This window comes from Pygocentrus nattereri, chromosome 14 (assembly GCF_015220715.1).
Source record: "Pygocentrus nattereri isolate fPygNat1 chromosome 14, fPygNat1.pri, whole genome shotgun sequence".
NCBI classification, from domain to species: domain Eukaryota; kingdom Metazoa; phylum Chordata; class Actinopteri; order Characiformes; family Serrasalmidae; genus Pygocentrus; species Pygocentrus nattereri.
The window spans coordinates 29,053,342-29,113,687 of NC_051224.1; the positions used below are offsets into that span (position 1 = coordinate 29,053,342).

Here is a 60,346-nt window from a genome sequence, read left to right on the forward strand (position 1 = left end):
TGTGTGTTGAGCAGTACAATTTATCTGTGGCTTTCAATGTTTGTGCTAATTCTGCATGCTACACTTTCTACAGTTCATCAGCATTAAAATGCACAAATAGGAGAACAAAAGAAACAAAATTGTATTTTACAAAAGCAGCTAATAAAAAGGGTTATGAAACATTTTAATAAATGCCTTTGTTTTCTTTCTTTATCATGATTTGTCTGTACATTACCAGTATTTCCCCTGAGCTTTTTTGTCATTCACTGTGGTGATAAATGTTACTAATAGTTTCGCAGAGCCAGATTTATTTCATACTGAGAATACATGTCTGAGGACGGTCGTGAGAAATTTTGGGCTAAATATGGGAAGGAATGAAGTATTGTTAGGCTGGGAAGAAAAAAAAGGTCTTCTGAGATTTTTAAACCAAACCAACACTTCATGAAGGCAGAGCTCAAAGTGTGAGACAGACAAGCTGATTGACAAGCCTGCGAAAAAGGACAGCGAACAACAGCAACATTAAAATTACACACATTCATTAAATCACCACTGAGAAAACTTGGTAGACTGCCCCAGTGACCATTTACTACATTTATGTCTGAGAGTTTACAGTATAAAAATGTAAAGCACAACAATGCAGGTTTCAGTATTCTGAATTAAAACACCTGATTCAATTCATTAGCTTATTAGCAAGATCCTCACAAATTAAATTCAGAGTGTTACAAGAGCAAAGCTACAGTCAGATACCTGGGGGGTCCAAATCATTTGTGGCGTCATACCACTTATTGATGGCTTTCCAAGAAGAAAAATGCTAATCTCCCAGTTTGAAACTCCTGGTATAGAAATTAGGAATGGGAATCTCACTAGATACCTCACAAGTCAATTTGATTTGGACTAGATGCGATTATACAAAAATTCTCGATGCATATTGATTTTTTATTTCTATGGCCTAGCTTAGTTTAATTAGAATGTAGACTGCACAATAGACTGCACACTTGGTTTATTGATCTGTTTAGGTGTATAGAGATTTTTACACGTGTCACATAATGTATGTAGTGTAGCTCGTGGGTATTCTACATAAAAAAAATTAACTTATTTTGTTATGCTAGTGTCCCACTTTAGAGAACCAATCACAATCTTTTCTGGTTCTGTTGCTGGGTGGAAACATCCAAACTGACCAATCATCGATTTGTACGTGATGTTCTAAGCCAATCCTATTCCACGGGTGTTTGGTCTTTTTTCCAATCAGAAACCTCAACTGCAATTTTTTCGCGCTCAAATGTTAACAGCAAAAAGTGGACCGGGTGACTCAGCTAGCGAAGAGAGTGGGCAGAGTTGAGCACCTAAGCGGTTGCTGAAGTGTAGGTAGCTCATTTTCTGGTTATCTGTGAGGTAAATTACCCAGTATGATGTTAATACAATTGATAGCAACTAAGAAACTGTGGTAATAGTGTGAATTAGCTAACTTAACCAACCAATTGCTGCTAGCCGACTTTACTGATGTGTTCTGGTTTTCCAGTTTTACCGTTTCTTATAAACGGTTTTCTAACGTTACCTGGTACACGGTGTTAGGGAGTTTCTGGGGTCCATTAACTTTATTAGTTAATTGTCAGGTTAGGACGCTGAACTGCCGCCACCCTGTAGGTTAGTTGAGTGCGCTGAACGGCGTAACCCAATAGACAGGCAATTTGACTGTAAATGATATCAAGTAACGTTGTGTTTTATCTGAGCTTTTTCGACGATCGAAATATGTCCACTTGCTAACGTCAGTCTAGAGAGTTAAGCTAGGTCGCTAGCACGACTCAAGCTTTGTTTCCTGAGAGGTTTGGTAATTAAAAGGCCATATTTTAGCTGTTTTTGTGTGAACCCTGAGCAATTTTCAAGAAAGCTTTCGTAATATTTACAATATAATAGTAGATCAATATTACATTGAAATCAGCGAGGCCTCGGTAACAAACTGCTGGGTATGTTAGCGTTAGCTGCTGACGCTTGGCCTTCAACAATTTTTTTTTTATTTGTCGCTAGATGGCACTGTAGGTCTTGTTGGTCACTACTACGAAGCACGTAATGCGTTTAATGTAATTTAGCCTCCCTGTCACACATCACATGAGGAACGCCTAGACAAAGAAAACAGTTAAATTTAGCATTTAAATTTAACTGTGTTTATTTGACTTGTACATCAATCCCATAACACGGTTTGTTACCTTATTTTTTGTATTCAAATATGAAAGAATTCTATATGATGGGGCCCATGATCCAAAAAAGAAACTGCAAGCAACAAGAACTGGGCCGTCATACACATTTCATAAACTTTTGAATTAAAATTAAAATATGGAATATTTTTATAGGCTACACTAAACAGAACAAGGCATTGCAGTTTCCAGCTATTGTAGACAGTCAGTCTAAACAGATGGATGATGTGCAACAGATGAAATATGGCAGACATCCTTTAATGTTTACAATGTAGTCATAAAACATCTAGTGAAAAACAGTGCTGTTTGTTTTACAAATAAATATTGGCAGACTTGGAAGAGGCCTTTTGTTTTATTTCTTTATTACGTATCAGACTTGGGACAGCAGCTTTAGGGCAGTAAAATACCTCTTGCAATTAAGCAAAGCGTGGATAGTTTGAAAACTGGAAATGTAGGAGGCTTAAAGGAAACTTTTTTTTTAGCTAAGTCCATGGTAAATGAAACAAAGCATTGGTGTTTTCAGTGAAATTCAAGAATGAAACATTTGGTCGTTGTTGGATCTCTTATCTCTGAGAAAATGTAAGTTTCATCTTTTCTCTCTTATTTTGAGAAAATTTGAAGATTTTAAAATCTATTTTATGTCTAGTATAAACTGACATTCTACAAACTACCAGTAATGAATACCATGTAATGTTGGAAGTTTTGATTGTTTGTTATTGTGGGATGTTTTCTTTAGGGTATGATCCACTTATACTGTTGTTATAAATATTTTTTTAATATCTACAATCTTCAGTCTGTTATTCAACATTTAGGCTTTAGGTTTTGGATTAATCTTATTTACAGTCAGACAAGTGTTGATAAGAGGACTCAGGGCATTCATTACTTTACATTAAGCTGGGAAAGATGATAATTGACTGTGAAACGTTTCAGGTTTTTAATTTTATTTATTTATGTTTTCTCCTTTGTAGTTCTACAATTACAGACTGTAGTCCATCTGTTTCTGTGTATACTTTGTTAGCCCCCTTTTACCTTGTTCTTCAGTGGTCAGGACCCCCATGGACCCTCACAGAGCAAGTACTGTTTGGAGAGTGGATCATTCTCAGTACTGCAGGAACACTGATGTGGTGTGTTAGTGTGTTGCGCTGGTCTGAGTGGATCAGACACGGCAATGCTGCTGGAGTTTTTAAACAGTGTCACTGCTGGACTGAAAATAGTCCACCAACCAAAAATATGCAGCCAGCAGCATCCTGTGACCAATGATAAAGAATTAGAGGATGACCAACACAAACTGTACAACAGCAGATGAGCTATCGTCTCTGACTTTACATTTACAAGGTGGACTGACAAGGTAGGGGTGTCTAATAGAGTGGACATTGAGTGGACACAGTGTTTAAAAACTTCAGCAGCACTGCTGTGTCTGATCCACTTGTACCAGCACAACACACTTGTGCACCACCACCACCTCGTCAGTGTTGCTGCAGTGCTGAGAATGATCCACCATGTGAATAGTACATGTAATACAGAGAAACGGATGAACTGAAATTGTAGAACTACAAAGTGAATCTATATATTATGTGAGCTGATGAAATGAACAATGAGTGTAGAAACAAGGAGGTGGTCATAATGTTATGCCTGATCAGTGTAAGCCACATAATACATTGTTGATTATTCACATTGCTCCTTCACATTGCTGTTGTATGATCCTGGCCTGATTTGGCTAAAGCAGGTCTACCCATTGTGTCTTTATCAGTTTTTCATGGGCAAAGTGAAAAGCATGGAACGAGGAGAGTCTAACCCGGAAAGGTAAATCTGTCTTTAATATTTTCCTCATATATCTTTCACACCAAGAGCGCTGTATTATGATCAATACTATTTTTATTGACAGTAAAATTCTGTTTTTACTTATACTTGAGTTGTTTTTCAAAAAGTGTTTGTATTTAAAATTGTTATAAATGAATATACAGCATTTAGCATTCAACCACCTCAAGTATTGTTTCTGTTAAACTAGACACCAACATCTGATTAGTTTTGTAATTGAACATATTTCACTGCTAATTTTTTGCATCCATTTGCTTTAAGGAGGGTCTGAGATAAGCGTTTCTCACAAGTTATAAAAGGTGGGACTGGAAAGTACAAACAATCAGTGTCAGCTCCTGAGTGACACAACTGTCTAAGTGTTGGCCCTATCAGGTGATCGTGTGTTTGATCCCTGGAGATGCTACAGCCATCTGTAGCTGGCAGTCCAAGAGAGCACAATTGGCCTCGCTCTCTCTGAGTGGGTAGGATGGCCCCCCTTCTCCCCCCCATCACTCAACACGATATTGGTCAGGGCAGGCGTCTGTTAGCTGACATAACAGATCTGGCGGTTGGAGCTTCCCTCCGAGCGCATTCGGATGTCCTGTGACGTTGCGTGAGCGGCAGTTCGTAAAGAAGCAGTGTTTGGTTTTACAGGTCTCGGAGGAAGCCTGTGCTAGCCTTCACCCTCCTAGCATTGGTAGTATCATGTGATTGGGGGAGTCCTAAGTAGTGGGTGGAATTGGAAACGACTAAATTAGGGAGAAAATCGAGTTAAAAAAAAAAAGCCAAGAGTGTCACCACAATTTGATCATTTTAATTTGGCAGAAATACTGAAAAGCATAGCAGTTGCCATAGTCTTTTCTGTACAACCACAATAGCACAGGAAAATAGATTGCAATTGGTTTCACAAGTTGGTTGTGTTTCTCCGTTATGTGGCAGTAGTAGTCCTGAGGAACTGGATGATGTCTTGGACACTGACTTCAAGCTCTACCTGAGGGTCACAAAGAGAAAATTGGATACAGCATTGGAAACAACAGTGTGTGCTTGTTTACTCTCACACAGTACAGACAGACAGCATAGACTTACCATATACTTGTACTAAGAACATTTGCAACTTAGCATGTTTTCCCCTTTGAAATTTGATATCCTCTTCTCCACAGTCTCCCAAAAGTCTTCGTCAGAGAACAGTGATTAATTCCACCACCAGCTCCAGTACTACTGACCCTGACACATCTAGAGCCCCTCTCATGCCTGCAGCTGAAACAGGAAAGAAAGATAGAGGCAAGAGGAGTAAAAGCGAAAGGAACCAGTCTACTGTAGGGCACATGTATGAGGCCGTGAGGTCTGGCTCCAGTGCAGTAGTGGTAAGACAGAGAAAAGGAAAGTCATGATGTGTTATGAATGAAATTATTTTAGGGCCTCTACATTCTTTTGAAGTTAATTGAATTAAGGTGTTAAAGCAGCACTGTGTATTATTTTTTGTTGAAACCGAAAACATTTTAAATGATGTAACATGCATGGAATGTGAATGGAGGAGCAGTGTGCATAGTGTGTAGCATGCACATAAGGACACAAGATGCAAAACTAAAGTTATGGAATCTCTGAATAAAACAGGTAGGATAGTTCTAACATGTCATCCATGGACATCTGTTGCTACAGAATGTTATGTCACCGTAACTGCACATTTTAACACCAATGAGCAGCTAACGTCTCATGTGCTTCAAACAAGAGTAGCCAATGAAAGCCTTCCAGTTGACTTGCCACATTGTTTTGTTAATAAAAGATACTGGCAGTAATTAAATTATGGATCATCACAAATCTTTTGCTTAAGAGTCACAGAGTAAGAAAAAAGAAATCCTGTAATAACATTATGTATGCAAGATGCACCGATAATCGTTTTAGAATCACTTTGCATCCCTCTGAATCATGATTGAATCGTGAGGTGCCTAAAGATTCCCACCCCTAAAAGTGAATAAGAGAATGACAACAGTTTGTAATTCATTCTCATCTTCCGAAGATACATGCTTCATAAAGTTTTGACTGAGTTGTTTTCAAATACTCTTTCAACGCACTTGCAGAAGTCAGATTGATTCGCTTGTGGGGGTCTGAAGCACAACTGACAAAATGTCCTTCCACGCATTGTGTGCAGTTGTATATTTTCACCAGAGAGGTCTCCAAATCCTACATAGTGTTGCTGTAAGTTTGTGGCTCCCAAACTGAGGGAGGTATAGCATGTATGCATGAGTGTTGAGTGAGTGGAATATTTATATCATGCAGCATACAGTGAACATCTGCTTTATACAGCATTAATTGTGTTAAAAGCTGTGTTGGAGAAGGCATTTCACTCTGGTTGCCTCTACATGTCATGTGTTATGAAGAAACTATATTACAGTTTATATATTACATTTTTTACTTTGTAGAGGCTGTATTGGTTATTTAGGGTTATTGTCAGCCTAAACAGATGATGTTACCTTGCTTAGTGTAATCTGTCCTCACATAGACAACTGTGCACTTGCAAATAACATTTTTCAGCATTATTTAGTAAATCTGATGTGAAGTGTTATTGTCATAAATGTGTTTGATATTTTAAGGAGTACAGATTTTATAAGGCTAAATGTCTTACCTATGCATCATGGAAATATGTCCACTTGTTATGTATAAGCAGTCATGGAAATATGTCCACTTGTATGTATAAGTAGTGCCCCCTCACTACTTATACATACATGTGGACATATTTCCATGACCACTTATACATAACAAGTGGACAGCTGTGTGGTTTAATGTCTGAAGGGCTATTGGACTATAAGAAGCTTGGAAATCACTTCTTTTCATCATTAAATTTACACGCAATGTATAGACCGAATAAAGGCCCAAAGTGGCTTGGGTTAAAAAAAAAAAAGTCTTGTTACATTGACTTACATGAAAGTGTTTTTTCATTCTCCTGTAAAGTTATCACTTTGGAGATTTTGTATGTTAAGGTTTTGTTTCTACAGCAGCAGTATGCACTATGTATACAAAATAGTTGAGATGCCTGTTTGTGATTTCTCTGAATTACACTGACTAGATGAAATTGAACTTCTAAATGTCTGCTCCAAGTGTGATATCAATAGTTGCTGTAAAAGGGGCATTCATGGGCAGGTTGTTAGGGAACTAGCCTTGCGACTGGAAGGTCGTGGGTTCGATCCCCAGAGCCGACAGTACGACTGCGGTGTCCTTGAACAAGGCACCCAACCCCCAACTGCTCTCTGAGAGCTGCAGATAGGGCTGCTCACTGCCTGTGTGTGCCCGTGTGTGCGTGCGCATGAGTGCGTGCGTGTGTGCTCACTAGTGTGCATGTGGTGTTTCCTTTCACGGCTGGGTTAAACGTGGAGGTGAACAATTTCCCTGTTGTGGGACTAATAAGGGTTGCTTAATCTTAAAAACCTTATGCAGCGCCAAACTCTGTGGAATCTCTGTGATTCAGGCACTGAAAAGAAGTACTTGCTAAAAAACAAATGCAATCAGAAAGCAGTAGACAGTAATGCAACTAACTGAAAGCTTGGCCAAATACTGAGCCTACATAATTGTTGAAGAACTGTGTCTGCTTAAATCCCCACACACTCTTCTTAATGGGCTTGTAATTGCAAAGGCAATTTAGCCTGTTTTAGGCTTAAAAGCAGGTTCACACCTAAGCAAAGCAAGCAGAATGGGATATGATTTAAAAGTTCTCACATCACGATTTCTCGGGGGACCACCAGTGGACCGTGAAACACCCTCCAGTGGTCTGCAGCCCCATACATAGTGGAATGCATTAGTTTGTACTAGGTCAGTAAGTCATGAAAATACAAGTGAAAAAAGATAAAGTTAATAAACAAAAATCTAAGAAAAGAACATTTTATCAAATTATTACCAGTATAAATACTAATACAGATGTGTAAATAAAGCAGGCTACTCACACCTGTGAGGCAGTGCAGAGATAAAGTTAAAGAAGAGTTAAGAGTTAAAGAAGCTCCTCAGGGTGCTTTCCTCAACGGGTGAGGACAAGTCACCTTTTCTCAGTCCGCTTCCAAACAAACCTGGATTCAGATTACCGCTGATGGAAATGCATTATGTGATCAAATTAGGGAATTCATTAGTAGAGCTTGCTTTAGAAGATTAGAAATGAGCAAATCAGAGGGACAGTGAAGGTGGAGCAGTTTGGAGATAAAGCCAGAGAGGCCAGGTTGACATGATTTGGACATGTGTTGAGGAGGAATAGTGGATATATTGGTCAAAGAATGTTGGAGATGGAGCTGCTGGGTAGAAGGAGAAGAGGTAGACCTCAGAGAAGGTTTATGGATGTAGTGAAGGTGGACATGGAGATGGTTGGTGTAAAAGTAGAGGAGGCAGTGGATAGGGCGAGATGGAGGCAGATGATCCGCTGTGGCAACCCCTAAAGGGAGCAGCCGAAAGAAGAAGAACAACAACAAGAAGATTAGTAGAGCTTGCTTTCCTTATTAAGCAGAACTTCCAGTGCCATACAGTGAGCATAATATGCCTGTTTTAACATCTCTATACAGACTATCATTTGCCCTCATGCCGTACCTTAAATTAAGTTTATTTTGAGGCTTGTCTGTTGTTTTTAAGCCTTAACACAATAGTGAAGATCCATGTTTGATTTCAGCTCATTGATTACAAGCATCTTAACCTTAGTGGTTAAACTGAAATTAATAACCCAGTGACAAAGAAGCAGATATCTGTAACGGTGGGTGAGCAGGAGATGAAAACACAATCTGTTGTTTGAAAAGGCAGATATTCAAATGGAAAAAATGGTTAATGGTTTCTTACGGTCTGTTCCAGACAGTGGTTGATGATTGGCTTGATGACTATAAGCAGGATCGGGAGGACGGACTTCGTGAACTCTTTAATTTTGTAGTTCAGTGCTGTGGCTGCAAAGGTAGGTCTTAAACTTTTTACTGAGTTTCTGAATTGGGCCCCTATGTATTTTCTGCTAATTGTAAATTCAGTAATTAGAGATGAACTGATACCACTTTTTCCCTTCCAATACAGATATCTTGGCCGATACAGAGTACACATACAGACATTCTCTGTTTAAATCCGTTTAACCTGTATTTAACTTACCTTAATACTTATAATAATGCAGTTGGCAATAAAAGCCAAATTTGTTCAACCTACTGGTTCACATCAGAAATTGCTTTGTAGTATAGGTCATAGATATTGTTGTTCTGGGTTAGGGTGCCAGTATTGACACTGATACTGATATTAAAAATAATGTGTGGTAATAAAGATTCATTTTGTTTTATTTTTTTTGTATAATTGTCACATCTAATGTAGCTGAACAGCATTACTATTGTGCCAGAATGAGCAGATGTTTGCCAAAATAATGTAAAATGTTTGTCTCTGAAGAGAAAAAAAAATCTGATAAAGCTAGTAGCTAAAACAAATTTTCCTCCCATGTTACTTGACAGAATTTGGAAAAGATATATTTCATGCATAAGTGACCTTCAGGAAACACTTAGCAGACTTCCCAACACATCATTTTCTGTTGATTGTAACAGGCTTAAGGTTGTGTGCGTCATGTGAAGGGGGAAAAAATAACACCAAACTTTAAGTCACCACCATCCCCCAGATATCACACATTTTATTTTGTATTTTTTGTACAATTTTGTTTTTTAATTTGGTCATTAAAAATGAAAATGCTCTTCTATTTTAGGCCTGGTGACAAGGGAGATGTTTGCTGTGATGCAAAATGCTGATATCATTGGTCACCTGACAAAAGAGTTTAATGAGGTGAGTAGAGTTGAGGATCTCTACAGTGATTATGGGTATGAATGTTGTTGGTAACAAACATAAATCTTGATGCTGCAGGTAAGAATATCTCTCTCCTCCAGCAAGACAGTAAGTTAACAACTTAGCAAGCTTCACTGCCTAAATAAACAAAGTAGTATATACCATACTGTGTAAGTGTTAAGTTCCTAAGCACATTGTTTTAACCATTTTGCTCGGCAGTTTGATTCCAGATTTCTCCTGGACACACTTAGACTTTGTTCACACAGCAGGTAAAAGTGACCCTAATCCGATCTTTTTCTCCATGACACAGGTGTGTCAATTGTGTGTCAGTGTGAATAGCAAAAACATTTTGGGTTATTTCTGAATATCGACAAAAATAGAATAAAATCGTCCTTTTTTCTGCATCAAGGGATTCTGACTTTTTGCAGTTGAGGGCCTTCACAAAGTACAATAACAGCATCCAGAGGCCCCAAGACTTAACCAATCAGATTGACTTTTTCTGACTCGCACTAGTGATGGCTGATATTGTTTAGCAGCTACCAGTAAAGTATTGGGTTTTAAAACGTCATTTGAAAATAGCAAATGAACATACAGCGCTAGTTACTTGTTTTCGCTTCCCACACGCATGAAGCCCAGTGCTATGTATTCAACAATGTATTTTGTTTATTTCGGTAATGTTCACCGTGAAACATGACTTGCTCTCATTTTATTAGTGATTTCATTTAATAATAAAAACTGATGTTGTTTGATTTATAGATAGTTGCTGTAAGGTGGTGATTCTGAATAAGTACAAACACAATTAGTTAAATATGTTACACATAAGGCAGAAGTGCAAAGTTGGACTAAATCTATAATATAGTAATTAATAATAATTTGGGTTCTATATTATTTAATGTTATATTTTTAAAAATAGATTTATCAAATATAATGCATGTTGGTAAATTTAATGAATGGTAAATGATGATTTCAGGGTTTTTTTTTATTCAGTTTTCTTTTTTCTCTAATTTTAATGTTTAAAAAAATTTCTTAATATGTTCTCAGTCTTGTCTCTGTCTCAGACACTCCAGTTCTTGGACTTGACTTGGAGACAACTGCTAAAAGTCTTAGTCTTGACTTACATTCAGTGTGTCCAGGTCTTGGTCTTGAATCTGACTCAACTTTAGCAGTCTTGACTACTACACTATTTAAAAGACATTATTTAAGAGAGATTGCAAATCATGATGCTGATTACTGTTTGACAGCAGGTGTTTTAGGATTGTACTATTTTATTCTTGCTTTATATTACGTATTGTCTTCTTAATGAAAGAGATAGGATGTGCTGTGTTTTCTCACCTGCAGGACTCTGGAAGTTACCCTGTGGTGGCAGGTGGTTCTCTGGGTCGGCGGTTTCGTGAGGGCTTGTGTGAATTTATGTCTTTGTTGGTGCAGCGCTGCCAAAACAGCCTTTTGTACGATGAATTTCTGTTTTCTGCATTGGTTGCGTTCCTCACTGGTCTGGCAGATTCACAGGTCCGAGCTTTCAGACACACCAGTACACTCATTGGTAAGATTTTTATTTTAATAATTTTTAAATGTGATGATTTAAAATATCAAACATGGCAAACTAATGCTCCAATAGTTAAAATTTAGATCTTTATTATTGTTAATACAAAAGGCTCCATTGTATACTTATGAAATTAATTTTTTTATTCACTATTGTTTATTGTGAGTTAAAGTTTTCCACTTTTATAGACATGGATTAGTTTGCGGTTGCAGTAAGTTATAAAGGTAGTCTATTGTGTTTATTATTATTATTATTATGATGCCATTATGATTTCAGGTACATGTTTGTAGAGTTGCTTACTATTAAATGCTTAACTGACCTTTGTATAGCAAGATTTTTTTCAAAACAGTCAAAATCCTTAGAAAACTATCCACATTTGGACATGTATTTGCTTAGTTGTTGAACTAAATCTACAAAATAATGCCACAGTAGTTGTTCTGATTGTTCTAGGATAGTTTTTTTTTTTACAATGTACTTGATACTGCCTTTATTCTGTTTTATATGAAAACACAAACAGCTATCAGCTTTTCAATTTTGCTTGAGGTTGTTTCATGCGTTTGCTAACTAATAATGAAGGCAATAAATATGAGTACTTTATGTAAAAAGTCACTGAATGAACTTTCCTGGTAATACAAAAGATCAGTATCTTTTTCCTGTCAAAATCCTAAAAACGAGGCAAAGTAGCATCAAGAGAGTAACTTAATGAATATTTTCCTTATCACACCAACATGTTCTCTGTTTCACAACCACACAGTCATACACATAAACATCACACAAACAATAAACACAAGAACACAGAATTGCTGCATTCCTCTGCTTTCTGAGTGCAGTATTCTCAAAATAGTATAATTGTGGACAGTACTTTCCTTAAACTGCACGTCTGTAATGGTAATACATGCACTCCAGCAGCGATGTTGTCCACCCCCAAAATGGTGATGCCTTTGACATGCCTGTCTGTACCTTAGGCAGCATCTGTGAATGTATATCTGAGAGCAGCATCTCTATGGAGTCAAATTAGGGTCTTTAAAGGTGACGAGAAAAAAAAATATATCGCAAATATAAGATTAGCATTTTGCATTTTACGTTCCTATTTTGTTTCTGCAATACTTTCCCTCTTTTGCGTTTCTTTCTTTTGTTTGCGCGTCACAATGCTTTTATTTGCGTCTCGCATTTTACGTTCATAATTTGTTTCCGCGTTTCTCTCTTTTCTTTGCTCCGGTTTTACCCTCAGTGTGGGGGTGGGGAAAGAGGCGTGGCCAAGAGCGAAAGGCGTGCCGGAGCAAAGAAAAGAGAGAAGCGCGAAAAAAAATTATGAACGTAAAATGCGAGACGCAAAGAAAAGCAGTGTGACGTGCAAACAAAAGAAAGAAACGCAAAAGAGGGAAAGTATTGCAGAAACAAAATAGGAACGTAAAATGCTAATCTTATATTTGCGATATTTTTTTTTTCTCGTCACCATTAAAGACCCTAATTTGACTCCATACATCTCCAGCCATAAATAGGAGTTGTGTTCAAATTCTGCAAGCAGTGGTGAACATTTGCGCCAAACTTGTTCTCTATAAACAGTTCAATTAAATTATTTTGTGTAGACATTTTAACGGTAACCTTTCATTCAGCTCCCCTGTATAAACACAGAGAACTGCCTCTTGAAAGTGAAGGCAAACGTTAGCAGAGAACTTTTTTTTTTTTTTTTTTTTTGCATATTTATTTATTTAGTTCTGTTTGCAAATGTTCTCTTATGTTTGCCAAAGTTGAATGCCCCTGTGGCCTGACAATGATGCAATGTTTAAAACTGTAAATTAATTTGGAATGTGAACAGGGTCTTGAATAACTCCTTACTTACTTCTATGTTACAACTCCATTAACAATTCAAGAGAACATGCATTTCGAAATAGATGTTACAGCTCTTAACGTGAAGTAGGATGGCCTTTAACATTATCTAGCTAGCAAAACTATCTTACTGAAGCAAACCATCTTCATCCAGTGAGCCGAGGTGTTTCCTCTTCAGATGCTTCAGCATGGACGATGTGAGCCCATACGAGAAGAGCAGCTTTACAAATAGCGCAGCTGACAGCCTTTTTTTTTCCAGAGTTAAGCATGAAATGCTTCCCACACTTAGTTTTTGAGGCTGCTTTTGTGCTTTTGTTAATTCTCTTGTAAATGAGAAATGTGTGATGACTCCATCAACTAATTGACTAATAAATTAGTTGCAAACTAATTTTGTCATCGACTAAGTCAATTAATTGTTGCACTCGTAATATATATATTGTGTAAAGCACAATATTTTGACATGATTTTTAAGAATATATAGTTCATATTTTGTTTTATTTATTTTAAAAGTAAATTACCTTCCTTTGAAGAAGAACTGCTTATTTATATTTGATTAATGACTTCAAAAGCAAAAATACATTCAGAACATTATAAACTCTTATGAAAACAATGAGTTCATGTTGAACACTAATAAGGCACTGATTATGTATACATAAGTATACTTTACTTCGGTAGTGTGCAGGGCACCATCTTGACCATCACACCTGAAATAGTTTTTTGTTGTATGTTTTTGTGTGTCTGTGTAGCAATGCATCTGATGTCCGCCGTAGTAGAGGTGGCTGCGATGGTGTATGCACAGATAGAGGTGACACAGAGACGTTTTCAGCTGGAGAAAAGCAAGAGTGCTCAGCAAAGGGTCCCAGAGAGGCTGGAAGAGCTGCAGAATTCATGCAATGAGGTTGTGTACTAAAATAGTAAGGCTGTGTACAAAAGATTGGTCACTATTTTGATCAAATAAAATTAAATGAAACCTTTGTTAAATAAAAATGTAGCAGGAGCTTTGTAAATTGGATTAAGTTCTTATTCTGATGTATTATGAGGCACTAATGCTGTAAATATTTGGTGTGTGATTTTTCTTTGATCTGTTGTGCTCATCAGGCACATTTAGTAGGCATAATATCAGCTCTTTCGCATATTATACTGTAGGAAGCTATGATAAAATTGTAAAATAATATTTTTCGTATATTCTATGTGCAGCTTCTGGAGCATCAGGAAGAGTTGCATTCTCTGACCAATACAATCTTTAAGGGAGTGTTTGTGCATCGCTATAGAGACAAAGTTCCAGAGATTCGTGCCATCTGTATGGCAGAGATGAAAGTGTGGCTGAAAGAATATCCTGCTGCCTTCCTTAATGATGGATACCTCAAGTACCTGGGTTGGATGTTACATGACAAGGTTTCTTTACACACACACACACATACATATAAGATAAGGTAAGATAGTCTTTTATTATCCCACTGGGGGAAATTTGCATTGTTACAGCAGAGTACACAGTAAGCAGATAAGGAGCAGTAAGTAGACAAAGATGTGCATCATACAAAATACAAAATATAACATATACTATAAATAAATAAATAAATAAACAAGGTGGCTCTTAGCAGAACAATATAACAAATAAAAATAGAATTAAGAAACTATACAAATTTACAGTTTACACATGCAAATATAAATATAAATGCACACACTCCATTCTGGAGGTAGCTGCCTGACTAATCACTACGGCACCTCTCTTTTTGGGCAGTATTGTAACCGAAAAGGAATTTTAGCAGTTGTTGCATTTGGGACACTCTGCAGAACCATTGTATCTCACCTCTGTGCACTGTACATATTTTGTCTGTTTACTTGGAGTCACTCGCTTACACTTAGCTCCAACTGTGAAGGTGGATTGATTACCTAAGGTTATATGGATGGCTCCCAGATTTGCAGGAGCTTTTTTCCTTGCATTGACACTGTTGTGGTAAGTTATGGTGCATGAAGAACAAGCTGCTTGAAGGAGTTATATCTTCCATTAGATATTGAACTTGGCACCCCAGATAAATACAGATAATCATGACCACTACTTTGTGAATCATTTCAGTTCACTCATTGTCCTCATCCACCTTAAATAGGCTGTTTATTTCTAACACACAAATGATAAAAACTACACAGTCAGCTATCAGTGAAAATGTAACGTGTGAATTGGCCATGCATTCTTCCCACTTCTCACTTAATTGTAGTACTTCATATGAACATTCAAATTAAGTTTTCTACTGTTGTAATTGGCCATTTGGTATGCTAGTATTGACAGTTCATTTACATAGATTTAGACACCTAAGTAGCTTTATTTAAATTAAAATGTGTTTACAGTTCTGCATGTTTGTGCTTCATGTTATTATGCAAGAATGGTGTAAAATGACAATTAAAATATAATTGACCTTATGTGCATTTGTACTCTCAACTAAGGCATTTGTTGGGTGATATTTTTAGTTATTTTGTTTAGTGACTTTGGGATGTTAGAAGCTGGTAGAATTGTTTGGAGCATTTTACACTTTGGGCCTTCTGGGAGAACACTTCCAAGTCTCTTTGTTATGAGTAAGTAAACTAACATTTAATAATTATTTAAGAATTATATGAAGCAACCGTTAAAACCAAGTTTTTCAGCTGTTTACAAATTATGTCCGCAACTGCTTCACTCAGCAACATAATAACCGTCTTAATTAGCAGGTTTTTTTGTGGGAAGTTAGTTGAGACGTTTAAGCACGTTGCCGCAGCCACAGAAAAGTGTACGCCATCAGCAACGGTCATGTTACTTTAGCCATAAAGTGTGTAGATAAGCTTTCCAATGATTTTGGCAAGCCTGGCAGCCACAGACAAATATTACCAGACAAAATGTTGTGTGTTCCACCTGATCTGTTACAAAAAATGTAATTAGTTACTTGTAATTGTCCTGACTTAATGGCTACGTTGGGAGCAACCACTATACTGTGTTGGTAGTGTCATTTTTAAGCCTGAATTCTGAATTCACCTAGGGGCCCTCTAAATTTCTGCCCTCCTTTTTATAAATAATAATAAAAAAATGCTGGTGTTTGTGTGACATAGTGAGCTGGGTCGTGTTAACCAGCTAGTAGACACAGCAGATCCAGGCCTTGTTTGGGAATGTAGCATTAGCTAGCATTAACAATGGTTTTTGGTAGGTTAATTTTACACTCCTCCACAATTTCCATTTCCATTTTACTTATTAAACTTTCATTTGAATGAATTCATTTCCTACAGATATGCTTCCAGACAAGCACCTACTAATGAGTACACATCTTTAGGCAGCAAAGCATGCTCACTGCATTTCACTTAGAGTACAAGCTAAGATTAAGTGAAGTCAAATGACCAAATGGAGAAACAGGGTGTGTTCTTCAGTCGCACAAGTACGCCCATGAACGTTCTTTTCAAAAGTGTAATGTGATTAACGTTTTATTTTGTGTGCTTATGTTTTGGTTCTCACAGCAAGCCAGCGTTCGCATGCAGTCTGTGTTGTCCCTGCAGAAGCTGTATGTGGAGCAAGACTTTATCGGACGTCTGGAGCTCTTCACCAGTCGCTTTAAGGTGAATTGGAGTATGGGAGCCTGTTTTCTTTTTCTGTGTGTTTGTAATTGTTTTAACTGAAGATCTCTGTTTTAAAGGAGAGATTGTTGAACATGGTGCTGGACAAAGATTCTGATGTGGCTGAGGAAACTGTCAGACTGCTGCTGCTCATCAAACAGTAAGTGTTGTCATGAATTGTGTACGCATGCTAGTTAAGAAGGGTAGTCATAGCCTATAGCATATACTAGATTGGAACTTTGTGTGTTTGTGTAGGAAAATGGAGGATGTTCTGACTGATGTGGAGTGCAATCGTGTATATCCGCTGGTGTTTGCTGCACACAGAGGACTGGCCTCTGTAGCTGGAGAGTTCCTTTATCACATGTGAGTTTATCTTCAACACCACCATAGATACAATTCAAATCTACAGTCATAATCAACTGTATGTAAATGTATGTGTAGGCTGTGTACAGAGGTGGGTCCTTTACCAGAAGTGGAACGCAAAAAACGCAGTGTCACCTTCCTCAACTTGCTTACATCCTTTTTTATTCAAAGCAAGGTAACATTACTATACACCAAGGTAGCATTACTTTACACTGTTACACCTTTAACAATGTTGCCACCTATGAGGCATTTACTCATCATGCTTTGCAATCTGATAGTAATAAAATTTTAAACAATTGGTCACATATTTACTTGTCTCTTACTGAAACAGTGTGCACCAATAACATTGTTCTCGGTCTATTATTTGAATAAATAAATTACTGTATAAATGACTACTAGGTGTTACTGTAGTTACTAAGTGTTGTCTTGCGTTATTTTAAAATTGGAAACTATAAACAATGCATTCACGCATGATTTGCTGGCAATGCATGTCAATCACTCACTCTAAAAGCAATTGTTAAATGATAAAGGTTGCTGCTAACTAAGGAATAGGAGAGCTAGTTGCCATTAGTGTAGCTTGATTGCTAACAGATATACTCACCAGAGGACATGTTCACTTTTGCTTAACTGAAGTGATACTGACAGAGGGTTACATGGTAATGACTCAAAACTGAGGGAGCAAAGTTGTGCGACTGGTGTTAAAGGGACAGAAAGTATATATGTGGAATATAATTTGCCTGTACTAATCAACTTAAATTATATTTGAAACCCTTGAATATATATATATATTTAAACCATCCCTGCTGATCTAAATTCTGTAAATGTGATCTCATTGCATGTGTCAGTATCATGAGCATGCTGCATACCTGGTGGACAGCCTTTGGGCTGTGGCAGGCACAGAGCTGAGAGACTGGGAGACGATGACATCACTCTTGCTTCAAGAGAGAGGAGAGGGGCAAGGTGAGTCTTCTTTCAGACTGAAACAGATGTGCTCTCTCTCTCTCTCTTGTTTGCTCTCTTAGTGCCAAATGTTGATGTTTGTTAGGTCTTAACCATTACATGGGCTCCTGGTGTGTGTGTGTGTGTGTGTGTGTGTGTGTGTGTGTGTGTGTGTGTGTGTGTGTGTGTGTGTGTGTGTGTGTGTGTGTGTGTGGTTTGTTAGGTCTGGAGGATGATGAAGAGGCTGCTCTGATTGAGCTCATGATATGTGCAGTCAGACAGGCGGCAGAAGCCACACCACCTACGTCACGTGCACTTGGGAAGAAGGTAGAAAAGTGGATCTTAAGGCAGAGAATTAACGCAGTCGGTACTAATGCCATATACACCCTCATCAAGCTTATCAGAGTCTTAAGTAATGTTGATGCTTCTGAATAACGGTTCATAAATAAAACTTTTTGGAGTTTTACTCTAAACGTGTGCTAAGAGCTAAGTGCTTCTCACTTAAACAAGAAGAATCAAATTAAATATCTAAGTACCTTTAAATGTTGGCATGCAAGAGATTGTCATACTTATTGATCCAAAATACTGTGGGTTTTAGAATTTAGGAAAGAGAAGCAGGAAGCTCCAAGTTCAAGAGAGAAGACGCGTCACCCACCATTTTATACCCCTGCTGCCACAATTGCTTGCCAAGGTAAATTTTTTTTCTTAAAAAAAGTCCTAGTTTAAAACTGTACATTAAATCATGTTAAAATGCTGACTTTTACATTTGACATTATCTCTGTCTCCGTCTCAGTACTCTGCAGATGTTGAAAAAGTAACCTGTCTGCTGAAAGTGCCGCTTTATTTTGAGCTTGAAGCCTATGGCAGTACAGGTCGCCTAGAGAAGGTACTTGGTGAATTGGGTTTGAGCATTCTTTCAGATTTTTTTTTACTTTCTGGTTTGGTTAATAACCTTGGATAAATAAGTGTTTTAGAATTTTCACATTGGCCTATAATGAGGGTGTGGTCCCTGTCTGCCTCTTATTCTCCATCAGTATTTAGAGCTGCTGTTGTCTCAGGTGTGTGAGGTTGTCGAAAAACATCACGAGGAGCGTGTGCTGGAGGCATGTGTACAAGTTCTGTATGCATTGTGTTCTGATCAGTACCCCTTCTCTGCCCGTGCTGAGAGATCTGTAAGCCAGCTGCTGGACAGAACTCTTGAGAAATTTACTGCACACTTCTCAGACATATTACAGGTGACTTCCACACTTCACAACTTAATGCGCAAATCTGTATATATTATGTTAAAATATTTTATATCTACCTTTCAGAATACCAAAGGAGATCAGAAGAGTAGAAAAAGATTAAGTTATAAATTGTATTGGTTGAATATACAAGTGGGATGCTTGTTGGTCAGATATTATTTACTGAAATTGTTAGTATTGCAGAATAGCAAACTTTAGAATTGAAATTTATCATGGTCTGCAAAGTTAGCTTGCGAGTTTCTGAATTGTAACTCAAGTGATGTTGCATGAGAAACCTGTCAATGCAACCTTCTGATATTGGCATTATTTCATGAAAATAGTATTTTGTGAAAAGGCAGTAGTAGTCGGTGATACACCATTTTAGAATTCTTTCTGAGCTATTAGTTATCACCATTATGTTACAGATGCACCAGATAACATAAAACAGTGTAAAGCTTGCTAACCTTAACACTTTACATTAATGGCTGAGCCAGGCTTCTGTCAGTAATCCATCATCTATTTCTATGTAGTCACTTACACTCTGATTTAATGTTACTGCAATGTTAGTAATGTTGTTTTGAGGGGGAGTGAACATTATAATTATTTTGAGTCCTTAGGCTTGGTTTATCATGATGTGTGTGTGTGTGTGTGTGTGTGTATATATGTATGTGTGTGTATATATATATATATATATATATATATATATATATATATATATATATATATATATATATATATATATATATATATATATATACTGCTCAAAAAAATAAAGAGAACACTCAAATAGCACATCCAAGATCTGAATGAATGAAATACTCATTGAATACTTTGTTCTGTACAAAGTTAAATGTGCTGACAACAAAATCACACAAAAATCATCAATGGAAATCAAATTTATTAACCAATGGAGGCCTGGATTTGGAGTCACACACAAAATTAAAGTGGAAAAAAACACTACAGGCTGATCCAACTTTGATGTAATGTCCTTAAAGCAAGTCAAAATGAGGCTCAGTATTGTGTGTGGCCTCCACGTGCCTGTATGACCACCCTACAAGGCCTGGGCACGCTCCTGATGAGGTGGCGGATGGTCTCCTGAGGGATCTCCTGCCAGACCTGGACTAAAGCATCCGCCAACTCCTGGACAGTCTGTGGTGCAACATGGCGTTGGTGGATGGAGCGAGACATGATGTCCCAGATGTGCTCAATCAGATTCAGGTCTGGGAAACGGGCGGGCCAGTCCATAGTTTCAATGCCTTCATCTTGCAGGAACTGCTGACACACTCCAGCCACATGAGGTCTAGCGTTGTCCTGCATTAGGAGGAACCCAGGGCCAACCACACCAGCATATGGTCTCACAAGGGGTCTGAGGATCTCATCTTGGTACCTAATGGCAGTCAGGCTACCTCTGGCGAGCACATGGAGGGCTGTGCGGCCCTCCAAAGAAATGCCACCCCACACCATTACTGACCCACTGCCAAATCGGTCATGCTGAAGTGTGTTGCAAGCAGCAGATCGCTCTCCTCGGCATCTCCAGACTCTGTCACGTCTGTCACATGTGCTTCAGTGTGAACCTACTTTCATCTGGGAAGAGCACAGGGCGCCAGTGGCGAATTTGCCAATCCTGGTGTTCTCTGGCAAATGCCAAGCATCCTGTATGGTGTTGGGCTGTGAGCACAACCCCCATCTGTGGACGTCGGGCCCTCATACCATCCTCATGGAGTCAGTTTCTAACCGTTTGTGCAGACACTTGGAGTTATATTGCGTTGTTTAAGTGTTCCCTTTATTTTTTTGAGCAGTGCATGTATGTATGTATATATATATATACACACTGCTATATATATGTGTGTGTGTGTGGGTGGGTGTGGGTGGGTGTGGGTGGGTGTGTGTGGGTGTGTGTGGGTGTGTGTGTGTTTAGCATAGCAGCCCACTAGGCGGGCCTGTATGTCCACTAGCCCCACCTGTCATGCACGTCTTGTCTGTCACTTGCGTCGCAAAGCAGTAGGCTTTTGCGCCCTTTCATTTCAACGAAGCTGAGAAGTCTGAAACTATACTGACAGAATGAATGCTTAATATTTACCAAACTCTGGCCAAGTCTAATGCTTGGACATTTTTATTGCAATGTATGGGGCACACATAGGAGAAATATGACTTGAGAAATTTGGCACAACATTTAGCACTGTTTTTGCCAAGCCAGATAAAATCCAAATCCTGCTTGCTTACAGGTTAAGACTTACAGGTATATCTGTGTAATGTTTGGGTCGGTTTACATTTATTTTGCATCTATTGACAAACATGGTTCTTATTACTTATTGTAAATAATAATTATATATAGTAAGAAAGGTTACCAGAAATCAGATATTGAAGAATGAAATCAGATATTGGAGAAATAAGAGGTTCTTCTGGCTGTAGATTAGGGTTAGCAGCAGCCCCTCAGTACAAATTTGGAGCACCTTTGTCCAGTGCACAGTGAAAACATGGTCAGATGGTGGTGTAGTTGACAGTATCCTTGCAATATTGGTAATTGTAGGAAAAGTGCTCTTTTGTAATTGCCCCACCATACATGTTGTGTCCAGCACAGTCTCAAAAACATTTGTGATGCAGAATACTCAGGTTAATTGACAGTAACCTAACTGAAATTATTGATGACTCTAAATATTGGTCCGCGACCCTGACGGAGAAGCGGCTTGGAAAATGGATGGATGGATGGATGGATGAATGGATAAACATTGGTATGATTGGCTTTAAATCTTGAATGAAGGGGTTTGTAAAAGTAACATCTGACCCAGATCAAACAAACAAGCATTTAAGAAAGATCATTTGTTCTGTACTGTAGCTGTGACATTTCTGTTTTATTTTTATTTGTTTATTTTTTTGTTGCTTTTTCTTCTTAGGGTGCAGCTGATGAGGATGATGTGTATAGTGCTGCAACTTCCCTGAAGAGGCTGGCGGTCTTCTGCAGGTTTTTATGTTTAAGCAGCTTCTTATGTTGATTTACTCGTTTTAATGTGTGCCCTTGTGCCTAGTATCATTATCAGACTTTAAAATATGTCTTACATTTCTTCAAGTTTTAAAGCAATATATGATTAACCATTGGGAAATGATTGAACCAGGAATTTTGCACATTTACACTGCAGATCTGAAAGAAAATGAAAGACTTTGAGAAGGAGACATGGTTACAAGGACAATATTTCAGTATCACATTCTATACATATGTAGTTCAGTAGAGTCTTTAGGTTTCATCTTAAAGTTGAGATTTTGAGTTATTATTTTTTGACATACAGATCAACAATCTTAAGTACAGTGTGTTCCAAACAAAAGTACAATGTGTGCCAGAGCACCTAAACAGACACTCCCAAGTTATTTTATTTTACATAGTTTTATTTAACATACATATTTTATAGCTGTGGAAGCATGTGAACCTGGTATATTTCTGCACATTTGTGTGTATCTCTGTGTGTGTGTGTGTGTGTGTGTGTCAGTTCCAGAGATATAACCGCACTGAATTTGTTTGAGCCGTGTTTGTCACTGCTGAAGGCTGGAGTGGAATTTGATGGGGAAATTGATGAAGAGGTAATAAACACACACAATAATGTGGCCTTCATTTATTTATTTTGGGTGTCCAGGTGCTGCTTTTATTACAGCTTTCATCCTTGATTTCAGTTTTTCAAAGAAATCTGCAAGCCACTTTTTCCACACTTTCAAGTTTCAGTCTTAGAAATTGGTTGCATTTTTTTCTCACAATCCCAGTAATCTCAAACTCTTTCAGTGATGCTGATGTCTGGAATCTGGAGTGGCCACTTCATTACTCTGAGAACACCAGCATCTTTTTTGGCATTTCATTCATTTTATGGCTTTTATGTAATGTTTATGTATAGAGTATGTATTGTGTGTGTTTTTTTTTTTTTGGGGGGGGGGGGGGGGGGGATAAAAAGCTACTCTCACGAGTGCATTTACAGGTTAAAACAGCTCAGACTCCAAGATTACGCCCAGGTTTTGTACTCCAGGGTTGGTTTGTGAAGGTAATAACAGAGCTGCTCATAAAGCAATTTTTCAAGTTGTAAGAAATTTTGCCAACCACTGAGAAATATCTGGCACACAGCTGGTAAGTCTGTATACAGACTCTTGATAATTAGAAGGAATCAAAATGTATAAAATTCATGTAGAGGAAACATACAAAGACCAGTGAAACCAAGCATTGTTTGTGGATTAAATATGATATGATCAAACATTCTGAAACTGTACCATTCTGAGCCCTACCAAGGCAGTGCGTTAGAATCTTGTGATCAGTGGTGTCAAAAGCTGCACTAAGATCCAATAATAGATTGTTGTCTTGTTTTTTTTTTTTTTTGTTTTTTTTTTTTGTTTTTTTTTTGCGTCAGTTCTAAGTATGAGGTCATTGACAACACGAATCAGTGCTGTCTTAGTGCTATGGTTAGAATGAAAACCTGATTGAAACCTCTCTTGTTTGATATTAGATATGCATTTTATTATTACAAGGTAACTTTTTCTAAAACTTAAAAAAAGGAAGATTCAACATTGGTCAAAAATGATTTAGTATGGAAAGATCCACACTATTCTTTTGCTAACGCTAGGGTCTTCACCAGGGCAGTTTTAAAAACATCTGAAAAAAGCACCTGTTGACAGAGAACAGTGAACAATAGTTAATACATCGTTTTCAACACAATCAAAAATCTTTAGGAATGAAGTAGGAACAGGGTCAAAATCACAGCAGGATTTCACAGATGTTCAAATTTGTTAACTCCAATATACATATGTTCCTTTCATTTTTCTCTTGCTTATGCAAATGGATAATCTTATCTAATCCTGTCTGCAATACGTACTGAAAAATAAAAAATGTGTGTTTTGACTAGGAATCAAATAAAGAAAAATGGTGGTCTTCTGACTTGCAGAGTACTATATATCTAATATTTATTGATCTACGAAATATGTATTCATTATTGTCATGAGTATATTTGTTTACAAATTATATGTGATGCTAAGTTCTCTGTGTGAACATTTCATAGTTAATGGTCCCAGCACTGAAGTGCGCTGCTTTCCATCTGCTCTGGGGAAAAGTGAAGATTTCACATGTAGCTGCTCAAACAGACAAGGTAGGTATACTCTGGTGTACTGTCTTTACTGTTGTGTAATAGAAGTACATAGATCTCAAAAGAAATTGTAAGAACACCTATTAAGAGCCGTTTTTTTGTTTGTTTGTTTTTGTTTGTAGTAGCTAGCTATGCTATGTTAGTTAAACTTGGGAATAGTGAATTTCTTAACAGTACATGAGTATAGTATTTCTAATTTCACCCACAAACTAATGGCTATGGACCCCATGCAAATTTCTTTTTTCTCCCTTAGATTAGTTGCCAGTGTTAAACATTTCTCAATGTTTTACCATGATAGCAATTGTGCACCTACAGAAAAAAAAATATAGAAGCTGGTGTTTGCCATTAATACTTCAGTATTCCCATTTGAGTAACATTTCCAAGCAACACTTCTGATTTTGCAAATTGTGAGTAATCAAGTGAGTAATTTTCTGAAGGAAATGGTAGGATAATTTATGGGTACTTGTACTGTAAAAGACAGTTTCTCAGGTTCTGCCCACCTGAAGAAAATGCTTGTTCTGTCAAGTAATTATGTTTGTTTCTCTCTCTAAGGCTGAGGTAAAGAAGCTGCAGAAAATGGTTTGCTCCTTCTGTCTTGTTTGTCAGGGTTGCCTTCCTCTGGATCAGAGTCACATCAGAGACCAAGTGAATAATTTTCTCTCCCATTTCCTTTGTTTTCATATTACCATTGTTTACAGTACTATATGAAGTGGAGATCTGTACACAATGGCTTAAGCACAGAGGATCAGGATTGTCTGCCCTTACATATATCAGACCACTGATGCTGTAAAATTTGGTAAATTTTGTGCAACATTAAGACCCCTCAGTTTACATCGAGTTGAAAAATCTGACAAACTACATGTAGATAATGAAATGTTATTTGTAGAGCTTCCTTTGTACTTAATTTTAAAACCATTATGGACTGAGGTTCCCTAGGGTTTTAGTCTTTGATTCATTGCCTTTCATCGACATTGCAACATTCAAAAATGACACATTAATTATTTTCTTCATATTGTGCAGCTCCATTGTTCACACACCTGGGTATAATGATGTGTCTACAGTTCCATGCACATTTATTGGCTTGAGAGTGTAGCTTTTCTGATGAGTGCCTGAATGATTGCTATAGTTTGACTTGCTAAGCTAAGCTTTAAATAATAGCCTACAGCTTCTAACTACCATGCACTTCAGGATTGGCTGGATGACATTAGCTACAGAAAGTGTCTCAACACAAAGTGTCTGTGTTACTGCAGTTTCTATATGATGGCGGTAAATGTGAGGGATTAATGGATAGTGAAGTGTGTCACTCTGCCTACTTTTTCACAAAGACCCAAAAAACGTTTCAGTACCTAATGCATACTTGAGAAATTTAGAATCTTATTTTAATTACTTTAATTTTGTCTTTTCATTCCATGCCCTTTCTTGATCTCACAGGCATTTGAGTGTTTGTGTGATGTGTTGGTGGTGTTCGGGCAGCAAACTGAGAGAGCAGAGCTTCAGAATGTGAGTTTTTCTCCAGATGAGACATTGAAGGCTGAGATGGCATCCTTCCTGCTGGACTACATATTTACAGACCCTGAAGATAACACAGAAGGTATGTGTTTAGAAATGAAAACACATGTGTATATATACACATAGTGGTTTTTGTGAGGGTGGGAAAAAAATGTATTCACCAATTCACAAAATGTCATCTAATTTTTATAAGACTTTTTGATTCTCGTCCTGTAAGAAAAATTAATTCACGCAGACCTAGAGACATATTAAATTACGAGGCTTTAGTGTTGTCCAGCTTGGAGGGGGTGAAAAAAAGGTAGAATCTCACTAATGATTGCAAGTGTGTAGATGAGTTGTAAAATTATGAAACTATAAATATTTCATGCTTTCCCACATTATTTTCATTATTTCAGCTGAAGGTGATCATGTGATCATCTGTAGCTGAATTCCAGAGCAACTGCACTATAATGATGGAAAATACCTGTTTTTTTGTTTTTGTTTTTTGTTGATTTTCAAAAATATTACTCTAGTATTATGGACTTTTCATGTTAGATTTTAAGGAAATGAATTCATGTTATAAAAGTGTGTAAGCAGAAGAATAGAATTGAAAGTAGGTGAAGGTGTAATTAACCTTGTTAATGACTAATGCAGGAATAAATCATAGTGTAGGCTATATATAAATTGGAAGTGGAGAGGCATCAAGAATCATTTTATGAACAAATTTTGGTACACTGAATTAAAATCATTATGGGGTACCTAGATATTCCTTGATATTCCTACCTCTAATGTTATTTGTAATGCTTTTAGTTATCGCAAACTGCTGTATCTGCTTCTGATTGTGGTTACACATTTCTAATGCTCTGGTGCCTTCTTTCTTACTTGCTTATGATGTGCTGCAGAAGAGGATGAGGAGGAGATAATGAAGTTAGGTACTCTTAGGCGTAGAAGGAACCAACTGGCAGGATACTGCAAACTCATTATATTTGGTGTATTCAACTTCAGGGCGGCTACTGACATCTTCAAATACTACAACAAGGTGTGTTAGCACACACAAAGTTACAATTAAGAAAGGAAATAAAGTATGATTTTTTTTCTTTTCTATGTACAGAGCTGTGAAAAACTATTTCTTCTATTTTCACTAATTTGTCCAATTTAAATATTTCAGATCATTCAACTAATTTTAATATGATGAAGACAGCATGAGTAAGCACAAGATAATAAACCTCTGTCTAATAACTGGTTGTGCCACCCTTGGCAGTAGCAACTGCAATCAAGCATCAAATCGCTGTAGAGGAATTTTGGCTCAGTCTTCTTTGCAGATTTGTTTTAATTCAGTTACATTGGAGGGATTTCCAACTGCCCGTATAAGGTTTTGTCGCAGCATCTCAATAGGATTCAAGTCAGGCCAAGTTTTGGCCACTCCACTCTAATTTTTGTATATTGAGCCATTCAGAAGTGGTCTTGGTTTTGTGCTTCAGAGGATTGTGCTACTGCATTACCGAACTGCATTTGAGTCTTAAGTCATGAAAAGACATTATCCTTCAGGATTTTTTTGATAGAGAGCAGAATTCATGGTTCCATTAATTATGACAGGTTTTACGAGGTCCTGCCAAAGCAAAGTAGCCCCAGTCCATTCCACTACCATCAGGTTTGCTGGTGCAATGTTCTTATTATGGAATGCAGAGTTAGCTTCACGCCAGATGTAACAGGACCCATGTCTTCCTCTTTTTACACTTTTTCACTCATCACTCCACAGAATATAACCCTAACACAGAACTCTGTGCCGTACAATTCAATACAATACAATACAATAAACTACAATACACAGTGCAATACAATAAAATATTATATATAAGTGCAGCACAATATATTGTATGTACAGTACAGAGAACATTCTCGACGCATGTCTTCCGTGCGCCTTGAATGATGGCGGGTCAAGCCAAGCTGTACTTGAAGCTCGACGGGCTCGTGGTACAGTTCGAGATTTCACCATTGTCATCAAGTAGGTATGGGCTGGTCCATTTTTGGCTTTGTAGGCAAGCATTAGGGTTTTAAATCTGATGCGTGCAGCTACAGGAAGCCAGTGAAGAGAGTGCAGCAGTGGGGTTGAAGCGGGTCGTGAAGTAAGGAGGCTCAAGTTATTGGAGAATCCCGCGGAGGTAAAACTTTAATTTAACGAGACAAAAACTAAACTCACAACTCTCTTCCAAAACGATAACTGAACTAAAACCAACTAGTGCCTCCCCCCTCGAGTGTCTTAAAGGGCTAGATCCTGTTGAGTGACTTAAAGCCTGTCCGTTGCGGATTCGCTCCAGTCGCGAGTAGTAGCCCCTACAGGGTGATGTGGCTGAACTTGGGCAGATTGAAGATAAGCCGTGCTGCCGCATTCTGGATGAGTTTCAGAGGCTTGATGGCCTGCATGGGAAGACCAGCCAAGAGCGAGTTGCAGTAGTCAAGCCTTGTAGATGACAAGATCCTGCACTAGTGCCTGAGTGGCCTCTCGAGTGAGGAAGGGTCAGATCCTACGGATGTTGTACAGGAGATATCTGCATGACCGAGTTAGGTTCGCAATGTGAGTCGAGAACGATAACTGGCTATCCAGAGTCACACCAAGACTTCTTGCCTCTACAGACAGAACAGTCAGAGAGTTCTCGAATGAGATGGCAAGATCATGATGAGGACCTGTAGTTGCAGGGATGAATATCAGCTCAGTCTTGCTAGGATTGAGCTTCAGGTGGTGAGCTGACATCCATGAAGAGATGTCGGACAGACATGCCGAGATGTGACTGGAAACCTGTGTCAGATGGTGAGAAAGAAAACATTAGTTGAGTGTCATCAGCATAACAGTGATAAGAGAAGCCGTAAGAAGGTATTAAATCACCAAGAGAGCTAGTGTAAAGAGAAGAGGACCCAGCACTGAGCCTTGTGGGACACCAGTTGAGAGCCTGCATGTAGAGGATGTGAACCCTCTCCATGTTACCTGATAAGAGCGATCCTCCAGGTAGGACTTGAACCACTTCCACGCATAGCCAGTGATTCCAAGGTTAGTGAGGATGCCCAGAAGGATCGTATGGTTGACTGTGTCAGAAGCTGCCGAGAGATCAAGAAGGATCAGGACAGATGACAGTTCGGCTGATCTTGCTGATCGGAGCTTCTTGGTCACTGCTATGATGGCAGTTTCTGTAGAGTGCGATGGTTTGAAGCCAGGCTGGATGAGGTCCTGGAGCTGGGTCTGTGTGAGAAAGAGAGAAAGTTGATTATAGACTGCACGTTCAAGAATTTTTGAAAGGAAAGAAATAAGTGATACCGGTCTGTAGTTGTTGACATCAGAGCTGTCAAGCATGGGTTTCTTAAAGATGGGAAGTACTCTTGTAGTCTTGAAAGTTGATGGAGCTTTGCCTGATACCAAAGACTTGTTGATGAGAAAAGTGATGAAGGGCAGTAGGTCCTTGGAGATTGACTGAAACAACGCCGATGGGATGGGATCCAATGGGCAGGTGGTTGGGTTACTGGATTTGATCAGTTGAAGGACAGCATCTGTGAAAAGAGAAGAAAAACAGTTTAAGGGATTGAGAATGAGAGGAGGCAGTCTAGTGGAAGGAGTGGGGACAGAGGGAAAAGACTGGCGGATTCTATCAAACTTCTCAAAGAAGGTGACAAAATCCTCAGGGGTGAGAAAATAGGGTGGAGGGGGAGGAGGAGGGTTGAGAAGAGAGGAGAAAATGTTAGAGTTTGTGTGGATCAGATGCTGATGCTTCCAGTTTTCCTCTGTAGAAAGATGACTTTGCAGCAGTAACTTCGAGTGAGAACTTTGAGAGATTGGTAGGAGTGAAGATCCAAGTCTAGCTGGGATTTCCTCCATCTTCTCTCAGCTTTCATTAGTTCTTGTCAGTTGCTGCGCAGGACACCCATCAGCCAAGGGGCAGGTGAGGAAGATCTTGCTGCCCTGGAGGAGAGAGATCACAGAAAGTTAATTCTAATATCTAATTAGTTATCATCTCAAAGGTATTGGCCATCATCTGTTTGGTTTTTGGCAAATGCAGGATGGGATTTTGTGTTCTTTATGTTCTGCAATAATTTGCACCTTGCACCTTTCCCATGAATGCCATTTTTGCCCATTATCTTTCTTTTTATGGAACCTTTTACATTGAACTTAACTGAGGCAAGTAAGGCCTACAGTGCGTTCAATGTTAATCTAGGTTTTTTGTGACCTTGTGAATGAGTCATTGATGTGTGACCATTTCGGTTGGTTGGCCGCTCTTGGTAGGTTCACCACTGTTGCAAGTTTTCTCCATTCAAGAATAGTGGGTCTCATTGTGGTTTGCTGGAGTCCCAGAGCCTTAGCAATGGCTTTGTAACCTTTTCCAGACTGGTAGATTTCAGTGTTTTGCATCTGTATTTGAATCTCTTCAGAACATGATATCATGTGCTGCTTCATGTTGCAAGATAAGGTTTTATTTAAGTGAAGTTTAGATTCATCAGGTCTGGCAGTAATTGTGTCTGTGTGGTCAGTGAAATTGAACCCAGTAGTCAGTTAAATTTGGTTAATCAGAATTAGTAGCAAAGGGGTAATTATTTTTCCATATAGGGCCAGGTAGGGCTGAACAGCATTCTTCCTTCAATAAATAGAATTTTAAAATGGTATTTTGTGTTTACTTTTGGTTAGCTTTTTCTAATATTAAAAGGAGTCTGATTGATCTCTAACATTCAAATGTGACACATATCCAAAAAACAGAAGAACGTTTTCACAGCACTGTATCTTTTTTGGGAACAACTGCACTGTTATTTCTGTCTTCTAGAAAAGGATGTCCTAATAGCAGACTGTAAACTGCTTGCAAGCCTGGGCATTCCAAGTGATGAGAAAGAAAAAGGCCCTAGTGTCATTTAGTCTCAGCAAGACTGACACCATAGGCCATGTGAAGGTTATAAAAGTGTTGTATTTTTGTGTTGTATAGTTCTACAGAGATTATGGTGACATAATAAAGGAAACACTGAGCAAATCCAAGATTATGAGTGCAGTAGAGAGTGCCAGGACCGTCTGCCTCAGCCTTCAACAGGTGTGTGTTCATCTTCACAATGAGCTACAGGTAAGGTCCTGCAAAGTGATGTAGAGCAGCACAGGGGCATCTGTAGATTTTTTTTTTTTTTTTTTTTTTTTTTTTTTGTGGCTGCAGAGTGAGAGAGAGGCATAGAGACTTCAGCATGGTACTGCACCGATCCCGCTGTGCACATTTAAACGATGTACACAGTATGTGTTTTTAGGGGAATTATCCTTTGTTTTTTTTTTTGGTTTTTTTCTTGACCACTAATTTAGTGGAGTGTGTGTGTGTGTGTGTGTGTGTGTGTGTGTGTGTGTGTGTGTGTGTGTGCGTGCGTGCGTGCAGATGTTTTCTTCATTAAGAGATGAAGAGCAGAATGAAGAGATGAAAGAGATTAAAGATCTGGCCAAGAGATTTGCCATGAGCTTTGGTATCAACCAACAGCACATCCGCAAACCTCTCTTGGCTTTGCACCAGTAAGTCTCACCAATGGGCTGTACAGGTCTTAGGCTACCCATGAAAATTGTATGTCAAGGTTTTTATTTTAAGTGTTCCAGATAAATAGACTGAATGGTAGAAATCTGATTGATTCTCAAGGAGATTTCTGGATTCCAATTTTTTTTTTATTTGCGGTCAGAATGGCAACTTGGTCAACGTTATTAATTTTTCAGCATCAGAAGAATACAGAAGTCTTAACAGCTGATATAGAATTTTTCATTGTTCAATTTGTCAACTTTTTTGTTTATTATGGTAAGAAATTTGGGGGGATATTTTCCCACACATCCAAGGATCAGCTTCACATTTGCTTTTGTAGTGTCTCTTCCGTGAGCACTGTCCAGTCTGCCAAAGTACTGATAATCACTGTCACTGAGCCTGTGTGTATTACAGGCTCATTGTCAGTGTTGCAGTAGCTGAAAATAGTTTTAGTTTTCATATTGCTGAAACAAGCCATTCAAAAGATGCATTTGCCACAGAATAAGTCACAGCAACATAGTCACCATCTAGGCTTCAGTTGGTGTGTTTTGGATAATTTAAAAGATCAAACTAGGAAGATATGTTCACAGTGTTAAAACAATTGTGGCATTAATCATTTATTATGAGTTACCTTTGACAGTACTGCTTGATATTTAAAACCTCCATTACATTTGTGTGTATTTTTAAAGAATCTGTCTTAATGTCTTTAAAATATTTTATGTTTGCATGTGCAGGGATGGAATTCAGTTTGCTGCGCGGGGTGCCGATGAAGGTGACCATTCTAATCTGAGATTTCTGGAGATCCTCTGTGAATTTAGCTTCAAACTTGTACAGCAGGACCGCATTCAGCTGTATGTTTGAGACCTGAACACACATACTTAGTTTCTTATGTCATTCCTGCCTGTTCCCTTACATAGACTTGAACACTATTCAGTTTTACATGGATAAACACAGTAAAAACATTTGAGATATGTAAAGTTATTTTGTTTTACTTTGACTCCTTAGTAACATCTGTCACCCCCACCCCTTTTCTCTAGGCTGAGTTACCTACGGCGTATGTGTGGCAACATAAGCAGCAGTTGTGTGTATATGTACAAGCGTTCCCTGCATTTGGGATCCAGAGAGATGGCAACTCGCTCCCCTTTTGACACGCCTGCTCAGAAACGGCGCCGTATAGAGGGTTAATACACAGACACACTCATAAGTACATGCACACATAGTCTGGTCTTTGTACGGACTGGGATTTTTAGAATGATTTAAGTTTCATGTTGAAGTAGTAGTGAATGAGTGCACATTATGGCTGTGTTCACTTTACCAGGCTGAAGGTGACACATCTGGAATATCAGATCAGTCAAATTTTTGAGAGCTGTTTGGACAATACCTATCTGATCTTTACAAATCAGATCTGAGCCACTTTCATATGTGGCCCTAGACCAGATACATATCTAATTTGTGGCCATGCAATCTTAATGAGAACCATCATTCAGGGTTAATGTGGCAGCTGTATAGCACTTAATTGGGGTTTGTGCCAGTAAACACTGAAAAAGTAAAGCATCTGACCTTTTTTTCACCTTTATCTTACTTCAATAATGAACATCTGAGTGCTGTTGAGGGCTTGTCGTGTGAACATAACCTAAATGTCCAGAAGTCTAGATTGCAAACTTCACTCCAACTCATCCGAAAGGTATTGGATGGCGCTCCATCACACAAGAGAACACTTTCACTAAACAGCCTCTCCTTTTTTGTATGCCTACTGCAATTCCAACCAAAAAAATGTGTGCTGGTGACAGTAAAAAGGGGAAAAAAACAAATAGACTTTTCAGCAGTCAGTTACGTTGATGAAGCACAGCAGCTATATTAAAACAGCATGTTGTCATCTCAACATTTGACATCTTTGTGTGGTTAGGGTCAGCCAGCAGTTTGGGTACTCCTGCCCTCACTTCCACTGTTCAGTCCAGTAGGACTGCAGACATGCAGCGGGCCCTTCACTCTCCAGGCTCTTTCAATAAGATCAACTCAGGGCAGCTATCAGGGGACGATTTCACGGAAAGGTATGCAAACACACGCATCCTCAGGGGCTCTTGGTCCAATTACCAGCCTGTTAAACCTTATTGTTTAATAAAAAGTTATACAGTCTTCTATTATTCCAGTACTATCCCAGTACTACATAATGAATGTTTACCCAGAAAGCTTTACCCATGTATAAAATATTTTGCTGTTTGAGTACTTTTAGGAGTGGTTTTAAATGTGTTTGTAGGCCTGTGCAGAGGAAGACATTGACCCACAGGAGAGAGCAGTACAGCCCTTCTGAACACAGTGACATACAGTCACAACTCAACATGTGAGTGTTTCTGTAGCTAATAGATAATTGTGTAGTTAATGGTTTACACTCGTCTTTTTTTCTTCCTTCCAAGTTGTTCATGTTTTGTATATTGTGGGTGTGTTCAGGCTTTCCCTGATTGAAGAGGACTTTGAGGAGGAAGAGGAGCCAGTGATCGAGGGTTATGATGATGAAGACTCAGACTATGAAGTGGCTGTATCTCTGGTGAGGCAGAAAATGAGTTTAATGTTCAATCTAGGTATATGTGTATGTACATGATATTGATTCCCCCCAAAACCAGAATAGCCTTGAAAACAATTAAAGGGTGTTTGGATATTGCTGGGAATCAAAGTAAATTATTCTGACATATCCATCTAACCTAAGCAGAATCTAGCTCAGCCAGTCAGAGTGTAGATCCTTTCAGACCTGAATGTCAGTTGAAACTTGTGTCAACCAAGACATGTACTCTGTACTTACAGCCAGTTTTTAATACCGATTTGATCACTGGCAACTAAACCTTACAATCAGTGTGAATTTATTGTCCATCGTTTGACCTCCATTGTGAGAAAGAAAGCTAGCAGTTACCTAGCAGTTACCCAAATGAGCTCTTAAAGTCGCAGACCACACAAAAAATACTCCCAACCACTGAATGGGTGCAAAAAAGTCAACATATTCAATACCAAAGTCTGTATGTCAACTTTTTCCTGTATGAATGAATGAAAAATTGCATTTAAAAACATTCATACAGTTTTTTTTTTTTTTTGGCTTTGTAAAATAGGCTGTATTGTGTTACCCATTAGGGGTCGACCAATGTGTTCAGGGCCGATTATCAATTATTGCTTTAACAAGGACACTGCCAACTGATATTGAGATAGGATGACTGTTTCAGCTCACACCCACTTTTCATAAACACTCAGACAGAGACTGCCTCTACCAGTGCAGTTTCTAAAGCTTTACCATGCAGACTTCAAACAGAGATCTTCTTAGCATTTATTTGCTATTTAGCTTATTAAATTGTAAGTACTGTTTGACCAGAGGAGGATGGGTCTCCCCTTGTGAGTCTTGGTTCCTCTCAAGGTTTCTTCCTTCAGTCTGAGGGAGATTTTCCTTGCCACCGTCACCTCTGGCTTGCTCACTGGGGGATACCGGTTGTAACTGTATGTTTTGAAACTTCTGTAAAGCTGCTTTGTGACAACATTGTTGTAAAAAGCGCTATACAAATAAACTTCAGTTGAATTGATATTTGGGGCCAATATTCATGTATTAAATGAACGTTAGAACATTACAAGAAATAAAGTGATTTGAGCTTTAGACAGTATAGGCTGTAAAATAGTAGCTTACACATTAATCTTTAAGATAATAAACAGATGAAATAAGTAAAATTGCTATCAGTGATGTTTATTAGTCAGATACGCTTGTCAGAGAAATGGAGCTCAGTGCACTTAACCTGGAGCGGGACACAGAGACAGACTACAGAAGTGCTGGTTGGTTGTACTCAATGATTCATCCACATTAAGCAATCCAGTAACGCTGTAGGCAGGACATTGGTCCAGACTTCAGAAGCAGGTTTTGTTGAATGTGATTGCCGCTTTTATCGACAAGGAAGCAGTGTCAAACGCCAATTTCAATAATTGGAAATACTGAATATTGGAATTGGAATACTGAATATCGGTTCAAATTATGGGTCGACCCCTATTGTCCATGTGCCTCAGCGCCAATGAGCACAATGAGTGCATTTACATGCACTTAATAAATCAGTAACTGCAGACAGTCAGAATTTGTCTGTAATTATTAGTGGTACTACAGCTATAAGAGTGAGAAATACAGCTGGCAATTTATGTCAGATAAGAATTCAGTGTGGTTGATAAACTTCATTGTGTTTCATCTGTCCATGTCCTGCAGCCATCCACACGCCACTCCACCAGCTTTCTTGAAGATCTTTTCGAATGAACCCTGAGGATTCTGCAGAAATAATCTCAGCATACTGAAAATTACTTGAAAGCTGTAATTTTGTTTTTCCTGTTAAAATATATGGTAGTTCATGAATGTTAAGTTTCAGCAAATAAATAGTCCCTGTTGTTCCTCCAAGCTGTCAATCCAGATCTATATTAGAGTTATTAAGAGTTAAACTATTTTTAAAACTATTTGAAACTTTTCTTCCCATTTCTGAAAATACAAATTTAACAAAAGCTGCCTAAAGCATAAGCAGAATATTTATGTAACTGTGTTCTTCAGTCCCAACAGCATGATTACAGTTTGGTTTGTTTTCTGCTTTAACGCAACTGAATTGAAATGAATTGGCCTATAAATCAAGTTAAATAAGTTGGGTTGATGAGAATAATTTACTGTTTCATATTATGAACAAAACAAGATTACGTTCAGTGCTCCCTCAGGTAATAAAACACGTCAAGCATGACAAGAGACATTTTCATTTTGTCTGTTCTTTTTTGTGTCATGTGTCTATGCTTTGTACACACTCAAAACTTCATTACATGCACTGGAGTCAAAAATAATTGCTTAGATGTACATACATTTCTTTAGATAATACTGAGGTCCACCTACCTTAACAAGTCTACTTAGGTGCATGATTACAGAATGTAGCCTGTTCATTATTTACTCCATTCCATCTTTGGTCAGTTTTTTTTAAATGCTGTTGACCTTCATTTGGGTGGCGAAGCATTATTGGCACAGCAGAGACACTGAACATATTTGTGATGGCAGACACAGGATGTAGCCCCACATTGCTGATGTGCAGTTAGAGATTGTGTTAATGCACATTTTTTAGCCCTTCACAAGTGGTCAGTCTTGGCTGGATTTTTTTTTTAACCAGCACCATAACATGCTACGCTGTCAATATTGCTGCTTTGCTGGAAATGCTCCACTCAAAAAAATCTGTTCAGTGGTGGTCTTGTAGTGGTGTCTTTACAGTGATTGATCCAACCACCTTACACTGTTTCTTTTAAATTAGGGCTGTAGAAAATGTGTCCCATGCACCCAATCACATGTCCTCATGGATATATTTTAGTCAGCCAAACCCTAATATTACCCTAACCCACACAAAATAGAAGAATGGACATTTTTATTGTGCGTTTGTGTGTATATAATTCTTTTTAATGGTGTTACATTTTAAATGTTTAAATTCTTACTATCTTCTTTGTGTACTGCCTTTCATACTGTTTCATTTCTGATGACTGAACACAAGGCTTGAAAGCTCAGAATAGTGCATCCACTGCAGATGTAAGCATTAGATGAATGAGTACCTCTCGAATATGTAAAATATGTGAATATGCCTTTGAATGGCTAAGTTTTGTGTTTTCAACTATTATTGACTCATGAAATATTGCCATTCCAATGAGAGGTGACATTCCATGTATGTAAGACTACTTTTTGTCACTTTTTATGGCTTGAAAGTAAAAGGGATCACAAAATTCTTCAAAACTGGAAACCTATTACACTATTACAATTCAGTACTGCACATTCATAAGTATATTGTTGCTCAAAATAAGAAAACCTTAATAATAATGATTATGATATTTATATTATATTTTGCTTATTTAACGAGGTTTAAAAGTTCATTATATTTTTGTCAGCGTAGCTTAAAGTTTGGGGTCGCCGTTTCACTTCTACACTTTTGGCGCCGTTGCAGTTGGCAATGCTATTGATAGGCGCTGTCACGTGGTGTGTGACGTTTCTGTTGCTTTTCGCGCCACACTAAAAACCCGCCCTTCCAAGTTACAGACTCTCGTATTCGTTGGTGGAGAGTAAATGTAGACTCGAGTTTTCATTGGAGGAGTGCGCAGGCAGGCCCGCGTTTTGATTGGTCGAGGGCGAGGCTAGACTCCCGCCAGTTTTCGCAGACTTTGCTGTTCGGAGTGGCTCGCTGAGAAGACACGACGACATATAAAGCATTTAAGATATTTTTAAGGTTATCAGCTTCGGTATCAATAATCAGGAGCTCCTATCGTCGGAAGGGAACGATTTAGGGGCCTAAACCTCAAAACACTGTTTGAAAATGGCACCGAAAGACTATATGGCGGAGAAAGGTAAGAGATCTCCATTAACCTCTATATATGGGACACAACCCGAGTTTATGATAACTCGGTACTCTGAAGTGAGCTTATTGTACAAAATACTTCAATGTATAAAACTACCTACTGCCCTGTTATTATAACCAAAAAATAACTACTGCAAAAAAAATAACTTACGTTTGACTTTTAATGCGAAACGGGTTTTCAGCAAGTAATACTTAGTCGTGTGAGTAACAAAGTTAGAGATGGGAAATGTCACCATCGACCAGGCTTAATATAGGGCAGAGCAGTAAGTTATCAGCTTTTTGGCACGTTATCAGTAATTTAAGTAAGTTTAAATTAAGTTAATTAACGTGTTTGTTATTGAGTAACACTAATCAATAGTAACCTAACGTTATGCTTTAGATGGCTCAGTAGCTAACATATTAGCACGGCTCATTGTTAGCAGGCCAACTTTGCTCCTTAACGTCTAACTCTCGCTGAGTTAGATTTGCTAGCGAGCATTCGCATTTGTTGTTGTTCATCTAGTAGATCAGCATCTTCAAGCAATATGCAATTATTTGTTCTAAACTGTATTTTGCTAAGAACGAGTGTGAAAAGTTTCTCCTGACGAGTTCGTTAAAGCTGTAGTGAGGTCGCAATACCCGGATGTTCGGTAGCGATGTCCGAATCGTCAATGAATCACTTTCTTGAAATGAATCCGTCAAACCAATTCACTGAGTTGAGCCTATTCGTAACAACTGCGCAATGTTTACGTCCCAGTTACTCACTGATGACTATATTGGAATTCGAATGTAAATGAACAGATTAATGGTGCACAGTACCATACAGTGACATATCCAGAACAACCTATTTGAATTCGCTTGTAATTTCTTTGAATAGCTTCCAGCTGCTTCCTCTTTCTGTGAGGAGTTTGTGACTCGTTAGATTCACTGAATCGGATTGTTTGAAAGCATCGATTCTGTAAACCGAATCTGTCTGCACTTGTAGTACCCGGATGGAGCTGTAAAACAAAGAGCGTGTGGCGCGCGGAGGAGCACGTGGAGAGCGAACGGACGGAACACACATTTACACAAACTCTTAATCAGGCTCGCTCACACTATTTTTTTTTTTCTTTGGATCAACATAGCAATTAAGAGCAAAAACAAAGGATTTCTGGTTGGATCAAGACTCGGGGAGCAGGGGCTTTACTATAGGTACTCAAAGCAGACTCATTAGAAACGACCTATTAAACATGGAACTGTAAACCTTGTTAAACTCTGAAAGGAAACTCCGTGTCTTATGACATAAAAAGTCAGAAGACGCTTGTAGATTCGCATGTCACAGCTTGCATTTTTTGACATCGAGAACACTGCTTCCTATCACCACTACTTTTAAATCCTAAATGGTGAGTTTCTGTAGTGAACCATTTCACATGAAGCAACTCTAAATGACTTTGTTTAAATCTCAACGACTGATCTGTACAGAATTGTAAAAAAAAAAAATAGTGGAAGTTTCCTTAAAACTTAACGTCTGTTTGTCTATTACAAAGCATCTAGGCTAAATCTCATTTTTGCTGGGTCTGAGTATCTGATCGCGGATAGTAGGCGCATGTGCACGCCGCTATTACATAAACTCCCCGAGAGTTTTTGGCCCCTTGCTTTCATTTTTAAACCGCTCGTCTGATCAAAGAAAATGTGCAAAGACGAACAACTTTTTACGTCAAAGCGATTCCGATTTGATCTGTAATATATTCATTACAGAAACACTGAGTTTTTTTCACGCGCACGGACTTCATTTTTACGCGGGGGGAGGGGGTCTTTCGCGCTTCACTACGAAGGCACTATTTTGAGCAGCGCGGAGGTGGACTGTGTGTGAGAAGGCTGGGAGCCATGTGCTTCTTTGTTTACAAAAACAGCACCGAGCACGGAGCTCCGTCTCTCTTGCCCGGTTACATCACGGTTTATAGCGGGACGCTGCAAGAGTTGAGTGCGCGGGAAGAAGCATAGCACCCAGACACCGGGATCTGGACACAACGCGGTTCGTACACGACGCGCAAACGGGGTTGTTTTCCTTTAGCCATAAAAAAGGTTTGGTTGGGGGCGGGGGTGGTGTGGGGAGTCCAGAACATAAAGATCTGCTCTGCGGAGGGCTTATTTTGTAAATAACATGTCTTTTGTGCGTGAGGTGCGTATGTGTGTAGACGTAGGTCAGTAAAGTTAAAATCGCAGTAAAAAGATGAAGCTCCGAGCTTCAACAAAGAGCTCCGTCACGGCCGGGCTTTCCAGCTTCAAATCCGAAAACACGCACTAACGCACCTCTGTTTAAATACACCCAGGCTAGCTGTGTGTCGTGCCTGGTTCGTTAAGTGTGTTGTGTCTGCGCTCATGTTTCAGTTAATGCGTGTTTGGTTACATTTTATTGAGCACTAAGAGGCGTTTGAGCGCTTTGATGTACCTGCAGGCTGGTTTCGGGAAGAGCTGGAGGCTTTAATAAGCAGTTTTGTGTGTTTCTTCTCTGTGTGGGGGAGGGGTCTGGTCACGTGACCGCTGTTTATCAATGGGTGCCTCTCCTTTGTGGCTGTAGCGGCACCTGCTCGGCTTCAGTTTGAATTGGTGAGGTTTTATTGTTTGCAGTTCGGTCATGTGCAGAAAATTTTCATTAATTTAACCCTTTCAACTATGCAAAACCTAACCCCTGAAATAGTAATAAAGCTCTGTATAGTTAGATCACATTGCCATTGGATAAAATGTCTGTCACGTGATGAAGGCTTTTGTTTACTTACTGAGTCTTTATCATTCTTGAATAACAGTATTATTTAAACCTTGAAAGGGTAAAATGTTTACATCGTTTGGTAGGTAAGGGGTACTTGAAGAAATAGTTTTGCTTAGTAACATTAGATGATTGGGTATCATACAGAAGTGCACAATAGCACTTTTTTTTTGCTGGTACCAACATTTTTATAAGTAACAGTTATAAGGCACACTTTGCTGTATTTTGATTTAGAGTGCTGAACAGCACTGATAACATGTAAAAATAAAAGGTTTTTGATACATGCCAAACAACCATACATCATTTGACTGATCATGTAAGCAGTTTTTAAATGCTTAGGCATAGTATTCATCGATACCAATACCATTCCTTTAAACACTACTACCTCAAAGGAGGAAATGCGCTACTAAAAACCATCACATATTGTGTAAGTGTGTTTCAGGCTAGGTTTGTTACAGGATTGTATATCTCATGTTACAGGATTATATATCTTATGCAGAGATCTGCTAAATGTCAGTAAACTTCCATACTAACAATCTTTTAGGCCAATGTAGAAAGTCTCTGTCTTGCTTTTCCCTCCTTAATTAATCAATAAGCCAGTGATGCCGCACCGTCTCAAAGAACATGATCTAACAATGTGCAAAACTTGTAGATTTGTCACAAAGTAACTTTCGTGTACGAAAACAAATGAATAGTGTTCTGCTTCAGTGGCCTGTTTTGTAGCCCAGCGCAACCAATTGATCCGAATTCCATTCTGAAGTGTTAACTGTACAGTCAGTGTTTCTGTTTCTGTTTGTCTGGCTCTGAGCCACTGAGTTGGTTTCTAATTTTGTCTTTCTTTATGCTTTGTAGAGAAGTGTAAGCGCTTCCTGCAGGAATTCTATTCTGAAGATGACTCTGGAAAGAAAGTGTTCAAATATGGAGCCCAGCTGGTTAGTGAGAATCCATCTGTCTGTCGTTCACCTGGCTTTTTCTTTCTACCAATTTTCAAACAAAGGTAGTTTTCCTCAGAGGTTGTCTAACTAATCTGGTTAAAATTTTTGCATGTATGTAGGTGTCTCTGGCACACAGAGAGCAGGTGGCATTGGTGGTGGACCTGGATGACGTAGCAGAGGAGGATCCTGAGCTCGTGGAGAGCGTGTGCGAGAACACCAAACGCTACACAGGACTGTTTGCGGATGCTGTGCATGAGTTACTGCCAGAGTACCGAGAACGAGAGGTATGCACACCTAGGGATGTTATTGCTTACTTTTTAGAGGCAGCAGATGGGCTGTGTTAATGTACATGCTTATTATAATGTTTAATAAAGGGCATGCACACTTGGTTAAAATAGAGTAATTGGGTTATTTTCAGATGGAAAAGACCTTTACAGGCTTCAATATTCAACATGAACATGAGCACCGTGTATGTAGTGTAGCTTGGTCTTTTTTCTTTTGCCTTCCGCTGAATATTGGTATTTTGTTCTAGGTGGTGGCAAAAGATGCATTGGATGTTTATATTGAGCACCGTCTGATGATGGAGGCGAGAGGCCGTGATCCTGCAGATACACGTGATTTCAGGAACCAATACCCTTCTGAGCTTATGAGGAGATTGTAAGTGTCATTTTCTACAAGGGTCTGTCCCCAAAGTGAAGACCACCAAGAGACTGGGCCCCTTTACACAGGGCAGTAACAAAGCAATAATGGAATATTTCCCTTTCCCCTTTTCTCTTCAAGCGAGGTCTATTTCCGTCCTCCATCCACCTTAAAGCCGAAGGTTGTGCGGGACGTGAAGGCTGACAGCATTGGCAAGCTGGTTACTGTCCGGGGCATTGTTACTAGGGCAACCGAGGTCAAGCCAATGATGGCAGTTGCCACATACACGTGTGACCAGTGTGGAGCGGAGACCTACCAGCCGGTACTGTTGGTTTAAAATCTCTTAATTGTAGGAGCTGCTTTGAGCTGATGTGTCTAACCAGTGCCTATTGATGTTTGCCCTCTGTTAGATTGCGTCTCCAAGTTTCATGCCGCTCATTATGTGTCCCAGTCAGGAGTGTGTGACCAACAAGTCTGGGGGACGCCTTTACTTGCAGACGAGGGGGTCAAAGTTTGTAAAATTCCAGGAGCTACGCATCCAGGAGCATGTGTGTAGCGATTCCTTACAATAACACCATATGCAATAATTGTGGGTAGTGAATGTAATGTTTTTATATGTTTTATTTACAATGAACAAATATGCTTCAATGCCAAAAAAGTCAGGTTTTTAGAGAAGTAAATATTTATTAAACTTTACATTTAATAAGAATATTGGAGTAGGTGACTATTGTTGAACTGCTATTGAAAATATTCTAGTGGTTTCTTTAGTCAGTTTTCTGTCTTGAGTTTTTAGGAAAACTTATGAATTGTTCCCAGTCTTCTTTTAATTTTTAAAAATTTATTTATTTATTTATTTTTATTTATTTTTTTTTGGTAACACTTAAGATTTCTTGACTCGTTGAATTTTACCAGTGGCCAAGAGATTCAACTGGCTATGCTGTTGAGAGAATGCATGTGTGACTCTCAAACTCTGTTTTGTCTAATACAGAGTGACCAGGTTCCTGTGGGAAATATCCCTCGCAGTATGACTGTGTATGCGCGAGGAGAGAACACACGTGTGGCACAGCCTGGAGATCATGTGGCAGTTTCTGGAGTCTTTCTTCCTCTTCTTCGTTCTGGTTTCCGACAGGCTGTGCAGGTGAGATGCCACGTGATACGGTGATTTTGGCTGTGGATAACCAAGCTAATAACAATGATTTTCATGTAAGACAGTGAGACAGATGGTAAGGGTAAATGAAACTCCCATCCCTGTAATTTATACCAAGATTTCTTATCCCAGGTGAATTGGTCATAAACATTAGATGTCCTGTGGTTAACGGTCATTACCCCACCTCCCATGGAAAATTGTTCCCATCCGAACAGTACTTTCATTACTAAAACTTGATGCACTCACATGAATTTCATTGCAAACCATACAGCTATGTAGCTTTACTAAATCCTGCTAAAATGGTAATGGGTGGATGGAAATGCAACAAAAAGTTAAGATAATTATTCAAGTAATGTACACAGAGGGTCCACTCCATAATATTGCTGAATGTTTTCTTTGTTTTAGGGTTTGCTGTCTGAGACATACCTGGAAGCTCACAGTATTACTCTCATGAATAAAACAGAGGATGATGAACTGGGCACAGAGGACCTTAGTGAGGAGGAGTTGCGTCAGATCACAGGTTTGTAGTTTGTGGTTCAGTCACAAATAAGCTTTGTCATTTTTTACATTCTTACCAAGTTGCTAAAATTCAATAGTTTCACTAATAAGGGGATTGTAGGGCTATGTTTAGGGTTGATTTAAATCCAACCAGTTGTAATGTCAGGATTCCTGCTCTCAGACTTCTGTATCAGATGCTGCAGCATGTCACTACTGTATAATGATGTGGAGTTATATGGAAGTTAAAGGAGTGAGCACTGGGTGTGTTGTGTGTAGAGGAGGATTTCTATGAGAAGCTGGCAGGGTCAATAGCTCCGGAGATCTATGGCCATGAGGACGTAAAGAAAGCGTTGCTGCTCTTACTGGTGGGTGGAGTCGAACAAGCACCACGTGGGATGAAGATCAGAGGTCAGATAATCATACTTATCTGCTGTTGTCTAAACAGCTCCCTGTACAGACACTATACACAAACATTTCAAAAAGATATTAGAAAGTAAGCACTGGAATTGTCTTGATCCCAAAAGATAAACCACAGTTTGAATTTGCATGGGCCATGATTTCAGAATTTCATGTGTTTACATGTGTTTGTGTAAAGGTAACATCAACATCTGTCTGATGGGAGATCCTGGTGTGGCCAAATCACAGCTGCTGTCCTACATCGACCGCCTGGCGCCTCGCAGTTAGTTTCCCCATATTTTCTCATTCCGATACTGCAGTCTTTGAATACAGTATACACACTCATGCTCGTTCTCTTGTTCTTTCCCTCAGGTCAGTATACAACAGGACGTGGGTCCTCAGGTGTTGGCTTGACAGCAGCAGTGATGCGTGACCCGGTTACTGGGGAGATGACCCTGGAGGGTGGGGCTTTGGTGCTGGCAGATCTGGGGGTGTGCTGCATTGATGAGTTTGACAAGATGGCTGATGCTGACCGCACAGCCATCCATGAAGTGATGGAGCAGCAGACCATCTCCATTGCCAAGGTAACCAGGAGTGGCCCACATTTGGGCAGAAGTGTTGGAATGTTCAAAATAACAAACCAGTATGCGTGCCTTCCTGAATTCGATTCACTTTATTGGCCAGGTACTTGTGCATGTATAAGGAATTTGTCTTGGTGGAATTGGTGTATTTCTAATTTGACAAGACAATACAATTAAATAACAAAATGCATATCCATATATCTGTATGTCCACAGTATTTGAATAAAATGATCTTTTGTTTGGTTTTCCCCTTCTCTCAGGCTGGGATTATGACATCTTTGAATGCACGTTGTTCGATCCTGGCAGCAGCAAACCCAGCATATGGCCGCTATAACCCACGCAAGAGTATTGAACAAAACATTCAGCTGCCAGCAGCATTGCTGTCCCGCTTTGACTTGCTGTGGCTCATCCAAGATAAACCAGATACAGACAATGACCTGCGTCTAGCCCAGCACATCACCTATGTCCACCAGCATTCAAAGCAGCCCCCCACACACTTCACCCCCATTGACATGAAGCTGATGAGGTACGTAAATGCACATGTGTCTTTCGTTTCTTTGCTGTTCACATGGGTTTAGAATTTGTGGATTCTTCATTTAGAATTAAGCCAACTTCAGTACAAATGAGATTGGCATGATGGGGGTGTTAGAACATTGAAAGATTTATAATAGGACTTAAAATTGAAAGTGTTATCATCAATGTCATTTACTCCATATGCTCAGAGCATTCTCAATGGTTTAACAATGGGCTTTCTTTTCCTTTCTCTCCGTAGGCGCTATTTGACCAAGTGTAAAAGGAGGCAGCCAGTTGTTCCTGAGCCTCTTGCTGATTACATCACTGCTGCTTATGTGGAGATGAGGAAAGAGGCACGAGTGAGCAAAGACACCACTTTCACCTCTGCCAGAACTCTGCTGTCTATCCTGCGTCTGTCCACAGCACTGGTGAGACACAAACACCATAACCATTTTTTTTGTGTGTGTGTGTGTGTGTGTGTGTGTGTGTGTGTGTGTGTGTGTGTGTGTGTGTACAACCACACCCCCACCCCCCTCCCTCCTCTATTCCCGGTCTTTCTACTTACTCCTCTGATAGCTGGTTTGTGATAAAGTGCTTACAGTGCAGGTAGTGTGTTAGTTCTACCGCAGTGTGGGCACTTCTGTCACACGCTGGTTGCAGTCACCGCTGGAGCAGCTGGTTAACCATTATGGATGTAGCTTTAATCTTTTTTTTGTCAACACAACCATTTGAGCAGTCCCCAGTGAAACCCAATGATGTGGAACCGATCTATAATACGGTTTGGTGTAAAGAATGAGCGTTCGTGTGGCCATTTAACAGGCAGAATGTTTTTGCTCAATCTGTTGTCTGAAGTGGCTTTATGGCCGTTTTGTTTATTTTAATAGTTGTCAGTGTACATTGACAAGCATGCATGACCTTGAAGATTTGGATGTGGGTTGAGAAGATTTGGGCGCCTTGCCTACTGTTGTTAGCAGCTTTAGCATTCACTGGTGTGGAGACACAGCTTTTGCACAAGTCATGGTATATTATCAGCCATCAACTCCTGACTGACTGTTCTTATACTGTGGATGTGTCCCCCAGGTGGAAAACTAGCCAATGCCTTCACAGTAAGAGTCCTTATTATAGTAATTGCCTAAGAACGAATAACCTAAATTAACCTTTCACATTTCTTGACCACACTTCATAACGTTTGCCTTATAGCTTTAGTTTTAAACACAAAAGGTAGAATAAAAGTTTGGCCATCATCTGGGTGAGTTTTCTTGGTCACGATCAGAGTTTCAGCTGCTGAGTGTTAAAAGTGCTGTTTGTGCAGGTAGCTGAACATGCCTACTGCAGAACCAGCACTTCCAAACACATGGCTGCGCTGCACAGTTGCATGAAATGAAATGTTTTGCACTTGTTCCTGCACCCATTCATGGATGTAGTGCTGTCACATGAATGCACAACAGCCCAGAAATGAAAGCTGAAAAAATTTCATTTACTAACTTACCAGTAGGGGGTGCAGCAAGTCTTCATCTTCAGCCCTGCTCTTTCTGCACCTTGATGCAAGTCTTTTATCGTGGTACCGGTTAGCTTTGCGGGGTGGGCAGTCAGCCTTCATCAGAACCGCTGTGCAAACCCATGCAAAACTGACTGTACCTTGAACTAACACCAGGTGCCCGGTATTCTTTCTGCATTTGTGTGCACATGCCGAACAGGAGGAGTTTCACCTAACATAGCCAGTAGAGACTAGCTGGTGTTGAGAGGCGGAGACTTGGGCAATTGCTGGCTTTCCCATAAGGCATTGCACTTGTCTCGGTCTGACAGTGCCGGCACAACTCGCTGTGGGCACAAATGTGACCTCTGGACTGCGAAACATGGAAACATAAGCATGCTTTGGAAAATGTTAATTAAGGTACTGTGGTTGGTTCTGATGTGCATCATACTGTAGATGTGTTGGTGAAATGTGCATGTGTTGTAGGCGAGGCTCCGCATGGTGGATGTGGTGGAGAAGGAGGATGTGAATGAAGCCATGAGACTTATGGAGATGAGCAAAGATTCTCTACAGGCTGACAAATCCAACACCACCAGGTTTGTGGACACACCCACACGCACAAACCCAATAGAAGAGCTGTCTCCAGATTCACTCTTCATAACCAGAAACCTCAGAGAGAGAGATGGAGGGGAAGGGAAATTGGGTGCTATTTAGACCTGGGAAATATGGGTACTAAATCATTAGCTGAACTTTTGTTTGCGTGACTAGGAAAGGTTTGTAGGATTCAAACTAGAAAATTCATTAAACATAAGTTTCAAATAATTGTGGTAACACACTGTTGGTTTATCTTTAACAGCTCTGTTTACAACGGATATCTGTTGTAACTATACCTACAGTAAAGAAAATGTACTTACTGTCCCATTTTACCCATACCTATCTTTGTCCTTATTTGTTGGCTTATCCAGAAAGAAAATGTAAGGCTCTGTAATTATGTAACAGACTGCATGGTGTTATTCCTGTAGGGTATCAAAAGCAGGTGACCCTTTGGGGCTGTAATAACAGTGCATGATCTGTCCCTCAAGTAGTTGCTGTGGGTGTTGTCATCCTTAGCTTTCTGGCTGCCACATAAAAAAAAAAAAAAAGATTCGCAGTAGCCAGTAAACAAGCTGGCACAAGGTTTTGGCTATAAGCTTGGCAAGCTTTATTAAAGCTGCTACAATGCAGAACATCTGAATGCCATCGGTATCATACATTTTTGCCAACTCTCCCTGTGTGTGTGATTTTTAGGACCCAACGACCAGCAGATGTGATCTTCTCTCTGGTGCGAGAGCTGGCTGGAGAGAGTGGAAAGGTTAAAGCGGTACGCATGGCGGAGGCAGAACAAAAGTGTGTGTCACGTGGTTTCACTCCTGCCCAGTTCCAAGCTGCACTGGACGAATATGAGGAGCTCAACGTTTGGCAGATCAATCAGGGACGCACACGCATCACCTTCATCTAAGATCCTTTAACCTACAGCACCATGTGGATCACATACATCAAACCTACGCTTTCGAACACTGCTATATCCTCTGCGCATACGTTATGTTCCCTACATTACTGGCCTTGTGGCTTAATCGGCAGTCTGTCTTAATGGACTTGGAGTTTATGGAATTATTCATTGTTATTAAATAATGCTCTGGTTTTCACATTTGTTGCTCTTGCCGTTTTAATATGTAGATATTGCTCAAGAATAAACTTGTAAATATATATTTGTGGTCTCTTGCTTTTACTGTTGTTTGGATGATATGTCATGTTACACACCAGCCACTAATCACTGTCTATGCTGTATGTAAAAAGATCTTCGATATTAGTGTCGTTTAAGGACGACTTTTTGAGCCGGCTCATGTTGAAGAGCCATGTTTTCTCATGTCAAATTGGTAGATCTTATGATATCCATTGCTTGAAACACTAACAATTATCTACATCTTTTGTTTAGAGTCAAATCTATCAGGAAAGATGAGATTTGACTATTTTGTGTGTAGTGTAAAGGGCAAGATGTAGTGTCTATGCAATAAATAATTATAGCTGTCAATATGTAGGCCATTTCAATAGTGAAATGACACCTGCCTTCCTTTGCAAATTATGTGACCATATCTCTGATGTACGTGGAGTCCAGATAAGGTGAGAGGGAATGCAATTATTCCGACAGTATAAACAAATCATTTTACTAGCTTTTTAGAGTAATGTTTTATTTCATCAGGAGGTAAAGTCCTTAGCAATTTAGTTTGCAAGTAGACACGTGCTATAATGCTTTGGACTTTTGGGGGGGGGGGGGGGGTGGAGGCAGTGCTTTATAAGGGCTGGTGTTTCAGCAATGTGGCCTATTGTGCATGAACATGTAAAGTTACTTTTTTTTTTTTATTGTGTTTTAAGGTTACCTTTGTCTTGCTTAAATATACTTTTATATGTACTTTGTTTTATAATACTTAGGCTAAATTGCTTTAAGGATATCAAAACATCCTACCTGTAGTTTTAATGTACCTGGGCACAGTGTTTCTCACACACACACACACACACACGTTGGATGTTGGTATGCTGCAAAATGTAACGTATGCCACCAGCGTATGTTCCATTTTGGATGCTGGTATGCTGATCAATCATGACTATATCGGGTGACCGGGTGGCTTTTTTTTCAATGTGTGCAACTCGACCACAACAACCATTCATTCTCTTATAAGAAACAGTAGCACGAAACCATGTCAAGACAAGAAGTTTGTCATTTATAACTAGAGGAGATGCTCTCCAACGCTCTTTCTGCCACTTCTGGACCCCAGACATGCAGTGGGTCACAAAAATTTGAGAAAAAATTAATTCAGACCATTTTCCTCTAACACCACATGTAGTTAATTTGTGTGAAGTTTTTGTCACGCATATTTTCCATTTAAGTTACAAGGCTAGTGAAAGCACAATTATGGCTGGTGCTATTATTTTTACACTAAAAAGCAAACTGTAAATCAGATACTAAATATAGTTGTGGTAAGAGGGAAACAATTGAGTACATTTTATTTTATTTTGTGCTGTTCATTGTGGTATATTCAGTGTCTCTTAATATACTAATATATTTCTTGGTTTGCTCGTGTTGCTGAAGAACCTATACACTATGAGGACCATCACAGGGCAGGTATTGCTGGTGGATCATTCTCGGCACTACAGTGACACTGACGGTGGAAGATCAGACACAACAGTGCTGCTGGAGTTTTTAGACAATGTGTCCATTTGCTGTCCACCCTATTACATACTCCTATCTTGTTGGCTCACCTGTTGATGTAAAGTCAGAGACAGTAGCTCATCTGCTGCTGCTGTTTGTGTTAGTTATCCTCTAGTCCTTCATCAATAGTTACATGACACTGTTGGCTGGATATCTTTGGTTGGTGGACTATTCTCAGTCCAGCAGTGACACTATGGTGTTTAAAAACTCCAGCAGCACTGCTGTGTCTAATCCACTTATACCAGCGCAACACATACTAACATGCCACCACCATGTTAGGGTCATTGCAGTACTGAGAATGGTCCACAACCCAAGTAATACCTGCTTTGTGGTGGTCCTGGTATGCAGAGAAACAGATGGACTACAGTATGTAATTGTACAACAACAAAATGTTCCTGTACAGTAAGTGGTAAGTGGACCTGGTTCATTGTATTTTTGTCATTTTATGTCTATACTGATGTATATGCATGCACATTAATACATGAATGGATATGAGTTTAGAATGTTTAATATATAACAAATAACAAACATACATACATCCATTTTACATATTTAAACACACATGACCATATATCATTTGCTTCCAGAATATGATCGAATAGAACAGCTCTGCACACATAATACTCATCTACATAAATCCATTCACCATAATCAAAGATACACCCAGGGTTATATAAGCAAGATATGGTTCCTAACTGTCTGTAAATCTCAAAATTGCTGCTAATATTAAACTTTCGCATGTTTCTAAATTACAGAACTCATCTTCTACATGATACATTTTTGCTCCTGGTTTCTGATACAGAGGACTTTTGAAGCAGCCTGTAATCTGCACTTTAACACCAGGGCCTCTTAAAATGATGTCTGGAATGTGAAACGTCCACAGTCTCATTTTTATAACCTCTCCTTAAAAACAGAAGACATCTGGTATTGACAAACGTTAAAATTTTCTGAGTTTTAGCAGGTTTCTGTTGGATGTATTTTGTCAGTTTTACTAGACAGCAGGAAGCCAGGAGGCCCTATGAAATTTAGCCACCAGGCTAACAGGTTAATTAGCATTGGAGTCACCACACTAAACACTTTCTGAAGTCAAATATTTCAAAAAGTGATGGATACACGATGCATTTCAAAAAGTGGTGGGGACCAAAAGAGATTTCAAAAAGAGTTGAGGATGTATGGGCCATTTCATAAAATGGTGGGGAAAAATTTGCCATTTCAAAAAGAGGTGAGAACAAAATGGGGATTTCAAAAAGGGCACAAGAGGCAACATTTTAAAACATGCAGGGGGAAAATAGGCATTTAAAGTGGTGGGGCAAAATGGGGCATCTCAGAAAGTGAGGACAAGATACGACTTCAAAAAGTGGTTAGACAAAATTAGTCATTGGAAAAAAATTTAAGGGATAAAATGAGATTTCAAAAGGTACTGCGAACAAAACAGCATTTCAAGTAGTGAATACATTTCAGAAAGTGGGGATAAAATGAGCACCTCGAAAATAGTGCATACAAATGAGGCATTTAAAAAGAGGACTTCAGTGTGAATGCTTACACGTGTATTGTAGTGCATGTGTGTGAATGATGTCTAGGTGTGTTATGTAGTGCTTAGATGGTGTTTGGATGTGGCCATATGTTTATTTCCTGGGATAAAATCAGGCATTTCAAGAAGTGGAGACAAAATGGAGCATTTTAAAAAGGTATTTCGAAAAAGGGAGAAAAAACAGGACAATTTTAGTAGGAAAAAATCAGTGCATTTCATAGAGAAGTAGGGACCCCCACAAAGTAGGGACAAAACAGGGCATTTTAAAAAGTAGGGGGAAAATGGGGCATTTCAAAAAGTTGACTCCAGCATAAATGCCTACGTGGGTGTGTGTGTCAGTGCGTCTCTGTGTGCGTGCGTTTGTGTGTGTGTCTGTGTCTGCATGCTGGGGTGTGTTTGTGTGGAATTGTGGGTGGGATCTCAGAGACAGATCAGCCAATCACCTGCCTTCTCCTGTCTGATTGACATTACGCTGCATGTATAAATAAGTTTGCAGAGTTCAGCAAGCAGAGTGGCTTTCTAAGTGAACAGGTAAGTTACAGCTGCACAGATATTTAATCTATTATTGATTTATAGCTTATACTTCTTAATCTTACATTGTCACACTGTCCATGTTGCTTTTATTTTAGAATAATGATCATGTATTTCTGAATATAATATTTCTCATTCTGCGACTGTTGTAAATGTTTGATGCCTTATTTCTTTACTTTTTACTTGTTTTAAGTCATTTTAAAAGTGTAAATGTATTGGCAGATCAGTGTGGTTGCCTCAAGCATTATTTATTTAAACAGGCAAAACTTTCTGCCAATAAAAAAAAATACTTAAAAGTCTCTGGAAATAAGTTGAATAATTGTGTAACATTCTTACAAGAATCTCATATTAATATTAGATAAACTGACCAGTTTTAAGATGTTTTCACTGACATAGATGTAGTATTTTGGATTGCAAAGCCAGAAAGTATTCAGTGAAGATCCTTTTAGGCTCCTGTTGCTTTAATAGCATAACATCATGAGAATGTGTTAGATGCAGCATAGTTTAATAGGTTTTGCGTGTGTCTACATAGCCATAATGGTGATAAAACTGCTCTGCGTGCTGTACTGCTTTGCACTGCTGCCTCGTAAGTCTATTTCCATTTGTTTGCAAAATAGAAATATTAATTGAAATATCAATATTACTAAGAGAAGTGTGCAAATGTAACCGGACACCATTAATGTCTTTTATTTCTTTTTTCCCTTTTTTCAGGATGGCTGGATGCAAAGTCACTACTGAATATGATAAAACAGGAAGGTAAGCTCTTGTTTAAATGTTTAAATAACAGATCCACCTGATCTGCACAAACCAAGAAATCTTTCATTATAACATTAAAGAAATAGCTTTGAGAAACATCTAATTGATACTGTTTTCACTCTCACATTAAAAGTATATGGTCAGCCAAAACATGTTTGATGTCCAGTGTTTGTTTTTTTAAATGTACCTACAAAATAATGAAAGCTTATAACTCACTAACTAGCATGATGCAAACTGCAAAGCCATTTGCCTCAAACACAGTTAAATTAAGCAATCTCAAATAATCGTGGTTATGTGATCTCTGTCATGGTATGACTTGTTTTGGCTAGTTTATCACATGTGGGGTAAGGGGAGTATTGCATAAATTTGATTTTACAACAAACTACTTCTTTAGGAGTCTCTAGATTTATTATACCAGTAACTAGCAGGTGATTGTACATATAAGAGCTGTCTATTGATGTTTCTTTTCTGCCTGTATGTGACTCAGACGTGGCACCGGTGAGCATAGATGCAGAGAAGGCGAATGGTTTCCTCTCAAGTTCGCGGGGCCGCCGCAGTGTGGACCCCCGCTGGTACCGACAGACTCCTGACTTCCAGGCTTATTATCGCTACTACAGCAGTATCGGCCACACAGAGGGGGTGAGAGACAATAAAGAAAAACAAAACAGCATGCAGAGATGGAGAAAGAAACATTAGAGTTGTTCCATTTTCCTTGTTCTGAAAGGTTTGCTTCATTATGTTTTTGCACTAGAGCTAGGAGGCTAATATAGCAAATGATGGAAGTGTATTTTCCATTTTGCATGTCTAAATCATCAAATGGCGTAAATGACTAGCTTATGCCATTTCTGAACTGTTCTTCATAAAAATGTATGGAAGGTAACAGCTAAAACAGAAGTAGCAGTCATTCTGAAGTCTGGATTTTGTCTATTTTTAAAGATAACAGTGATAACATACACAGTCAGAAATCAAGTCTGTTTCAGCTTACTTAACAACTTTCTTTAGTTTGTGGCAAATACTTACGCATGCAATTTGCACAATTCCTCGATCGTTAGCTACATAATCCTTTTTGTTCCAGTGCAAAACTAAAGAAGCCAGCTTAGAACACCAAACATGTGGGGCTGTTCCTTGCCACAAGTAGTTGCTTAGGGCTCCCACTCGGGAGCCTCACAAATATTTTTATTTATTTGTATATTAATTTTCAGTATTTTACTTTCCTTTGTAAAAAGGTGTGGCGAATCCAAAGATTTTCTTATATTGTTTCCTTATCCAGAAAGTCTTGTTGTATTCTTGCATTCAAAAAGAATAAGATAAGATGATGAAGAGGTGGCTGAGATCCCCCATTCCACCCCCCACATGTAGGATGTTGCTTAGGGTCCCCAGGTCCTGCAAATATTTCTTGGTTAATTTGTCTGGGGTAAGGGAAAAATTGTGTAAAATTTTGTTTGACACCAAATTATTGGTTGGTGTAGCATAGTGGGTAATACTGCTGCTCTCTACACAGCAGACTAGGGTTCATTTCCCTGCTCAGGCAAGTACACCATAACTGTATATATAACTGTAAGTCACCCTGGATAATAACATATGCATAAATGTAAAAATATTACTTTATTAATGCTCAAATAAAATATTCTATTTTCATTTTCTAATACAGAATTTTTTTTTTCAAGCGCTTTCTATAAATGTTTCCTCTTTCTTTCCCTTTTCCAGTTGTATGAGATTGATAAGATAAGGATGCTGTATCAGCAGATGCGCCACCTGGAACACGTTTACGGCCCAAATGCCTCATACTACCAGAGCAAACTAGGCATTCCCGTCCTGCCACCACTGCCTAAATGTGATCCGGCCAAAGACAAGAACTGCAAACCACCCCCTCCTTCCCCTGCCCCAGAGAAAAAGCCTGCCCCTCCTGTGCCAGCTCTGGTTAAAGGCCTTACCCCCCCAGCTCCAATATCCCAGGCTGATGTTGTTTACCTCTGCAATGCTAAAGATCCACTCTGCAAGCCACATATTGTCTACATGCCCACAGGGGCGGTGCCGGTACTGTGTGATCCCCGTTACCACCCCACCTGTAAGCTGGAGGGTCCCCCAGCTCCTGCCCCTGTCCCCATCGTGATCAAGAAAGTTGCCCCACCCCCGAAGGTTGCCCCGCCCCCACCACCTATCATGTATAAGGGAATGGAGTACGATTGCGACCCCTACTGGGATCCCGACTGCCTCATAGATAATCCACCTCGTTTCATCAAGGGAAAGGTGGCCATGCCCCCTCCAGTACCCCAGCCTGAGGAAGATGAGGAGGAAGAGGAGGAGGAGGAGGCATCAACTCCGGCCCCGCCTGCCCCAGTTGTTAAGAAACATCCTGTTCCTTACTATGGTTACCCCTATTACCCATATTACCCCTATGACTTCCAGTCTGAGCTGTATGATTCCCGACGTTACTCTTACCCCTCAGCTGATACTAACACTGACAAATAGAGCAATGTTTGCATCAGCAATAAACAAACAAATAAACAGGTAAACAATGTTGTGTCATGAAGCAGGAGTGTCTGTTAGCTTCTCAGAAAACCAATGCTTTCACAACACGAACACACACACACACACACACACACACACACACACACACACACACATATATATATATATATATATATATGCACACAGAATACTCTGCAAAATTACTAAAAAAATCTGTTGCAAATGTTTAATGTTTCATTTCCATTTCCATTACAAAACATTACATAGTAGTATATTCAGAACACCCTTAGTCAAATCACACATTTGGTTGATTATCTAAATGAAAACAATTAACTAATCCTTTACAGGGAACAGGCTTTTCAATTTATAATAATAATATATTATTATACATATATATATTCTCTCTCTCTCTCTCTCTCTCTCTCTCTCTCTCTCTCTCTCTATATATATATATATATATATATATATATATATATATATATATATATATATATATATATATATATATATATATATGTATGTTTGTATGTATATATATTCACACACAAGGCTTTCTACGAAGTGCCATGTAGGCGGGAAAGAAAAAATTGTGTATCACAAATACATGACATGCACTGCATGACATTTTTGCAATATTCACAAAAGTAAGCAAATAATACAGATAAAATAAAAAATAATTTTTTACTGAGGTGAAAAAAAATCTTTTTTTATAGGAAGACATGTAAAGAAAGCCAAGGAGAACTAAAATTTATAATTTGCATGTACATTTGGCACCGACTTATATCCACAGGGTTTTTTTTACTGCAGTAGAAGGTTCTTTCTACTAACACAGCTCTCAGTGTAACTGTAACTATTTGTTGGTGTTTGTGTTTATATTTAGGTTGTGGTTACATTATAGCAGTCAAAATAAATAAATGGCACAATAAACAGAACGAAAAATAACCTTAAACAACCCTGTTGTCCTGTTTTGATTTACTTCTTTATTGTATATGTGCTTTATTTTATTTTCCCATTTTACAGTCCAGTTTTTTGTTGCATGCATGGAAGAGACTGTAGCATGTCTGTTTGTAATTTTTCATAACAACAGTGCATGTCAAGGTTTGAGATATCTAAGTGATTGAACAGTTGGTTCTTGTAATTTTGACATGTTGGATGTGGGAAAACGGGCAGGCGTGAAGACTTAATGACAATGTCAAATCATTATGGGCAGATGACTTGGCCAGAGCATTTGTCTGGTCTGATCACCCTCTGCAGGTGTATTAACTGAACAAGAAAAATCTGCTTTTAGCTATAGAATACTATTGAGCTGGAAATATTATAGCAGACTTAGTTATTTTACTGTTATTTTAGCAGACAAAGTTATTTTAGTTGGTGTAATTTTGCATGTGCTCAGTTCATATGCACCACAGGTTGGTTGTCAGTTAGAGGAGAAAGAGGAATTTTGGAGTAAGATGGATGAAGTGGTAGATGGTGTCCCTAGAGAGGAGAGATTAGTGATTGGTGCAGACTTCAATGGACATGTTGGTGAAGGGAACAGAGGGGATGAAGAGGTGCTGGGTATGTATGGTGTGAAAGACAGAAATGAGGAAGTTCAGATGGTTGTAGACTTTGCAAAGAGAATGGAAATGGCTGTGGTGAACACGTATTTTCAGAAGAGGGAAGAACACAGGGTGACATACAAGAGTGGAGGGAGGTGCACACAGGTGGATTACATCCTTAGCAGGAGCAGTGGTACCAGGGGAAAGTGTAGCAAGGCAGCATAGGGTGGTTGTCTGTAGAATGAGATTAGAAACAAAGAAGAGGAAGAGAGTGAAGACAGAGCCAAAGATCAGATGATGGAAGCTGAAGGAGGATGGTTGCAGGCAGTTCAGGGAAAAATTGCAACAAGCCCTTGGGGGCAGTGAGGAGCTACCTGAGGACTGGAAAACTACAGCTAAGGTGGTGAGAGAAACTGGCAAGAATGTGTTGGGTGTTTCATCTGGTCAAAGGAAAGAAGACAAGGAAAGTTGGTGGTGGAATGAGGACGTCCAGGAGAGTATTCAGAAGAAGAAGGCAGCTAAGAAAAAGTGGGATAACCAGAGAGATGAAGGAAGTAGGCAGGAGTACTGTGAGGCTAGTCACATAGTGAAAAGAATGGTGGCAAAGGCAAAGGCTCAGGCCTATGATGAGCTGTATGAGAGGCTGGACAGTAAAGAAGGAGTAAAGGACTTGTATCGTTTGGCTAAACAGAGACAGATGCAATCTTTCCGTTGAGAGTGTTGGTAGAGAAGTACAGAGTAGGTCAGAAGGAGCTCCATTGTGTCTTTGTGGATCTAGAGAAGGCATATGATAGGGTGCCAAGACAGGAACTGTGGTACTGTATGAGGAAGTCAGGTGTAGCTGAAAAGTATGTTAGGGTAGTGCAGGACATGTATGAGGATAGTAAGACAGCGGTGAGGTGTGCAGTTGGAGTGACAAATGGTTTCAAGGTGAAGGTAGGGTTACATCAGGGATCAGCTTTGAGCCCCTTCTTGTTTGCAATGGTGATGGAAAGGTTGACAGATGAGGTCAGGCAGGAGGCTCCATGGACCATGATGTTTGCAGATGACATTGTAATCTGTGGTGAGAGTAGAGAGCAGGTGGAAGAGAATCTGGAGAGGTGGAGGTTTGTACTGGAGAGGAGAGGAATGAACGCCAGTAGAGACAAGACGGAATATATGTGTGTGAATGAGAGGGATGCAGGTGGAAAGGTGAAGATGCAAGGAGTAGAGGTCGTAAACTTCAAATATCTTGGGTCAACCATCCAGAGCAATGGACAGTGAAGAAAAGAGGTGAAGAAGAGGGTGCAGGCAGGATGGAGTGGGTGGAGACGGGTGTCAGGGCTGATGTGTGACAGAAGGATAGAAGCAAGAGTGAAAGGGAAGGTTTACAAGACAGTAGTACGTACTGTTATGATGTATGGTTTGGAGACTGTGGCTCTGTCTAAAAGACAGGAGGCTGAGCTGGAGGTGGCGGAGATGAAGATGTTGAGATTATCGTTGGGAGTGACAAGGATGGACAAGATTAGAAATGAGCAGATCAGAGGGACAGTGAAGGTGGAGCAGTTTGGAGATAAAGCCAGAGAGGCCAGGTTGAGATGGTTTGGACATGTGTTGAGGAGGAATAGTGGATATATTGGTCAAAGAATGTTGGAGATGGAGCTGCTGGGTAGAAGGAGAAGAGGTAGACCTCAGAGAAGGTTTATGGATGTAGTCAAGGTTGACATGGAGATGGTGTGAAAGTAGAGGAGGCAGTGGATAGGGCAAGATGGAGGCAGATGATCCGTTGTGGCGACCCCTATAGAGAGCAGATGAAAGAAGAAGAAGAAGAAGAAGACATTACAGCTATACCATGAGAAAATACTAAAATAATTACTTCTGGTGCTAAAAAAATAATTTGTGCACTGGTGCTACATCCTCGAAATGTCCTTCAGAAGATGTGCACTTCACCAAGTTTTGACTGTGTGCTCCTTGAATACTTTTTTCAAAGTGTTCGCAATCATCAGATTCATCTGCTCAGGGAAGGGGTTTAAACAGAGGTGTGTAATCTATGTCCTGAAAGTGAAAGCCCTCCCCAGGATTATATTCCGATTATATGCCTGAGCACCTCTGCTGCTGGTTTGAAGAGAGAAACCAGACAGTTGGAACTGGATCCTTGGATGTATTTTTCCTTTCTGGACATGGATCACCCACCTCTAGGTACAAAGTACTACTAGTTCTACAAAATGTTCTTCCATGTGGCAAAATTACACATCAGAGAGGTCCTTAAATTCCCAAGACTTACATAGAAAGTACATATGTAATTTTTATTTTGCACATATTTATCATATTATTTGTTTTCTGTTTCTGTACTTTGGTACTCAGCAATACTAATCTGAGTGTGAATTAAGGTGAACTGATTGATGTTGTTAACGTGGTATGTGTGAGAGTGGAAACACAGGCTTAAAATGGTGTATGTGCGTTTGTATATGTGTGTGTGTGTGTGTGTGTGTGTGTGTGTGTGTCAGTGATTACCCCAGCAGGTTAGCTGCTCATTACTTTCAGTTCCGCTGCTGTTGCAGTTTTAAGTCGTTAAACAGCAGCTGCTGTGTTAATGGTGGAACTTTTTCCTACTGATCTGTCGTTCCTCTGCACCTCCTACTGTTCTCCCTCCATTGCCCCAGGACAGATACACTGCATGACACTGCCACATCACACATATACACACACTGTTAACCATGCTCCTATCCAGACGTGTTATAGAACAGCTCTGCAGTAAAAGATGCCTGAAGTTTAGCTTTGTGTGTGTGTTGTGTGTGTGTGTGTTTGTCTGTCTGTGTGAGTGTGTGCGTGTGTGTGTGTGTGTGTGTGTGTGTGTGTGTGTGTGTGTGAGTAGACCGCTATGCTTGCTTAAGTGGGATTTCCACTAATTAAAGATTTCTGCATCAATTGTTTGAATGTACCAACCTCAAATCAGAAAAAAGGGCAGTAAAGACAGACATTAAAGGAATTACAGACAAAAAGCAACAATTTGTGAATCCACTTTTACCTGTACTTAAACAAAAGCAGTATGAATACAAGATGTTTAATGTTTTATCTTATCAACATCATTTTTTTTTGTAAACATACAATCATTCTGAAAATTATGCTTGCAACGTTCAAAAAAGTTGGGACAGGTTTGATTTAAGACCATGAATGCGGTGAACTGTTTGGAAAACATCTTGAACATAACATAACCATGCTGTGGTATACAAGCAGCAAGCATGAAAAGCCTAGTACTTTAAGTGCAAGAATGAGCGAAGGCTCGCAACTTTGCCAAAGAATGCATCAATGAATAATGTAACTGTTTAAGAACTACAAGCATTGGCAAGGATTTTGGTATTTCAGCCTCTGTGATGCATAATATCATCAAAAAATTCAAGAAATTCTGGAGAAATCTGTGCGTCAAAGACAAGATCGAAAAAACACAACAGAATGCTTCAATCTCTCTATGGCATTAAAACCCTGCATGCTTCTGTGATGTATATCATCACATGGGCTTGTGAACAGTTTGATAAACCACTGTCAATAAACACAGTTAGTTGCTGTATCCATCAATGCAAGACTGTACAGTGCACAGATGAAGCCATATATCAACAACATTCAGAAACTCTGTCGTGGAATGAAAAGTGTTTTTTAATGTCCATGGCATAGAGCACCATTAACACT

At 39.2% G+C, this 60,346-nt stretch overlaps 3 protein-coding genes across 5 annotated transcripts; all 3 read left to right on the plus strand.

Annotated features, from left to right (window-relative positions):
* The first annotated feature begins 1,265 nt into the window (after window positions 1-1,265).
* Window positions 1,266-36,066, plus strand: LOC108431907 (cohesin subunit SA-3). 2 transcript variants are annotated; one of them, XM_017705376.2, is made up of 32 exons: window positions 1,266-1,340; window positions 3,922-3,974; window positions 4,908-5,004; window positions 5,129-5,332; window positions 8,787-8,883; window positions 9,661-9,737; window positions 11,076-11,280; window positions 13,857-14,008; window positions 14,308-14,505; window positions 16,588-16,686; window positions 16,764-16,843; window positions 16,939-17,046; window positions 17,125-17,221; window positions 17,892-18,006; window positions 18,209-18,312; window positions 18,584-18,676; window positions 18,779-18,871; window positions 19,020-19,220; window positions 22,103-22,170; window positions 22,691-22,781; window positions 24,236-24,322; window positions 24,872-24,964; window positions 25,751-25,910; window positions 26,710-26,846; window positions 30,766-30,897; window positions 31,195-31,325; window positions 32,058-32,174; window positions 32,361-32,503; window positions 33,230-33,374; window positions 33,581-33,664; window positions 33,772-33,868; window positions 35,546-36,066. In XM_017705376.2, the coding sequence occupies exons 2-32, from the start codon at window positions 3,928-3,930 to the stop codon at window positions 35,591-35,593; spliced, it is 3,600 nt and encodes a 1,199-aa protein (XP_017560865.1). In that variant the 5' UTR covers window positions 1,266-1,340; window positions 3,922-3,927; the 3' UTR covers window positions 35,594-36,066. The 2 variants fall into 2 exon arrangements, with proteins under 2 accessions (XP_017560865.1, XP_017560872.1); XM_017705383.2 differs by having other exon boundaries at window positions 30,766-30,867.
* A 1,427-nt stretch (window positions 36,067-37,493) lies between these two features.
* mcm7 (minichromosome maintenance complex component 7) lies at window positions 37,494-48,351 on the plus strand. 2 transcript variants are annotated; one of them, XM_017705413.1, is made up of 15 exons: window positions 37,494-37,686; window positions 41,275-41,354; window positions 41,477-41,641; window positions 41,890-42,014; window positions 42,138-42,318; window positions 42,407-42,544; window positions 42,985-43,134; window positions 43,549-43,663; window positions 43,918-44,049; window positions 44,237-44,320; window positions 44,410-44,621; window positions 44,879-45,144; window positions 45,391-45,559; window positions 47,092-47,201; window positions 47,893-48,351. In XM_017705413.1, exons 1-15 carry the CDS (start codon window positions 37,656-37,658, stop codon window positions 48,101-48,103), a joined length of 2,169 nt encoding a protein of 722 aa, XP_017560902.1. In that variant the 5' UTR covers window positions 37,494-37,655; the 3' UTR covers window positions 48,104-48,351. The 2 variants fall into 2 exon arrangements, with proteins under 2 accessions (XP_017560902.1, XP_037400454.1); XM_037544557.1 differs by lacking the exon at window positions 37,494-37,686 and adding an exon at window positions 39,551-39,690.
* A 4,099-nt stretch (window positions 48,352-52,450) lies between these two features.
* On the plus strand, window positions 52,451-55,168 carry LOC108431893 (proline-rich protein 4-like). The gene is made up of 4 exons (XM_037544507.1): window positions 52,451-52,500; window positions 52,626-52,670; window positions 53,158-53,309; window positions 54,378-55,168. Exons 1-4 carry the CDS (start codon window positions 52,452-52,454, stop codon window positions 55,140-55,142), a joined length of 1,011 nt encoding a protein of 336 aa, XP_037400404.1. The 5' UTR covers window position 52,451; the 3' UTR covers window positions 55,143-55,168.
* The last annotated feature ends 5,178 nt before the right edge of the window (window positions 55,169-60,346 follow it).

Coding starts and splice junctions, on each gene's coding strand:
- LOC108431893 (XM_037544507.1), top strand. CDS start 52,452: ATGGTGATAAAACTGCTCTGCGTGCTGTACTGCTTTGCACTGCTGCCT. Junction 52,501..52,625: donor CTGCTTTGCACTGCTGCCTC/GTAAGTCTATTT, acceptor CCCTTTTTTCAG/GATGGCTGGATGCAAAGTCA. Junction 53,310..54,377: donor GTATCGGCCACACAGAGGGG/GTGAGAGACAAT, acceptor TCCCTTTTCCAG/TTGTATGAGATTGATAAGAT.
- LOC108431907 (XM_017705376.2), top strand. CDS start 3,928: ATGGGCAAAGTGAAAAGCATGGAACGAGGAGAGTCTAACCCGGAAAG. Junction 3,975..4,907: donor GGAGAGTCTAACCCGGAAAG/GTAAATCTGTCT, acceptor GTTATGTGGCAG/TAGTAGTCCTGAGGAACTGG. Junction 5,333..8,786: donor CTGGCTCCAGTGCAGTAGTG/GTAAGACAGAGA, acceptor GGTCTGTTCCAG/ACAGTGGTTGATGATTGGCT.
- mcm7 (XM_017705413.1), top strand. CDS start 37,656: ATGGCACCGAAAGACTATATGGCGGAGAAAG. Junction 44,622..44,878: donor AGACCATCTCCATTGCCAAG/GTAACCAGGAGT, acceptor CCCTTCTCTCAG/GCTGGGATTATGACATCTTT. Junction 45,145..45,390: donor ATTGACATGAAGCTGATGAG/GTACGTAAATGC, acceptor TTCTCTCCGTAG/GCGCTATTTGACCAAGTGTA.